The sequence below is a fragment of the Balaenoptera physalus genome (genome assembly GCF_965194825.1).
Source record: "Balaenoptera physalus genome assembly, chromosome: 8".
Taxonomy (NCBI): domain Eukaryota; kingdom Metazoa; phylum Chordata; class Mammalia; order Artiodactyla; family Balaenopteridae; genus Balaenoptera; species Balaenoptera physalus.
The window spans coordinates 57,360,241-57,417,023 of record NC_138887.1 but is presented as its reverse complement, the minus strand read 5'-3'; the positions used below and the strand labels follow the sequence as shown (position 1 = coordinate 57,417,023).

The window sequence follows — 56,783 nt, the reverse complement described above, 5'->3', positions numbered from 1 at the left end:
AATTTTGACAACCTAATTGAACTGTATGAAAGTGAGAACAAAATGAGCAGCGCTTTTGTGTGCTTTTATTAGATTGGAGCTTTTATAGATCTTGTTTTCACTTGTAAACCTTTTCGCATCTGAACGTTTCGTCACCTGTAAACCTTCAAAAACCAAATTGGCCAGTGAATCCTGTTGAGATTTAGCTAATGTTCAGCCTGAATAGAATTGAGTTATTTTAATTATTTGTTCTGATACGCTTATTGATCATATACCTCGACAGTTTGGCTTTCTACTCTTTTCCTATATGTAAAACAGTGCTACATAAATTTATAATTACACGATAGGCATATAAATTTTGATAGGTTGGATTTAAAATTTTTTTAATATGAAAATAATGATGATTTTAGGATAACGGTCTCTATTTCATCAAAAGTGTGTTGTAGATGTCATCTTGAGGGCCGTGGTTAGAGAGTGGTGAGCCCAAGGGCTCATTGCAAGATGCTAATATGTTGCTTAGACAGGATCATGTGATTCCGAGTCTGACCTTGAAATCTGTAGACCTGGAATCTGGATGTTTCCCTTGTACTTAGAAGGTATCAGGCTTCCAGGGAGTGACCGACTAATGCTGTGTCTTCTAGGTGATTGGTTAGTAATTGATGTACAGTGGGAAAGATGACTGATGAGGGAATTAGGCACTCAAGTTCTCTCATCAGTCCTTCATCTCTTCCAAGTCTACATATCTTACCAAATAGCAATTTTTGTTTGTTTGGAGTTAAATTTAAATGGCTAGTATCATCAAATCATGATGAGAAGGATTTATGTATATCCACTCTAGGCTAAACCCCGAGTCTTCAGATCAGAGAACATTATTTTTTGGTCAGAGCTAAAGACCTCTTGCAAATAAAAGCTCTTCAGTCTCTTGTCTTTTTCCTTTTCTTTCTCATATTGCACGTTGAATATGGGTCAGCCAGGAAACTTGCTTTCTAAGACACTTTAAGGACCTGGCTGATGGAAAGTTCTTTTTAATATAGGCCTCCAAAATAATTTCAGCAAGGATAAAGGATTGTTGCTCTGGTGATTAAATACCTTTGCCTAGACGTGACATGCCACTTTCATTCATATCTCATTAGTCAAATAAAGACACGTAATATCACCTAATTTCAATAAAAGCAGCAAAAATATGGTCCTTTCATAGATGTGGAAGACGGAGAATCAGAATATTGATGGACACCCGTAATGAGCAACACAAAAATCAAAGTGGATCTTTAAGAATGTTAAATGGTTACATCCATCTTTACCATCACAAAATCCAAGAAGAACTTATAGGCATGACAAGGTAATTATGCTGTAGGGACTTCAGAACATCACTTGACCACAGAGAATGTCATTTTACCAAGGGCAAGATTGCAAAGGTAAAGAATAAAATCAAATGCTAATTTATTTATACATCTTCAATTTTTTTTTTTGACTAGTAATACATTCATATCTTTAAAATGTAAAGATGGGATTAAAAAGGCATACGTTGGTCAGTTTCATTTTTGCTTTGTCTCTTATTCCTATCACTGTGCCCACCGGTAACCATTCTTATTGGTTTTTTGTGTCTCTTTCCAGTATGTCAGCAAATGCAAGCAAATATTTTTACATATTTTATATTTTTATGTCTCTTCCTTTCTTACACGAAATTTAGCATACTACACCTACTCCACTGCACCTTGCTCTTTTCACTTCTCAGCATAGCCTGGAGATTTTTCCATATTGCATCTTCATTCCCTTTTAGAGATGCATGGTATGCTATAGGGAGTGTCCTGTAGAGGACTCTCAGGTGTTTCCACTCTTTGTTTACCACAATAATCTTAAAAACCCCTTTTCTTTTATGTGTGGGGTGTACCTGAGGGTTAAATACCTTGAAGGGGAATTGTTGTGTAAGATGGCAAATGGATTTTTATAGTTAGTAGATATCTCTAAGTTGCTCTCCATTTATGAGACATTCTCCACAACCTTTCCATCAAAACATATGGGAAAGCTTTTTAATTTTTGCCAGTCTGATTCATAAGAATTGTCAATTTCATCAGAAATCAGCTGATTAAAGAGCCATTGACAAATTGGAAATCCAAGAAATATTCTTAGACGTACATATATATACACACATATACATATCTATACATACATGCATATGCACACACGCACACACGAAATGACCCTGAGGTTGGAAATTCTTGGGCAGTGTCTATTACTCCACCAACATCCTAATAATGAATACGACATTAACTTTTACCCTGTCTTGAGATTCTGCCATTGGTCAGACAAACAGTTCTGATTGAATACGCTGGACTATTATTACCTCGTCTCATGAGTCCATTAGAGAATGCATGTTATTCAATTCTTTGAAGTTTTGAAATAAATTTCAGTGACCCCAGAGCAGCAGAGAATGTGAGTTGCTGGTGCCAGCCTGGTGTGGTAAAGGAAATGTGAAGAGAGAAGGAATCCCTCCACCGTTCTTTTCTCTGCGTTAGGTTTCCAAGTAAAATCCTCCTACATTTAAGTTACACAGCTTCACTTTCTCTCCCTTCAAGAAAGCCTCATGGACTTTGCAACATTCACAAGCTTTGATCTCTGGGTATGACTTTATTAGATCCTACACCCCTGTTTATCATTTGGGAGGCCCCAAACAAGGATTCCAAAGTTCTCTGAAGTTCAACTACTGCCGCATTCTCTTTTCATAGAATTCAAAGGTTAAGATATTTGATGGGGGTTTTATTATTCTGACAAAATCTTCATATGTTCAGGTAATCGTTAGAAGTAAAAGGCATCTTAGCAGCAAAAGATAACACACAAGTATCACATTTTAATTGGAAAATCACTAATTAGTACCTTGTCAGTTTAACAAGGTAACAAGAGCCACCTACCCATTTACCCTACTAATGTGGACCCCAAATGAAAGCAGATATCTGTGGTCAAACACCTCTGTGGAAGAATGGAAATTTCACATGGAGACATTGTTTTCTTCCTACATTGTTTTCTTCCTTATTTGATCCACCCATTCAAAAAAGATTGTTCAGCTCTCAGGGTTACCTATTTAATGCTGTTGAATAAATAGGCAATCCTGTCTCAAATCAATCATTCATTGATTTACTGTTTTTCACAATTATTCATTCATTTATTCGTTTACTGAACTATGTTGGATTTATCCTTTATCTTTAGAGTCTAGCACAGAGCCTGGAATACAAGAAACACCTAAGGCTTGTTGACTGACAGACTGAATAAATGAATTAATGAATTATTAACCCAGTGCTTGGGTAGTGTTTATTGGAAGAATATGTGTTTGCTTTACATTATGCTAAAATGAAGTCTTCTACCAGTAGTAGAAAACCAGGTTTTCATAACCTTTCTTCACCTGTGAATAGGGCATCCCCTTTGTATGTCCTCAAGGTCAACAGTAAAATGTAGGCATGAAGAAACAAGACCATTCTCTTTTGAAGGAAACAAGGTGATAAAAGCAAAAGATGAAAGTAATTTTAAAATCTAGGTGATATGGCAAATTAGAGGAGCTAATTAATAATATTGCTGTAAAATATTCACAGCCATATTTCAGTATAATGTTTATGCTCAGGCACATTATAGAAGCTAGCTTTTCATCAGACACTCATGAACTGTGCAAAGCACAAAGCTGGTTGCTACACTGTTCTCAACACAGTGAATCATAGTGTATTAAACAGATAATATATTCATGTGAAGGGGGTTTTTGAAAAAAAATTATAATATATTCATGTGAAGGGGGTTTTTGAAAAACTAGTTATATGAAACTAAGCATTAATTGTTAAAACAGATTTAAAAGGTCCTAATCTGATAAAGCTAAATGTTTTTGAAGTGCTATCATCCATGTAAGTCAGTAATTATGGACATTTTTTGGTGGATGCCCCCAAGATGTGACTTACTGAAGTACCAGATTGTTGGGATTTGAAATCATGGCTAGCTATAGTTCTGACAACATTAAAGTGTTAACTTTTCCTTTAAGTGGTGAAGCCCCATTTAGAGCCTCAAATGCAACCATAATATTTTGTCTTCATTATCTCTATTCTCAGATTTCCATTTGTCATTTCCACCTTCCTCTTTGGGAATGGCAGGCACTCAGCTAGCTCTATGCTCATCATGGATGTACAAGTTGAGGTGCACTTGACGGTTCCCCCACCCCCGGCACTCAAGGCTATTCTACCACAATTGTTTCATCATCCATTGATAAAACAGAGAGGATTGTTTCTTATTTTGTTAGTCAGTGCTTCAGGCAAAATAAGCTCTCATCCTTTGTGTATCACTTCTTTGAAATAAAATGAACACATTAGAAGTGATGTTTCTAGGGGAATTGTTGCCCAGAAGTGGATGGGCAAGTAGAATGAACATTGTTAGTATTCTTTCTTTATATTTCATTAAGAACTGTTTTCACCGGTACTAAAATTAATACTCAAAAATGATTATTTTGGTCATTCTTGACCTTCTTTCAAAGCATATATTTAATTACTGACCCTCAAACAAAACTTCCAAAGAGGACCTTCTTATCTTCCATTAATTACAAAATAAGTACAACTTCAGGTCTATCCCACTAATAAAGAAGATGCCTGGATATTTTACCCTTTATATTCTGTGTACAGTGCTTTTGAAACTTTTTGGTCATGCAGTGCTGACTGGCTGAGTTTTTTGAAGGATAGTTGACTTAGAATATTATATTAGTTTCAGGTGTATAACACAGTGATTCATTATTTTTGTAGATTATGTACTATCCAAAGTTATAATAAAATATTGGATATATTTTATGTGCTATACATTGCATCCTTGTGACTTATTTATTTTATAACTGGTCGTTTGTACCTCTTAATCCCCTTCGCCTGTTTTGACACTCCCTCCCTCTCCCCTCTGGTAGCCACTAGTTTGTTCTCTGTACCTGTGACTCTGTTTCAGTTTTGTTACATTTGCTTAGCTGTTTTGTTTTTTTAGATACTACACATAGGTGAAAACATTCAGAGTTTGTCTTTCTCTATCTGATTTATTTCACTAAGCATATTCCCCTCCAGGTCCATTCACGTTGTTGCAAATGGCAAGATATCATTCTTCTTTCTGACTGATTAATATTTTGTTATACATCACATCTTCTTTATCCATTCATGTGTTGATGGGCAATTAGGTTACCTACATATCTTGGCTATAGTAAATAACACTGAACATTATGAACATTAGGGTACAAATATCTTTTCAAATTAGCGTGTTTGTTTTCTTCAGATAAGTACTCAGGAATGGATTGTATGGTAGTTATATTTTTAATTTTTTTGAGGAACCTCCATACTGTTTTCCGTCGTGGATGTGCCAATTTACATTTCCACCCACTGTATACTAGGGTTCCTTTGTCTCCACATCCTCGCCAACACTTGTTATTTGTTGCCTTTTTGATAATAGCCATTCTGACAGATGTGAAGTGATATTTCATTGCGGATTTATCTGTATTTCCCTGATGACTAGTGATATTGAACATCTTTTCATGTGCCTGTTGGCCATCTGTATGTATTTTTTGGAAAAAATAGCCTATTCAAGTCCTCTGCTTATTTTTTTTTAATGGACTTCTTTCATATTGAGTTGTCTGGGTTCTTTATATATTTTGGTTATTAACATATTGTATCTCCCATTCAGTAAGTGGCCTTTTCATTTTGTTGATGTTTTCCTTTACTGTGTCAAAGCTTTTGATTAGGTTCTATTTGTTTATTTTTGCTCTTATTTCTCTTGCCTGAAGAGAAAGATCTATAAAAATATTTCTAAGTCCAATCTAAAAGAGCATACTGTGTATGTTTCTTCTAGAAGTTTTATGGTTTCAGTTTTTGTCTTATATTTAAGTCTGTAATCCATTTTGAGTTTATTTTTATATATGGTATGAAAAACTGTTTTAGTTTCATTCTTTTATGTGTAGCTCTCCAGTTTTCCCAACACCACTTACTGAAGAGACAGTCTTTTCCCTATTGTATATTCTTGCCTCCTCTGTTGTAGATTAAATGACCATATGTGCATGGGTTTATTTCTGGGCTCTCTATTCTGTTCCATTGATTTATGTGTCTGTTTTTGTGCCAGTACCATACTGTTTTGAATTATTTAGTTTGTAGGATGGTTTGAAGTCAGAGAGTGTGATATTTCCAGATTTGTTCTTCTTTCTCAAGATCGCTTTGGCTATTCAGGGTGTTTTGTGTTTCTATACACATTTTAGGATTATTTGTTCTAGTCTGTGAAAAATGCTATGGATATTTTGATAGGGATTTTATTGAACCTGTAGATTGCTTTGGATAGTATACACGTTCCAGGAACATGGAATATCTTTCCATTTATTTGCGTTGTCTTCTACTTTTTTCATCACGTCTTATATTTTTCAGAGTACAGGTCTTTCATCTCCGTGATTAAATTTATTCCTCAGTATTTTATTCTTTTTGATAGTAAATGGGATTATTTTCTTGAATTCTCTTTCTGATAACTCATTATTAATGTATAGAAATGCAACACTGGATCAATCCTGTCTGTACTTCTCCATATCCACATCACAAAAATATATTTTAATTTAACATCTTTGGTTTCTGATGATTTGAACACTAATTTATGTATAGTTAGTTGTTTCCTCTCTCCATGAAGAAGTTTCATGATAATAAAATTTTAAGGGGGAAAAAGAAAAAGTGAAGCTTTAAAATAGTTACTATGGTGGGAAAATACAGAGTAAATATCAAAGCATCTCATTTTCCTCATTTGATTCACATTTTTTCTCTCCTCATTTGCCAATTCTCTGTTGCTGACTGACTTACTAATATTTTAAGAAGCCAGGAGGGATCTTGTGACCTCATTATGTGAGTTGATGCTTAGGGAGCTTTTGAACTAGGTAATCAAGACAGGAAGCATTAAATTCTGGGTTGCTAAGAGGCACAATAGAATAGAATGAAAGTCAGTGGAGGTTCCGTTTTTCACACTTTTTATAGTGTTAATTCTGAAAGAGCAATGCTTAGTTATTTCTTTTCAGTCTACTTTACTGTCACAGATAATCATTACAAAAAACATTTGTAATCTCAAAATTGTGGTAAATTTTATATTTTTATTGCCTCCATTACAGTAAAATATTACTTGGATTGTTACACTAAAGATTGCTGTCTAGATGATTCTCGGCAAAAAAAGATTGTAAATATATGTATAAAAGACATGCATTTGATATTAATGTATTCTAAGCCATTTATTCTTGCTCATGGAGAATTTTTTAAAGTAATATAATATATTTTACAAAGGAAAGGCATCTAGGGAAGAGATAAATGATGGGATTTTAAATAGTTCAAGATATTAAAACATGCAAAATTGTATAAGACCATGCTATGGTTTACTGGGAAGTAATAGCATACTTTCTATATGTGCTAAAGTAGGAAGCCTAAGCAGTTTGTTACTTCCCAAGTTTACTGCAGGAATTGATTTTTGTTGAACAAGATTACAGGGCCATTTGTGAAAACTAATCTTGCTACTGGCAAAAAAAACCTGGGAAATAATAAAACTGACAGTATAATTTTATAAAACATTTTGGAGACAGCAAACCAATGTATCCTACCATTACTTGTTCAATTCCATGTAAACTGTGGATTTATCATGTTTGCTGGAAAGAGATTTAGGATGAGAGTTGGGTCTGTTCATTATGAGCTGTGAGGAATACTATAAATGATCTGTAGGTCGATTTCCTGGTGTTTAAAGTCAGGATGAATACACTTATGTCTTACAGTTTTAGTTTTACAGTGCATTGCCTACCAACTTCTTTTGCTTATACTCGCTGAACTTGACTAGCGGAGTGGAAGTTGTGTCTATGAAATGTGTGAGTTATGTTAAATGATTTTAAGATCCCTTCCAACTCTGACATTTATGGTTCTCTCATGTAGGTGCTTCTCCTTCCTTTGCTTCTCTGATGGGAGACCCAACCCTTAACATTTAACTCTCATCCAGGTACTCATTGATCACATCTCTTCCATTTCTGCTCATGTACTATTTTGTGCATTGAACAGATATTTTATCACTTCTCACTGGGCCCAGTGCACCTCAAACTATCTGTGGAGAAGGACCAGTTGGTTTTTGCTTTTGACACAGCACAGAACAATACATTTATGAAATACAACAAAAATTAATTTCTAAAAAAAGACATTGAAAATACATCTTCAAACTGTGTATTGTTAAACATAGCAGACACGAAATTACTCTATCCAATTGTTAAAAACTCTTCTAAGTTCTTATTCTGAATGTCTGTAATTATCTCATCACAGATAAGTAATAACAGTTCACAGACTGACTCTGGTCCATGGGCCACAATTTGAATTGCACTGATTTCAAACCTAGACTAGCGGTTCTCAAATCCTGATCCCTAGACCAACAGCACCAACATCACCTGGAAACTTGTTAAAAATGCACATTTTCAGGCCCCTCTGAGACCTGTTGAGTCAGAAACTCTGGGCCTGGCTCCCCTCCCAGCTGCCTGTGTTGAACAAGATTCTGGTATAGGCTAATGACAGAAACGTGGCTTTTCACTTTCTCTTCTATGCTCTATTTCTTTCATTACATGCCTTGTAACCTGCATTGTAATCCTCTGGGACTTGACTCCTGGTAACATGGTAATAGTTAACTGCATTGCTCTTGGGGATGAGAGTTAGTGTGAAGGGTACAACTGAGCATTTTGGAAACAATCCCTGTCCTAGAGTTGATTTTGACTTGGAGAATTTGGGTCACTATGTTTGTACCTCAGATGTAATCTATCTGGGACAGTCGTCCTCACCTTAGGTATACCATTTATTTTTATTTTAAAATTAAGCTTTTTATTCAAGGAGTATTGATGTATCGAGGTTATAATTAGTCATTATACTTCCTTGGGAAGGAAATATTTATGTATTGGAAAGCAAAAGGGGACTCTGATGAGGTGTAGGTCTTTCACTATTATTCTGTATATTTTCATCAATTTGCTTTTGTATCTACAGTGAGATGTACATCTTTGATAATTAGTAATTCAAAAAGTTTGTAATTCATCTGTCATTTCTCCTGAGGAAGTGAGAGGAAAAAAGTGCTTCATTTTTAACACATATACACCTCAACCAGCACTTTTAAGAACTATATCTATCCATGTATATCTGTATCTCCATATCTATCTATATATGTTTATACAGATACATTTCTTTAAGGAAAAAATAAAGGCTGACCGAAAGAGGAAGGGAAATTATCAGACACTAAAAACAGTGCAAAAGAAAAGTGAGAGGAGTGTGTCAAAAACACTTTAAATGCCAAACTTAGAACCGTATACAATATTCTCCATGAAAATTGGAGAACATTTATTCTTTTGTAGGATACAATGCGTTTACAAACATTGAACTTGTACCACATCATGAAATAAGTCCCAAAACACTTCAAAGAATTTCTTTCATTTAGAGAATTCAGGCAAAGGGCAAAATAAAAATAAATAAATAGCCATCTTTTTTAAAAAGAAAAATAAAAAGCTATGTGCCTAGTGTATGTTGTCCAGAGAGCTGAGACTGAGACAAAGGCCTAATTGCCCGTCGTTTGCGTGGGTGGGTGAGTGAGTGAAACAGCCAAGAAGGATTACTACTGCACTTTGCTTGTTCTCCATCCCATGGGACCTTGGGAGACGTCTCATAAAACGTCTTTCAAAACTCTCCTCTTTGGAGGCATTAACATGCCTGCACCTGTGAGTGGCATCGTCAGGGCCCTCCCTTTACACTCCAGGCAGTGATTTACACCTGCAGGAAGCCTGACAAAGCCTCCACTGTCCTGCTTGCCTCCTCTGTGTCTGTAGCAGGAGGCGAGCCTGAGAGGATTTGCAGGAGATGAAGAGGGGTCTGACAGAGAACGCTGAGAAATACAAATAATGGGACATTTTGAAATCTCTTGGATATAAGAGAGGGAATAATACTGAAGAAAATCTATTGATAACATTTAATTTATTAAGCTGGGCAGTGTTTTATTCGACTTTACATTTCATATGTCATAAATACTATTTTGTATGTATGAAATATTTCATAATAAATTTAAACAAAGTAATATAAGATGCTTCTTCAGAAGTGTGCTGTTTTCACATATTAATTTGCACATCAACTTTACTATTTGGTGATTTAAAAGTATTCTGGTTGGGATTTTACTGAAAGCATATTGAACGTTGTGACACACTAGGGAAAACCAGTTGCTGGTTTTCAAAAGCTGTGTGTGTCTTCTCATTGTTCATGTTTCCTTTTATGTTTTTCTGGAGAATCTTAAACTCTTCTTCAGATATATTCTGCACATTTCTTATTAAGATTTTTCCCAAGCGTTTTATTTTTGGTGTGTACACATTTAATTTTATTGTAACAAACCAACTTGTACACTTTTAACGTTTAAAACTGAGCATCATCTTTCCTGTGAAACAAAAGAAAAATTTTTAAATAGGAACAAAATTACAATAGAGAATGGCAATTGCAAATAAGATCCTACAGGTTCTGCTGATTCTCCCATCGAGTGGCAGGGCTCAAGTCATCATTAAGAGAGAATTTTATTTTAAAAGTATCATCTTAAAACAGCAAAGATGCCTGTTAAACATTACAATTAAACATGCCAAAGGAGAAGCCATGTTGTCAAAATTCCCACTTAACCCATCCAAACATCTCAAACCCACGCTTTGCTGACCTTCTATAACCCCATTTTTTAAAGTTTTTCTTTTTTTTTTTTTTAAACAGGAGAAAGCAGACAGATACATGTTGGTAAATGCCAACTGTCCATATTCACATAGAGACACAGTGTAATCTCTGAGTCCAATATACAGAGAAAAGTGGAAAAAAGCTAGAATTCTATGTACTGCTACACAGGGGCCTAGCACCTTCCAGCTTCCAGCAGAGCTAAGGGAGCAGAGGTTTTTCTTTTCTGCCACCGACAGAGCAAGGTGGCGTTGATTCCATAAAGTTTTTGTTGAGACAGAAAGGGATAAAAATGAATTTGGAACAGAAAGGCATAGAGATTCTTTTCCCACTGAATTTTGCTCAAGGTATTTCCCCCCAAAATAAGTTGTGAGCCATGGTATAAAGGAGAAAAGAGACCTCAAAAACAGGGCGACTGAGCAAAAGGCAACTTGCTTGCAGGGACTGGAGAAAATTTTAAAAGGAAGGTTGGAATCCATCAGTGTTCCATTTGTCATCTTCTCCTTCATCTTCCTCTTCTTCCTCACCCTCATCATCATCTTCATCTTCTTCACCTTCATCTGCTTCATCAGTATCTTTTAATCCTTCTTCCTCTTCTTCATCATCTTCTTCTTCTCCTTCCCCTTCCTCATCATCCGTGTCAGGAACCAAGTAGTACTGTGATGGATTTGGCCAGATATCATCCTGATGACCTCTCCTAACTCATCTGCACCTGCATCAGAACGATCAGTAAACCAGGTGAAGAAGCTCTCTGGTTCTTCAAGCTGCCTCTTCCTGCTGGCTTTATTCTGCATTTGACTTGAACATTTTGTCAAATCCTTTCCTAAGAATTTGATAATTAGTGTTGTTATAACAAGTGGAATCCTTTAGCTCACTGTTTCAAACAGAAAGGCTTTACATCTTGATATATTAGTTCTGTAATTGGCCATCAATTTGAATTCTCTTAATTTTTTCTGATTTCATTTTATTCAATTCATGGTTGGCAATCATCCTTTCTAATTAATGGTAATTGTGTAGAGGAAGATTTTATATTTTTGGAAATAGCTACCTAATGAGGTAATTGTTTTGTCACTCAAATTATCAAGGAGATGACCCACGGCCATTTGAGCATGCAATACAGGAGAATCCTACTTCAAGGAAGGATTTCTATAGATGATAAATGTCTTAAATTCTAAGATTCAATGATTATAAGAGTACCCAGAAATAAAATCTTCAGACACAGTTTCTTAATAATACTACCACCTCTGTCTAACATGAACAGCACCTTAAATTTTTGTCTACTTTCAGTATTTTATGCAAATGCCCTGTCACATAAATAAAAGTGAAAATAACAAGCCCTGAAGTAAAATTTGTAGTTGCACAGGAAACTGTGCCTTTCTCTTTTGTTGGATGAAATTGATTAAGGTTAAGATTATCCTTAGTTTCCACCATGACAAAGGAAATAAGCACCGAATAATCAGAAGCTTTTACTAAAAAGCAAATGCTGCAAAACCCATTTTACATCTTACCAGTCAAACTAAATACAAGTTGTCAGAAAGTAAACTTTCTACACAGAATGGGGTGTTTAGGCAAAGAGTGAAATGTATAGATTATTTCTATTTTTAATATTAAATAGAAATGATTGAACACATTTTCCTTTAGTTGTCTATCTCTTGCTTTACACAATAAGCCCATAAAAAATGCAATAGATATAAAGAGTCCATGTTATTGAGGAATTTGGTCGGTATCATCCTCTATGATTTTGGAAGAATGCTTCATTTCTTTGGACTTGTTGCTGCCATATATTTAAATAAATAATGCTAATTATAAATAAAGACAACCATATTGTGAAGTTTCCCCCTTTCACTGGGAAAGATTCAACAAATGTTTGAACCTTTGTTGTGTAACAAAATCTGCCTGAACACTCAACATTTCTTGGAGATAAAATTTGATCTTTTTGGATACTTTCACACCTAATTTGCACTAAACTGCATACTCATATTATGTCGATATCACTGTCAAAAGATGGTGGGGAGTTGAAGAATCAAATTAGAAGACTAAATGAAGAAAAAAGTGAAAACACATGACTTCTGAAGCTTTCTCCTAACTGTATTTCCCATCAGTTTCTCTGGGGAGAAGAGATCACGTTGCATAAATTTGGACTCAAGTTACCTTTTGTTTTAGTCTCCAAATTCCTCTCATAAGCTCTGATTTTAATAAATATAAATGCTGTCATTAGAATTACAAATGTTTTTATACTCCTATTGCATTTGCTGTAATTTTGATTCTTTTTAATTTAAAAATAAGTCAGACACAAAATACACTTTTAAGAAACCAGGCTTACGGACCACATGCTTGCTTAAATAGATGAATAGCAATTGCCTTAACACCTTTAGTTAAAATTGTTGAGAGCATCTAACTTGAATTTGTTTTAATCTGAGCAGACATGATTTGTTGAAGGCTGTAGCTCTGAACACTAACCTGAGGTAGCTTATAGATCGTAAGGAAAAGTTCCTACAGCAGCACGTCAGGGTGACTTTGACCTAAGCAAGTTTCTAAAGGATAAAGGCCAACTTCATCATGCGCTTGGATTTAAAATGCTACTCTTTTGCCAGTCATTTGGAAGTAATTGAAATAATAACTTAGATCAATTAAACATTCCTTAAAAAATAATCTAAAATGAGATTCACATCTTGTTTCAAATATATTTTACTTTGTGGCTTATATTTATTCTTGGAAAATTATTGAGAAATTATTTTCCCCTCCAAAACCACAGACGATGTACAGCTGAATACGATTCTACGCCCTAATGACTTGGAGTTGGAAGAATTCCTATAACTCAAGCTAAGATTTTTCTACTGCTTTGACCTCAGAACTTTTTAGGTGATTGTCTACCCCAGCACCACTGTTATAACTTTGTAAAGTGAAAGAAAGTATAAAAAGTGAAAACTTGAGGAGAAACCTTTAAACAGTGACAGTCTTGCTACACATTTTAAAAAGCCCTTACTTAATACCTTGTTATTCAGCCCACACACGTGCACAGGTGACACCCCAACAGTGGCGTATAGGGGGTGTTCACAGTGGGAACAATGGTTTGCATTGGCTCCTAGTGACTTCTCTGTTATTTTTCAAGTTGTTGACTGAGTTTTAGACTTCTTCCTGTTTATATATATATTATTTTCTTAATGTTTTTGTTATATTGGACAACATTCTCGAAGTAAAGTATTGGTAATTAAAATATACCATTCCATATACTCGTATCATTTTGCATATGAGTCATCTGCTTTGTAAAAGGTAATTATTTCTTAATTATCTAGACAATACATTTTCCATTTGATAAACATTTTTCAATGCTACCTTTTTCTAGTCTTAAAACATTTTTCAATGCTACCTTTTTCTAGTCTTAGGGCATTTCTATCTCTTATATTCCACTAAGCAATTCTAACAGAAGCATGTTTGCAGCATTATCACTTAGTTATTCAAATATTCGAATAATTTTTTGCATTTATTCAGCTATTATTTATTGAATGCCTACTGTCTGCCAGGCAACATTCCAGGCAGTGACATTTAGTGAGCTAAGCATACATGATGCCTGCTACTACAAAACTATCATCCAGTGAAACTAATGAAGCCCTATTTAAAACATGGCATGAATAGAATGTAAAGGTTATTTTTATTTATTTCACAAATATTTATTTGGAATTCAAATGTGCCAGACAATGTATTACTTCACAAGGGATTACAGAAATAACACATTTTAAACAACTTACAATTCAAGAAGAGATGTTAAATTTAGGCACATAGGGCAAAGAATGTGATTAAGTTCCACAAAGGAGATCAAAACATACTGGAAGACTGAACTACTTATTTATTTGTATTAAAAACATAGTATGGGTCAAATGTTATACTAGGGAGATAGGGAATGAAATGTGCATCAAAGGATGGATGTATGAGGTTTGGAGGAAAGAGAGGGTTAGAGTTAAGCTTTCTGGATAAATAGAAAAAAACGTAAGGGTACAAAGTTGTGAGAACAGCGCCAGTGTGCTCCAAGTGTATTCCGGTAGACTGAAGAATGAAGTCCATGGTCAGCAGATGTTATCAGGTACAGTACAATTAGAAAAGGAGTTTAGAATCACAGTGTTAAGGATTGGACCTAATTCTATAGATTGCGAACTGTTCTAAAATATTTTGAATCCATAATCTTAGTTGTACTTCAGTAATAATAATTAATCTGACTATTAAGAAGTTGGTGAATCTGTGTAATGAAGGAAAAATTGAATGTGAGGACAGCAACTTCTGTTTGAAGCAGGTTTAACTTGAAATATCAGGGAGATGTGTGGTGGGATAGGTCTAGAAGGCAGTAGTATTTAAGGGTTAATCTCTCTAGAGAGTGGTCGGAATTAGCAATATGATTTGGAAATCAGCTATATCTAGGAAAAGCCAAGGGGGTGACTTCTATCAGCCACAGTAAATGTGAAAAAGATCTTGCAATTTAGCTCTGGCTAATTTTTTATCTGTAAAATAACTCCAGCTCATACAGGACTCCCAATGTCAGGTGCTTTTTTGTTTGTTTTTCATTTTTCTCATTTTTATGTTACCTATTCTTAGTGGCCAAGGTGACCTTAAGGTTTCCCTTAGCTTGACTAAACTTTAAACAGGTTTTTTCCTGACTCTCTTTTCCTGACCTCTCTTTTTTTAGAGCATTTACTCTAGAAAACTTAGAATTATAAATTCTCTCTCTGCCCCTTTGAGATATATGTTTTCTCCTAGCCTCTTCCTAGCTTTCTAACCCAGGAACATCTTTCTCAGGGACCTGTGAGTCACCACTTTGAAATGTAATCATCAAGAAAGAGCCCCTAGCTTTCAGTTTCTGTTGGGGGGCAGGGTATGAGCCTAACTTTCATACAGACAATTAGCAAATACCAACGGCCTACTGTAGGGGTGGTTTAAGCCAGTCACTTTATGTCCACCTCCCTTTGTTCAGCTCATAAAGGTACAAGTGCGCACATGACTCAGACTTCAGTGAATTAGTGGATGACAATTGTTTGTACACAGTGATCATTTTTAGTGGGCATGGCTTTGCCCAGACGGAATGAGACCCCAGTCTTTATTAAGTGATTGGGTAGTGTGATGAAATGGTATGATCCCCACGCCTAGGGAGTTAACCAGGCACGAGAAATAGAATGTTTTATTCTATACTCAGACCTAAACTTAGTCTCCCATTAAGAGACTAATTTTGCTTCTGTTTCTTTTAGCTTTGTACACTGTTGGTGAAAGTCATATAATAGTGAGTAGGGAAGACGGTTAACTGGTATTATTTGCCTCATTGGTTTAAGGATCAAATGAGGTAATTTGCATAAAGCTTTTAGCATGGTGACTGGCATATTGTGATAATCATTATGTGTTAACTATTGCTTTTCTTTTTCTTCTCTGTCCTGCAAATCCACTGTATGAGAAATAAACACATTTTATACTTCTCTAATTTTGAGGAGTTTTTTAAACTTCATCATTTTCTTCTATTATGATTTCCTCCATTTCTATGTAAGACTTTTTCTCCAATACAAGAGAGTGTCTAAAAACGTCTGTGAACTTTCTTCCTTCCTAAATCAGAAAAAAAGTGTCATCTACTCATTTATGAATCCAGTCAACAATATGTGTTGGACACTGTGGTAGATATTGGAAATACAGACTTGAAGAATGAAATCAGTTTCCAGCCCTTAAGGAGCTGGTAATGGGTCACAGGATTGATGGTTGACCCCAGTGGGATGATGACATGGCCTGCAGAGAGCTAGTCCTCTTGATAACAAGGCTTCCTGGTAATTGCTAGGGTTCTTGATTATTATGTGGGGCTGAGAAAGGCTTTCCTGTGTGTATGTGTGTGTGTGTATATGTGTGTAGGGGGTTAAGGAGAAATCTGCAGGCTGAGGCAGAAGCCAGAGCCCTAGTGGGGGTGAGGAGGACATCTATGTAAGGGAGGTGATTTATTCATAAAATGTGAAGTTAAAGACAATAGAGAATGGAGACTTTCTCCTCAAATCTCTTCCACATTCTCCCAGTTTCCATTCCTTACCCCAACAAGTAACCACTACTATTAGTCACTGTTTATCCTTCCAGAGGTGATGTTTTATGCATAGTCAAACCAATAATTAAGTATTATTTTCCCTCTTTTCAAAAGAAATGATAGCACATATGCCCATTCTTTTACACTGCTTTTTTTTTTTTCCCACTTAACATGTTGAAGCTTTTTCCACATCAACACATGGAATACTTTCTATTTCATAGATACAGTTCCAATATATTTCATTATTTCATTCTTTTCCATAATTTTTAACAACTCCCTTGTATGTGGACATTTAAGCTGTATAAATCTTTTGCTTTTATATATAATACTCTAGTGAATATGAATAATCTGTAAATATATCTCATAGCTGTCATTACAGACACCATACTTCTTTTTGTCATCTGTATACTTTATTGTTAAATCACCGTGACCAACTTCAGGGTTGCTTAACTAACTGCTTAGGATTCCACAGGTCAAAGTTGTAAACTGAATATGAGTGTTTGGGTTTGAAGCATAGAATTATAATCTCTAAGATGCAGCTCCTTATTGGTTTAAAAAAAAAGAAGAAGAAAAAGAAAAAGCTGCAGAAGGAAGAGGGTATTTTTTTGTGTGTGCTTGAAGTTTCCAGGTTTGTTTTTTTTTTAAATTTTTTAAAACATGTACCTTTCCGAGTTCTTATAGTAATTTAAATAATTTAAAAATTTCCTAGAAGTACCTTAGAATTTTATGAAGATTGGGCTTGTCCATCCTTGAACATTTTCTTAAATAGCATTGTGGAGTGCCTCTTTTATATTTCTAGCTTACTACATGTCTTTCCTTTACCACCTCAATAAGGATATAAGCTAATGGATGGCAGGGGCAATATCCTGTCATTATAGATAATTTCCAAAAATATCAAAACAGTGCTTTGCAAATAATATCCTTCTATGAATAATTGTTGAATGCTGTATCTTAATTTGTTCTTCAAATTCATGGAGTTTGCTTGCCTATTCTGTTATTGAATGCATGTTATAGGAGCTTAATATGAATATGATGAGCTGTGACTAGAATTCCACTCTGAGAGTCAAATACAGACACCTACATAAACTGATTCACAAGTCATGAAGTATATTCCTCTTGATTGACAGGCACACACCTTTGTGTGAAAGAAACAGAGAGGGCTGGATGCAGTGGTGTGCCAGTTTGCTTTACTGTTTTGTGAGAGCTCATTGGGCTCATCCTCTGCTCAATTCCCCTTTTCATGATGTCTCATGAGTAGCTTGAAATTACATCATAGAAATCAGCAAGCACTGCCAATCTGGGTTCCCCCTCCCTTCCCAGGGTGTCAGTGTTTAAACATTTAAGGACACTGCCACTGACTAGATGGTAATGTGTTTTAAACACATTAACCCATTTAATCCTCACAGCCACCTAATGAAATAGGTAGAGGAAAATCCTCTTGTTAAGTCCACTTAATAGACGGCTAAACAGGGCCTAGATAAAGAAACACAGTGACAAAGAACAATGAAACAAGGCTGGCTGCTGTAAAGTTAGAATACAAAAGCAAAGCATCCATTGGAACAGAATTAGTTACATGTAGTTATTATCTTTTTGTTAAACATTGACCGTGATTATTGAGATCATAATTACCTCGAGTCTTTCAATTTCTCTCTTATATTTCCTATACAGGGAATGTTTCTGAACACATCTCAATTTTACAAATACTTTTTTCTTCAATAAGTAATTGCACAGTTTATTATATTGATAAATGCAGAACCCAGACTAACTTCTGCTTTTCTTTTCTTGGTTTGTACATAGTACACTGTGGGCAATTGCTGCACTGTAGCAGTTTGAGAGAACTTTATTGCTCTCTAGGCTATGATTTATGTATAATGGGAATGATACCTTTTGAAGTCCATGGCATGGTATGAGTTTGTGTACTGTTCATTTTTTTCTTTTCTACTTGGCAGTCCATCAACGGTACTTATGTTTTGTTCATGGTAGGTGAAATGAGTGTTTCATGAAGACTTTTGAGCCACAAATAATTTGTTATTCACTCTAGTATGCACAGATGCAATATTGTCCAAGAATGCTTCTTTACGTCCATAAAATAATATACAAATACGAACTTGTAAATACAAAATTGTTGGAAAAGTTCTCTAAGTAGAATTTTATTTGTTAAAATATGAATGCCCAGCTCTCTGTAGAAGCGATGGTAGGACCATTGAAGACAGAGAATTTTAAAAATTGCCTTCTCCCGACCACTCAGTAGAACATTTCAGGTCAACCTTATCTTGGGCATGAATCATTATTGTAATCCACTGATTGCCTGAATCCCAGATCCTGTGTCTATTCCTGTCATTCAGAGGGTGCAGCCTTTATCTGAACCTCAAGAAAAGAGAATGCAGAGGGGCCCCTCAACCGAAGTGATCCATTTATGGAAAGAAAGCAAAACCACAATATAGTTCCACCAGAAGGTCTCTGAGTAGTCCTGTAGGAAAAACCTATTTGAGTTTTTATCCTAAAATTTCACAGATGTTATTCAATATGATAACTGTTAACAACTCATAGCACGGTAATGATTGGTATATAATTATTGGAAAATGCTAACCTTGCAATGAAAATGAAAACCTTCCTCCTTAATATTGGATTATTAGCTATTTTACCCCGATAGTCTTTTAATTCTTATTTTTACTACGTGGAAATTTCAAATTGGTATCTTCTAGAGTCATTAATAATCTGACTACCATTAAACAACTCAGTATATATGAGTTATCTCATTTTTTTAAAGTCAAAGAGCTGTATGCTCCAATACCATCTATGTACTGATCTGTTTTATAACATTTCTAATAAAAACATTTAATGAGCAAAAAGCCACAATCATTTAGATTTAAGCAACTGACTAAAGAGCTCTGCTAGTACATACAACCATTTCTTTGTGTAACAGAGGCACGAGTAGGTAAAGTTTTTTTGTGGAGGGTAGATAGTCAATACTCTAGGCTTTGAAGGAAAGAGACAAATCTGAGGATGTTATGTGGGTACTTCTACGACCATTTGAAATGTAATCATTTGAAAATACTAAAGCCATTTGTAGCACACAGCACACACAAAACAGGTAGCAGGCCAGATTTGGCCCCTGGGTCATAGTAGTGTGTTAGTCTTGGGAAAAGAGCACCTCTAAAAGTGGGGTGAAATGAGATTTCTCATTCAGTCTCCAGAGTGCATTGCCAGAGACCACACTGCTTGGTCATAATCTGAAGTCCAGAAATCCAGTCTGTTCCCTTCCATGATCAAATTTTCTCCTTCTTAAGTGCTTAGGGGGCCCAGAAAGTGTACCTCAATGGACAGAGGGTGGGATGTGTTCAGTCCTGTGTCATGCTCTAAATGGTAAAGGAGCTCTTGGTGCAGCCTGTGATCTGGGGTTGGTGGAATGTGTTTTAATGGTGGTGAGTGGGAAGAAGCCCCAGGTCCCACCCGTAGCCAAGATATCATCTTGCCCTTGTAAACATGAGAGTCAACTGTCTGGTTTTCTCTCAGTGAAGATTCTCATCTGTGTATCGCAGTGCCTTTCCGTTAATCCTTCTTTGACCTCCTCGCTCTGCCACTGTCCTGCAGATATTTCAATTCACGTGTACAGTCATTTTCCCAGTGACAAGGTGGCCACAGGAGACTATCTGAGCAGCTAAAGTTTCTGCCACAAATGGGACCAAGAAATCCTTCCTTCTGTTTTTAATCTCTTACTTGGGTGAGCTGTCTGGTCCTGCCTCTGCCCCTCATCATTTCATTAACCTAGCTTCATCTGTTGTTGCATTGGCCCTTTCCACCTCCAAAAGAGACTTGTATGTAATCCTTCCATGCCGTAAGGTCAGAGCTTCTTATCAGATTGGTCTACTACCTCCTTAGGCCATGGAAGCAAGGAATAAGGTGCTTTTGTCAAACCCTTGCAAAAAGAATGATCGTTGTGCACACTTCTCCCAGGACAGTGGATGCTGCTGTCCCCATTTTATTGTGAGAGCGTCGGGGTGATTCTTCACGGCATATCTGCTTAAGGGAGACTTTCCGTTCATTGCTGAAACTAAAAAAAGCTGTTGGCATTCTGTCTTGCTAAAGATGATTTAAATGCAAATTTAATGTGTGAAAAATGTATACACTCATGGCAAGTGTCAGTGCATAATATTGAGGAGCACAGTGAAAATTTTTCTATTGAAATTTGTTTAGGGGCCCAGAATTTATATTTGTAATAATGGATTTATCTTATTATTTACTTTGTGGAATCTCTAATTAAACACATTTCAAGATTTTCTCAAGGCCAGGTAGGCCATAAAATGTTCATTACCAAAAAAAGTGGTACTAATGGAGCATGCTAATGTCACAGAATTGTAGTTTCTGGAAATCTGCAAGCCGGTTATTGAACAATCATTCCTTTCAAAGTTGGATTTGTGATATATTGTGACTAATGCATCTTAACATCATTACTTCCTGTTTTGGTCTGGTTAATATGTGAAAATAATTGGTTTCTGTCCTAATAATCATTTTGGTGTGTGGTCTTCGGAATGAAAATAAGCACCTTTGCTATTTTTTATAGGTTAGTTTCAAGCAGAACAGTTAATTAGAACATTGTTATCTTTGTTATCGGAATTCATATCTTTTATAAGATTCTTTCTCTCCAAATTACCCCATTTTGCTTAAATGCATTGCTTCAGAACAAAATCAGCTATATAACAGAAGAGAATAATAATGTTGTTTTCTTTGCTTAATAATTTGACTTTTCTTTAGTAGTGACCATTGTGTTGTTAACCTAGATTCTATTTATCTTTCTTTTCACAGTGTAATGAGATTGTTTTCTCAAGACTGCTGACTAGATAGTAATTCCTTAATTTGTAATGGAGTACATACTTAATGATAGTCACATCCTACAAGAACGACTTTACATTTATCTTTATTGAATCTCTCAATATGACTAATTTATATTGCTTTGATTTATCAATAAAGATTAAATAATAATAGATTAAATAGATTATTAAATACTAATAATCTAGTAATAGATTAAACTGATCCATTTTTCTTTCTCTGCAAGTTTGATTACTGTTTTGCTCTGTTCTTCAAGTTCCACTTGGCAAATTTTTTTCTTGGTGGTATATGTAGTGCTATGAGGAAGCTATTTAGAAAAATGGAAAAATTAGATTTGAGAAGTAAATAGCACTGTAGTGACCTTAAAAGGTTGACATGTTTTATCAGTGTATTAATGTACTTGTAGGAAGCTCACTACCTACTAGTAACATTTTCTTAAGATGTAAAATAAAAGCTGTTAAACAAATTTGTTTTATTAAAAAGAGGGCTTGTAATGAGCCAGGCATTGTTCTGTTTTTTGGATTCCTTGTTTCACATATTAATTCTTGAATCCTAATAACAACCTAAAAGTTGATACTATTATTACTATCATTTATAGTTGACATTGAGGCAAAGAGATTTAAGTAATTTGCTTAATGAGGTAGCTAATAAGTGACAGATCCAGTATTTGAGCCTAGGCCATCAGTATCCAGAGTCAGTGCTCCTAGCCATCAATTACCCTGCCTTCCTAAAGACTGAAAATGGTCTTTTAAAATTATATCACCATTAAAATAGAGGATAATCTAAATTTGGGGATGGATTATCTTATAAAGTTGTTGTATTTCTCGTTGTCTGCACTTGTTCTTTGAATGCCGTGTGTGTGTGTGTGTGTGTGTGTGTGTGTGTGTGTGTGTGTGTGTGTTTATTAATTTATTTATTTACAGGTCTTGACAATTTTTTTTTTTTTCAAATTATTTGTAATAGAAAAACCCAGTATCTTTTACTAAACACTCCGTGGGATATATGGTAATAATGACTTCTCACAGTGTCTTATTGGGGCAACTTCTTTTTTGCTACTCCATATCACTTGTCTGCTAAAGGCAAAATAGCAGGTGCACATAACTACTACACAGTCCCTTCAGCTCCCTCTCTGGAATTCATGTCGTCAGAGTGCTGACTTACATCAGCATGTTTCAAGATTGCCACCTGGTCTAAGATCTAGGTTGCTTTGAATAGATCTTGCCCTTCAAAAAGACTCAGATGAGGCAGATGAGTCCAGGCAATCATTGCACCTGTTAAGGGCTTTGGTTCAATGCTTATGAGAAATTTAGTCTTTGCTACATTATAAATCATCCCATGTACCACACTGACATTTTCACCATCACAGATGCAGTGATAATGGTTGACAGTTGCAGTATCAAATGACACCTGCTTGACACATTTTTCAGTTATGTTAAGGTGAGATGCTGTGAAAGTCTGAGCTAATAAACAGATTTAGCGGACTTGACTAATATTTAGAGAAAAATTGTTCTCTAGAGACTGACTGGAAGAGAGACACACCTTTGGTAAAATTACATTTATTGAGTATTGGGTTTCAGGCACTGTGCTAAATTCACTATGTTGGCCTGAAATAGACTGCTAGATATTTCTCCAGCAAAGATGGATCTATTCTGGATCAGCAGAGAATTGCAACTGGGGGGTCTCCAACAATGGTGAGCCATGTGCAAGTCCCGTCGTGGCACGGGAAGGAGAGCAGTTTTACAAAGGGGAAAGGAACTTGGGAGGGCTACAGTAAACGAAGAGTGCATGGCTTTTCATGGCAGACTCCTTGCCAGGAAAGAAGGATCTTCATTCTTCGTGTTGGGCTGTACTATCTATTGTCATAAGTGTGAGAGCTCCCCCTTCTGGTCTCCCAACTCTATTTAATTGAGGTTTCTCTTTATTCATTTTTTACAATTATATTCATGATCTCATTTAACCCCATGAGGTAGGTCCTGTATTTATTTCTATTTTACAGATGATAAAACAGAAAACAAAGGTTAACTGACAGAAATAAGAGTAAGCAGTCCCCATTGCCCATACCACACACTGGCTGACAGCCCAGACTGCAATCACCAGCTCACATTTAAGCCAGGCTGCCCCTTTCCTACCTATGGGAGAGTTCTATTCTCTACATCTGTTTCCTCACCATTCAAAGGGAGAATAATAACTGTTTGAAGAGCTATTAGGATGATTGTGTCCATTAATAGATAAAACAGCCTTGGGACCATGACTGTTTGCTCTCACGCAGTTAGCAAGTGGCCAAGTGGAAACTGAGCTAGCAGATTTCAGAGCGTGGGTTTTAGCTACTGTATCATTTTATTTGGTGAAGATTTTACCTTCTGTTGTTCCACCGCCCCATACATATAATAACTCCCTTCTTGAAGCAACATTAATTCCTACTATGGCCTTACCCCATAAAGACGCTGTGCTTTGAGCAGCGCTTTCAATTATGAGCGTGCTCCCCCAGCTCACACGTCATCCCACAGGCTGATGCCTCTTGTATAATTGAAAAGGCAAGCAGTCTGCAGCAGCCTGGAGTGCAGTTCTGCAATTTCATCAAAACCCTCTCCTTGCAGAATTCATTGGCTTGAGCAGCTGTGGAGCTTCTGAAGAGGGGAGTTCCCTAGAAAGGCATTTGGATAACTAATTCTGCTATGGTTTCCATTTCGTGAGCTTAGCCATAAAAGAGGGAGTCAAACTCATTTAGTTTAGTTCAGTGTTTTGTTTTGTTTTGTTTAAATCTGCACTCATAAATATCAGCTCTGTTCTGTTCTTTACCCTAGAAGCTCTCTCCTGTTCTCAGCAGAGATGGGGTTGTGCATTTCCTATTGTGAGTAATGGCTCTATTTAATTAAATAGATAACATTTCACCCTAAAATAGTTCACAAAAGGATTGAGAAACCATCAGGAATGTATTTAAAATCCCTCAGTGAACCCTATCACTTTGTTCTCTGGCACAAATTATAGTTTCTGACACATTAAAATTACATCTTGAGAGGATTCTCTGAACATTTTCCCAAAGTGGGCATTCAGTATTTCAATGAAAAAATAATAGAAAAGAGGGTAGAGCATTTTCTCTGAAAGTTGCAGAAAAGAAGTGGCCAATTTTCTATATAGCAAATTATTTGGCTACTTCATTTCCAAAATTACACTAGGTGAAAGTAGACTTAATAATTTCACTTTTTCTGTATTAAACAAACCCTTATGTATTCAATTCCTTAAGTAACTTTTCTTTTAGGAATATCAGAATATAGTTTACTAGAATCTAGTTTATAAGGTGGAACAGATACTCCTAATGAATAAACAAATTATTTTCAAAACATCCCCAATGTTGGATCTGTTAGAATAATGCAGTTCAAGGTAAAATTATAAAATAATGATATTCTTTCATGTATTTTTTTTTTTTTTTTGGTCACTCTTTTGTGTCCCTACATGTATTTCAGGTCATTATTGCTTTCCAGTTTCTTCCTGTCATTGTCCTTAATTGCAGCATCCCAAGAGAGGCTTCATCCTCGTTAGTGTTCTCTCTTAATCTAAAATTAATTGTTCTGCATCAATCAGTATCAGGACTATGCTGAATACGAGTGAGTTGAATGTGTTATCCCACATTTGCCTTTTCAGTAAAGTCTGGATCTAGAAGAGAATGTGAATGTGGTGGATATTAGAAATAGTCTTTTTTAAAAGCAAGAGGACTAGTTAGGATCCAGTGAGGGCTTTTGGGTTTCCTCCAGGTCACACGATGAGCAGCTGCTGGCTTATTCTGTGCCGTGAACCAGCCTGAATCTGCTCCTGGAGAAAGATGATGGCTCAGGATGCTCTGATGGGGATTAATGAGCTTTGGGTTCTAAAGGGGAAATTCAACCAATAATCAGTTCTACCAATACATTCCTCTGGGGACTGCAAGGCAGTTACCCTCTAGGATTGCTAAGAAAGAGGAATTAGGGGCATACGAAGAACAAATCTTGTTTTTGGGTCAGCTGAATAACTGTAGGTGGAAAGATCAGGAGTGGACTGTTAATTATCAAACTGATCTAATTAGAAGGCACCTTAGTGCAAAATAATAGAGGCTGGTATACAAGTATCTACATTCAGGCTGACAGTGGGAAGTAATTATTAGCTGGCAATTTACTTGCACTGAGTATTACATATCATTGAATCTGTCCTAGATTTAACTGACTTAGGTGCTATTAAGTAACATATGGATGCCGAAAAAAAATTTTTTTTTTTTTTGGCGTGTGACTTATATATATATATATATATATATATATATATATATATATATATATATATATATATATATATATATATATATATTATTTATTTATTTATTTATTTATTTATTTATTTATTTATTATTTTTTTCTTGTGTTGGGTCTTCGTTTCTGTGCGAGGGCTTTCTCTAGTTGTGGCAAGCGGGGGCCACTCTTCATCGCGGTGCGCGGGCCTCTCACTCTCGCGGCCTCTCTTGTTGCGGAGCACAGGCTCCAGACGCGCAGGCTCAGTAGTTGTGGCTCACGGGCCTAGTTGCTCTGCGGCATGTGGGATCTTCCCAGACCAGGGCTCGAACCCGTGTCCCCTGCATTGGCAGGCAGACTCTCAACGATTGCACCACCAGGGAAGCCCCGGAAAAATTTTTGAAAGGTCCCAAACTTATAATAAAGCCTAAGTGATAAATTTACTTTCCTCAAGTTCAAGCAAAATCTATGAGAAACCGTAACTCCAGTATAATTCCAAACACATTCTTTAGACAGACTTCTGTGACTCCATAGAACTAGCTATACTGTCCAATATGGTAGTCTCAAGCTACATGTGGCAACTGAGTACTTGAAATATGACAAGTGTGAATTAAGATGTACTGTAAGTATAAAATGCACACTGGGGAAAAAAGGGAGACTATCTGAATAATTTTTATATCGATTACAAATTACTGATATGGGAACAAGTACCTCATTTCTTTAGAAAATATGACAAACACTGAATCTGTACCATCCACCTGTAACAAGAAAGTTCTTAGATTTTGATGATAATTTCATTCTCCTTCCAAAGCAAGAGAGATATTCAGGATTAGATTTGACAGTAGAAAATTTATCAATATTAAAGTCATATTTAAATAGCTTTTCACCACACTCAGAAATAGCATAAACAAAGAATGCTTAGAATTACAGGAAGGGATAAAACCTATTATTTTGCCCTAAAAAAGAAATCTGTCTTACTCCTTGGAGAATTACTTCTGGGGTTCTTCTCTGAACACCAATAACACGACCTCCCTAGGAAAGTCAGGGCTATATATGCAGTGCTGCAGGGAAACTGACACAGGGACTGAGGTGGCATGACCTTCTGTGTCTCGTCACTACTCTCCCGGTGGTCTCTGGGGCAGCGTATATATCCAGGAGAAAAAACTTTTTATTAGTACTTAGATATCCTAATTTCTAGGCCTAACATTGTCGTGTGGGAGGAAAGGCATGCAAAATTCATCCCACCCTCCCTTCTATAAAAAGCAGAAATGCATTCCTTTGAAGATTTGTGAAAGCATGTTTTTCCCCATTTTCATTTTAATAGGGAAGTAGGTTAAAACGGTTTCTCAGAAATAATCAGCAGTTAAATAAGTGGCCTCTTTCATTAAGTATAAGATGTCATTTGTGTGATAGAATAATTTAGGGATGTGTAGGTAATCAAGCTTACGATAAAACAGATTCATTTCAAGCATTTCCGTAGTTAATACCTACACGAACCAAGTAAAAACAAGCAAAATGTTAACAGCTGTATATACCTTTCCCAGTGTATCATTCTGACATTTTCTGCAAATTTTCTCTCATTACTGTCTCTCAGATTCTGAGAAATGAAAATGAAAAGAAATTATAATAAGGCATTCAAAATATTTATGTACTTATGAGAGATATTTTCTCATCTCTGATAAATATGTTTAGAATAAACCCTTGGCTTTCCATTTCTTCAGTATCTGAGTGCATACTTAGGGCAAGACTGTGGGGATTGTAAGCCCTAGTTGGAGCTTGTAAACAGAAGTCTCCTCATTCTAGGGTTTTCAAGCTAGTGGGGGAAAGAGATGCAAGAACACTGGCAAAAACAGGCAGTGGAAACACGTAATAATAGTGATACTGTCACAGTGCAGCCATTGATAAAGGAGGCTGTAGATTAATTATGATGAAAGGGTCTCTTGGCAGAGTTAAGGCTTGATTTGGTCTATAGGGAACTGTATATGTTTCTTCCATTGTCTTCCTAGCTCTCACTTCTTAAGGAAAGAGGAATTGCTCTTTCCTGTTGGTAAGAATCCAAGGCTTAGGACTTCCCTGGCGGTCCAGAGGTTGGGTCTTCATGGTCCCACTGCAGAGGCCATGGGTTCGATCCCTGGTCGGTGAACTAAGATCCCGCATGCCGCACAGCGTGGCCAAAAAAAAAAAAAAAAAAATATCAAGGCTTAAACTGAGCCACATTGCTAATGACTAACTGTGCTTTTAAAAAGTTAGGGAGTGGATTTTCTCTTCCACTCATTTTCTGCCTTCATGTAGTAAGCGGATGCAGGCCTCAGCGGACTTCACTCTCTTCTGCTCCATTTCTAGCAGTGAAGTCGGTAGCCTGAAGTGGGACCCCCTCTTAGCGCTCAGCCTTCTCGCCTTTCTTGGCATGTATGCTTGAATGTCTCAGTCATTGCTTCTTGCTCCTGTCGCCTGCAAGCCACCAAAGAAAAATAAAAGTTAGACGTCTAACCCAACTTCCCTAGAGTTTTGCCTAGACGTACTTATCACTGACCCAAGTGATGATAAAATGTTAGAGGGCAGTTTTGTCACCTTGGGCAGGGAGTGATGCTAAAGATGGTTTGTCAGGCTAAACTCCTTTATGGTCAGAATATGCCTGAAAACCTCTTAAATTACCAGATACTAAACTTCTTAGAGTACTAAAGCCAAATATAATTATCCCTTCCTTCTCTTTGCTTTTATATATGACCTCCATTCCTTAGAACAAGGAAGGCCAAGGTCTAGTTTGAATGGGTAATGGTAAAAGAAGAAATTAAATTTCATTCTCTGAATGGTCATAATGGAATGTATATAAAACATATATAATTCATCTTTATTGTGACTTTAAAAAAAACTTGTTCATTCTGAAGATCAAATGAATGTTTCTGAATAAGAATTTGACAGAGAGGGTTTGGGCATTACTTGGGTGCAAAAAAACCCCATCTAATTCCCAACATGATACACAAGATAAGAGGTGTATGCAGAGTGGTCAATAGTAACAGTCCTTTTGCTAACTGATAAAAAGTTAGCTCCCCCCAGCCCAGAGTGGACATCAGTTGATTATATCTCTAGTACCATTTTCTTCCCCCAAAACCCACTTTTTCCCCTCAGATATTCTTAACTTCCTCTTCCCCACCATGGAAGCTACAGGGTTTTTATATGATGCTGTCTACTGATCACATTGAATGTTTCATAGCAGGTACCTTAGTCAGGCAACATTAATATGTCCCTGTTCCCCGAACTTTAAGACTGGGACTAAAGAATGCTGGGGAAGAATCTATGTTTTGACTGATGCCAGAATACATAAAATTCTGGAGTTGTCAGTGCCTATGTTTCTATCATTGTTTACCATAGTAAGAGAGAATAAAGTCAATATGCAAAGAGTAGAAGAGACAAGATATAACTTTTAGGTTTGAATTATTGACTCCAGTTATTCTTGAGATCAGATTGCATTATTCTCTTCATGTAGTTTAGTCCTTAAAACCTTTGAATGCCATAAACCCACAGATTCCACTTTAGGCTTAGCTAGCTAGTCATATAAAGATTCCTAATAATACATGTCAAAAACTTAACAAATGAAAAAAAAAAAACCTAACAAATGGAGCTGGGAAAACTGGACAGCTACGTGTAAAAGGATGAAATTAGAACATTCTCTAACACCGTATCCAAAAAAAAAAAAAAAAAACTCAAAATGGATTAGACTTAAATGTGAGACTGGGTACTATAAAACTCCTAGAGGAAAACACAGGCAGAGGCAGAATATTCCTTGTGTTAATTCGCAGTAATATTTGTTTGGATCCATCTCCTAAAGTAAAGGAAATAAAACCAGAAATAAACAAATGAGATCTAATTAAAGTTAAATGCTTTTGCACAGCAAAAGAAACCATTGACAAAATGAAAAGACAACCCACTGAATGGAAGAAAATATTTGCAAATGATATGACCAATAAGGGATTAATATCCAACATATATAAACAGCTCATACAACTCAACATCAAAAAAAAAAAAAACTCGATTAAAAAATGGGCAGTAGAACTAAATAGACATTTTTTTCAAAGAGGAATGCAGATGGCTAACAGGCACATGAAAAGATGCTCAACATCACTAATCATCTGGGAAATGCAAATCAAAACCACAATGAGATATCACCTCATACCTGTCAGAATAGCTATTACCAAAAAGAACACAAATAACATGTTGGTGAGGATGTGGAGAAAAGGAACCCTGGTACACTGTTGATGGGGAATGTAAGTTGACGTAGCTACTGTGGAAAACAGTATGGAGGTTTCTCAAAAAAACTAAAAATAGAACTATTAATACTATATGACCCAGCAAGTCCACTCCTGGTTATATATCCTGAAAAAAACAAAAACAAAAAAACTGTAATTCGAAAAGATACATGCCCTCCAGTGTCCATAACGATATTATTTACAATTGCCAAGATAAGAAAACAACCTAAGTGTCCATTGACAGATGAATGAACAAAGAAGATATGGGGTATATATACAATGGAATACTACTCAGCCATAAAAAAGAATGAAATTTTGCTATTTGCATTAACATGGATGGACTTGGAAGGCATTATGCTAAGTCAAATAAGTCAGACAAAGATAAATACTGTATGATATTACTTATATGTGGAATGTAAAAAATACAACAAACTAGTGAATATAACAAAAAAGAAGCAGACTCACAGATAGAGAGAACAACTAGTGGTTACCAGTGGGGAGAGGGAAGAGGGGAGGAGTTATAGGTGTAGGGAAGTAAGAAGTACAATTAGATACAAAATAAGTTACAAGCATATATTGTACAACATGGGGAATATAGCCAATATTTTATACTAACTATAAATGGCGTATAGCTATAAATAACTATAAAATTTGTGAATCACTATATTGAATACCTATAATTTATATAATAATGTACAGCAACTATATTTCAATTATAAATAAATAAATAAAACAATATAGGAGAAAGAGATTAAAAATCTTAACAAATGGATATATATAATAAAGCAGAAAATTATTTTCCAAGTATGAGAAACAACTGTGATAAGAGTAGTAATCAAGCCATTTTTCTGATCACATAAATATCTTTTTCTATATTTATAGAAGAATTGAATAGTTGATGTTCATCATGCTAACAGTGTATTATCAAGAGAAGACCAAATTATTTCCAACATGTATTACTAAAGATGGCAGAGAGGGATCAAATATAGTTTATAAAAATATACATGAATAAATATTAAAATATATTTAGACTATAATACCCAGTTATTTGTAAATATTTCTCAAATTCTTAGTTATTATTTATTTAGGAAAATAGTAATTTTTGACAGTGCAGAAGGACTTCTGGAATTTCTGATGCTTAATTGTAATAATCATTATTAATCCTAGTACTCTTTTGATGTACCCTCAATTAATAGAGGTTACTGAGACCCAAGTGAATTACCTTTGTGACATTTTATTAAGAAATAACTGTTTCTTTCTCTAAGCTCAGTGTGTTTCTTTCTCTAAGATAGATAGTCTTATTTTACTTACGTCTATTGAGAAATTTCAAAAAATCACATATTTAGGTTTCTTTAAATATTAATCAGGTCTTATTACTCATTCCTTTCAAGCGTTCTTTAGTGCCTAGAAGATAAACCAAATATTTACTTCACAGTACTTAGAAGAGTGAAACTCTGATTCATAAACTATGTCCTGAGTGTTACTTTTACAGGGCTGTCCTATCAGAGACAGTAAGAATAAGGTAGACCCTTGTCCAGTTGACTGAAATCATTATGTTCTTGCAGTATGATTTCCTTTAAGTCACTGCAGAACTAATATACAATATAGACTTTGACTTCTTGTAGGACACAGAACAAGCTCAATAAAATTTTACTTTGATTTTTATCCTCATGAAATCTCAAACTAGGTGAATAACTATGGGTTTTGAGTAAATTATACAGTGTAAATTAATTATATAAGAAAAAAGGCATAAAGAGAATGGCAAATGTATGGACTAAGTGTAGATTGACGGGTTAAGTGGGAGAGAAAGGATAGGAACAGCAAGCAACAGCTTGGCAAAAAGAGAAAACAGCTCAGAGCACAACAAACAGATGAGCATTAACAAATATTATATTTTGGAGTAGTATTAGAATTTGACCAAAAGTGAACAGTAAATTATATTTCTTTCATAATTTACAGTCGTATTATTACCTGTTTCGATTGTGCTTGGGACTCAATTTATAGAGGTGACGGAATGATGACACAGTAAGGCCAACGCTGTTGAAAGAAGCTGTATTACTCACAGTTTCCTAGAGAAGGGAGCCCACCACGCCATGCAGGGCCACATGGGGAAGCACTGGGGTTGGTCAGGAGGCAGAAGGAGCCAGAGGAAAGCATGGCCCAGAGACTTTTTTTTGATTTCCACAGGAAGGAATAGCTGAGACAGAGTAAGGCAAGTTTGAACAAGTTTAGGATTGAGTAGTTAATACTTTCATTGGCCTTTGGGCTATAGAAGTGGTCTCTGGTTGTCTAGTACTTGGTGGCTTAGGTCAGGGGGAGTATTGGCTTGGTGTTTGAGAGTAAGATAAAGGAGATCTGGGCTTTCTTTGGCTTTATTAGTTTGCATATGAAAGGCATACTTATGGGGGAGTGATTTACTCTCTCTAGGAATTAGCTAGCCTTGGGAGGAACAGTCTCTCCCTGGCCAGAAAGGCCTCTAAGATGTCAAAGCATCAGAAAATATGGAAAGAAAAAACATGATTAATATACTACCCTAGTTTAGGTAGTTTTTATCAGGCTTCTTCTTAACCACTTCTTAAAGTTACATAGTACATTATTAATGTTAAATAATATCAAAATCACTTTAAAAACCTAAGAATCATCATTTTTATATGATTTTAAATTTGTAATTAAATGCTAAAAATATTAATTTAATGTTATGAAAGTTTTAAAATGTTTCCTCTTAGCTTTTAAATACTTCCATCCCTCTCTCCAATACTGCAGCCCCATCCCTCCTTTGCATATTCAGCCATCATTATCAGAGCTCCATTTTATTTTAAAATACAGGGCATGGCAATCATAATGACAAGTGATGTGGAGGGAGAAACAGACAATTGCAGTAGTAGGCTGTTATATAATACGCTGCATCCCCTGTGCTAATATCAGTCTTGTTGATTGACCACATACTCTGTTTCATTCAAAAACTGCATAAAGCAAATCAATATAATGGAGAGAATTAATACCATAGTCACTTTGGGTTTATTTTTAATATCTAGAGGATATTAGATAAAGACAAATGAATACATATCTCTTTCACACACCTATTTGCAGCAGCACACACAGGGATGTACACACGTATTCCATAGCGTCAGCTGTGTCTATTTGAAATTTACTGTTTTCAAACATACATGATACAGAGCATATTCCAAGACTAGGGTTGGTATTGAATAGAATCAGGTAAAAACAATTTTAACAACTGTCATGAGTTTGAATTTAGAGAAAATAAATGCCACACAATAAATGTATCTCATTTACATAATATGTTAATATTTACTAATTATATTTTAATGATTAGTATATATTAATAATATATTTAGTTAAAATCTTATAGTATAGTCTACCATAGAGTAGTTAATGTTTTGATTAAAAAATGTACTGTTAATAAATACAAAGTTTGGTTTTGACTTAATATGAGATACACACAATACAGAATTCCATATCAGAAATTTTGTCACTAATCTCCCTTCAGTGGACTTCCTCATGAGATATGCAGTCATTTACCATAAGCCGTGAATCTTTTTATAAGTTACTAAAAACACAATATGTTTATTGGCTTAATTTGAATGTTACAGTACATCAGGGTGGCTATGGTGTCTCATACAGTGAATGCATGAGAACAGTGTGAGAATCCATTCAAATTTATCAGGAAAATGTTTTATGTCTAGTGCTTTCTGAAAGTTGAATAACTTAAAACTAATACTAAGTGTGCTTATATGAGAGGCAATGAATCAAACTTTTTTCGGGGGCAGGGAGGAATGTTTTTTTTTAATCAAGTGAAATATCTTGTCAGTGGATGTTACTCTATATTAATAATGGTTTTGTCTCTGAAATGTCTTTGGAGGAACTGTGGAACGTAATCACCATGTTTTCAAATTCAAGAATTTTGCTCACAAGTAATCAAGCTAAAATAAATTGCTCTCATCTGCTTTTCTGTTATTGTGATAAAACTACTTAATGACTGTCTCGATATCAAATGTAGGAATTTAGATCAGAGTTGGAAAAATGGATTTTTTGTCTGTCTTACATTTTAGTAAGGAAAAATATGGTGAAAAAGGTCAAGATTAAAACAAGTTTTGGATATTGTAGCCAATAAATAATCAGTTGTACTCTGTTAATATTAAAAACGTTTGGAAGCTAACCAGGTCCAGCCCAGTTCACCAGAAATAATGTGTCTCACAGGGATTTGGCGCTAAAATATCAACGAATGATAAAGAGCTAGTATTTGTTTATTCTGTGTTTATAACTTTCTGTGAGTCACAAAGGGAACAGCTGTAATGGGACAGGCTTTGGTCATTTGCCAAATGTTTTCTTCTCTTATTTAGTATCTGACGGTCATTGGAAATATGGGGCAACTCTGTCTTTCTCCAGCTTGAAGACAGGACTAACGTCTGCCACCAATTTGTATATTGAAGTGGATGTGAATGTAGATGGAATGTCTACATGTAGACATGTAGAATGTAGATGGAAATTTTGTGTGAAAAAAACATGCCTTCTTTATTGTGAGGGTTCCTTGGCCAGTTACAGGCTTATTGGCCAGTCTTCCATGTAGAATGTGCAGAAGGGACCCTTAGAAGTTAGAGGCAACCACAATTTAATCGTCAAAACCCCATGTGGGAAAATTTTTACCCTCACAATTGCCTCAGACTGGTATGGATCTAGTTCTAAAAATCATTTAGCTCTGAACCTTAGCAGAAAACCTGAAAAACTCCAGTGTGAAGTTTACCGGCTTTTTAATTGGTGACGCTTAGATGCTTGTGGGTGACATAGGACTGGCTGCCCTAGATTACATGACTGTGTTCTTCTTTACCTTTCTCTGAATGCTTTTTGTAATTTCATTCAGCATGGAGTAGAGATACCTGGTAGGACTAAATTCAGAGATCCCTCTGGCCTCTCTGCAGTCTTGCTGAGATACTCCAACCACATGCTGTTTCATGTTGAGGTGGTTCTTTCTATAAGCAATGAATTCTAGACTCTAAGGCAAGAGCACACATGTGTGTGTTTGTGAACGTATATGCTCGTAATCACGCATGTGTGTATAAAGTCAAAGAGAAAAGCGAAATGACCACTGATATTTCAGTGCTATTCTATTAGAAGCGTCTTTAATAGCAATGTCTTTTGTTTGTCTCCCTAGATATGAACATTGTAAGATCATAATTAGAATTTCTCTCTCTATGAACAGGAATGAACTTTGGACAGACGGCCTGACTTGACTGACATACAGTAAGGATTGAAATCAGGAAGACGTTTCCTTCCTTTTTCTGTCTCTCCATTTCTTGCAAAAATAAAACACTATCTTCCTTATAATCAGTGGCAGAGAATAACAATGTTGTTTAAGACTAGAGTCTAAGCTATACGTAAAATTATGAGACCAGGGACCAGAAAAATATTAGTGCATGAGAGTACTCAGTCCTCCTCCTCCCTCGTTTCACATCATTTTAGCAAAAAGATGCTGAAATTGGGTTCCTTTTGAAGGCCTGGTATCTTAAGGTAGGCCAAGAGGCTGCCCAGAATTGTGGTAATTATAAGTGGCTTTGGGACACATTATTTTAGCTTGGGAAAATATTCGGTAATGGTGAAATAAGTCTGCAGACAGTAAGCTACTGCAGTAATCAGAGTTGATTCCAGGATGTGTTTGTGTTTTCTAGAAATGGTGGTGTTAAACTGGTGCGGTGATTTTCTTGTGTTTCCTTTTGTCTATATGGAACTTTGGAAAATTGGAACACATTCGAGATGTGCAGTTTGAGTAGTCTGACTTTGGATACGCTTAAAAAGCTACATAAATTTCAGATGAAGAAAGCCCTGGCTTCAGATACTAACAAAGAAACCTAAATACATTCCAACTTGGTATCTTAATGAGATCCCTCTGGTTATATTTGAATAGAATAGAAAGAAGTGCTCTAAAGTGATGTTTTTCTATATTTGGTGAGAACTTAATTTCCCTCCAGTTTCAAGGGTTTTATTATGAGGGGTTAATAGGGTGATTTTTGTGTGGAGTGAAAAATGCAGAATACATTAGCTTGTGGGTAATTGGACTCCACTCTCCTTGTATTCTTTGTATCGCTCTGTATATCCCTCAGAATAGGCCAGATTATGCAGAATAACAAACAACTCTAAAATCTCAGTGGATTAAAACAACACATGTTCATTTCTTGGCCGTACTATACGTCCACCAGGGGGATGCCAGGGGATTTTCCTCACTGTAGTCCCCATTGTATATGAACATAATCTTACAAGCAGGATGGAATCGGGATAATTTCTTAGTCTAGCATAGAGTGTGGTCTTTTACTGAAGTGAAACAAATTGAAGAAGAATCTTTTCCTGACCTATTTCAGCAAGTTTTGGAGGAACATCAAAGAAACATTCATTAAGACATTTATGGGATAAACATTATTATCTCATTTATTCCCACAGAGATTCATAGGAACATTTGCAAATCTTCAGAACAGAAATACAAAATTTTATATTTATATTTAAGAGCTTATAAGATTCTTCACCTGATTGACTATTTAGACCTAGCTCTCCTTCTTAAAGACTTAAATTTTGCTTCGATTTTTATTATTATATTTTCACGGTTAGATGCTCAAAACTCTTTACCCTCAAGACAGAGAAATATTGCTAGAGATGGGTTTAGTACATGAAATGTATTGGTCCAACATGTTAGGCACTGAACAATTTAATGTGATAACCAGAACAGTCAAAATTTGTCCTCCTTATTTGGCAATGGTGTGTTTGTATTCCAATTTTTAAAGAGAAATTTTCTTAGACTTCACTGTCCCTGATATTTCTCTCTTGGAATTCCATACAACTAATGTGGCAAGTTGATCTGGGGCTCACTTCTTTATGAATAAGTAGCCCAATTAATTCCACTTCAGTTGAGTTCAACTTGCCTAGAGATTACATTGAGTTCTGGGTCCAAAGTCTCAATTAATGATAAAAATATGTATACATTTGTCTGAACTTGTTCCCTGCACACATATTTCTCTCAGGGACTTTATGGATGTGGGTGAGTGGGGAGTGGGTACCGAAACTGCAGCTGTAACAGGAAACTCACCAAGGGTTCAGGATATTTGGATTCCTCATCCTGATAGTAACTTTTTTTCCTCCTTCTTTCTCTCATTCACCATTGAGACGAAACTAATAACTAACTTTACGTTTTAAGGTTAAAAAAGTTTAAAAAGTCTCAGTATTTAATAGAGACCATGTTTTCTTTAGCCTACTCTTATCTATATTGGTAGGATTAGTTTTAGCTTACTGAATTTATAGCTGATGTTAAGACAGGATTTAGTCATGGAAACTATTAATCACTAGCTAATACTCATGCGTGTTAGGGCAAAGGAAAAATAGATTCTAAATGTTTGTCTTACCATTTCAGCAATTTTTCACTATATGTTCAGTGACATATTTGCAAAGTTGTAAGTGGATCCATTTTGATATAAAGATAAATATGGGAAAAGCAATGCCTTTATATTTAGCAATTTCCAGGGAAATTCAGTAAAAGGAATACATATGAATAGCCAGGATAGTTTGTTACAGTTTTGAAATCTTACAAGGCTAACAAAATGAAATTAATAGGATTTTACTGCTGGTGTTGGAGATGTACTGGTTAAAATTAGAACTATGTAGGAGGTGCAATCCAGACCACCTGTTATAATCACAGTTGCAGTAACAATTTTTTTGCATTTATTTGAATTGGCTAGGTAATTGAAAAAGAAAAATATTACAGTGTAATTCAAATAGAAAGGTATTATTTAAAAAAGATATTACTCACAATGTAATTCAAGTAGAAAGGTATTTTCAGATAGCACATGAGTTTTAGAAAGTTTTATCAGCTCTTAAGATTTCAAAATACACTATATCTTGGCCTCCTGAATCACATCTCTGCAGTCTAAGCACATGAATGGAGGGGATTGAAGAAATAGTTCATGTGCTAAGCAGCAATCACACTTCATCTTCAGAATAACATAAGTGGGTGTATTATTACTCCCATTGCATGGAAGGACAAAGTGGTATTCAGAAAGTTAAAGTTTAGTGCCTACTGTCACATGGCTAGTAAGTGAAATCACCAGTGTTTTAATGAATATGTCCCTAATATTAATGTCCATGTATTATATTACTTCAGAGCTGACACCCCCTTAACCAGTGGAGATAAATTTGTCATTTAATCAAGTGACCCATTTCATTCTAATGATTAACCTGTCTATTGGAAAACGCCAAAAGAAGAATTCTTTGGACAACTTACTCATAATGTCTTATTCATGTTAGATAGCCAATTAATATTCATTGAATTAATCTGCTGACTACCATTTTGTTGCTGACAATCACATTTCTAAAAACCAGCAAATTCCATAAGAGTTGTCTAATCATCATCTTTTCACAGTGGCCTTAGGTTTGATTTATCAGTTGGACCAAGTGGTAGAGATTTTTAATAGGGTAATTTATTTTTAGTAAACATAATATGCTGTAAACTTGTACAGATACATTTGTCACCAGGTTCATTGAAGCCTTCTTTATTCCATTTATATTTATTAAAATGTCATACTTCCAGCTAACATATTTTCCCCAGGTTATTATTAGAATACTATATATAAGAAGAAGAAGAAAAAGAAGAAAAAAAAAAAAGCGAGTCTAATACAGTAATTAAATTGAGTGTCAAAAAATAACAAAGTTGTTAATTTTTACAGCGGGATGCAAGTATACCAATATCAGTACCCATTGACAGCTTCCGCAAGGTCTCAATATAACAATTTCGGGTTGATGTTGCTCTCTGACTAATAGGTAAATTCCATCTTTGCTTTCCACTGTTCCTTTATGTGATGGCATCACCACATCCTTTTACAGTAAAAACACACTTGTCTACATTGCTTCTGCTTGGAGACAACCCTTTTTGGTCTATTTAGAGCACACCATCCTCTTCTTTTCCCAGGACACAACTAATTAATCCAGAGGTAGACATGTGACCCAAGCAGCACCAAAAGGAGGCACCTCTTACTCTGGGCTAAAGCTTTAAGTTCCTGGAGTAAGCCGATAGAAAACCTGCCAAGGATATAAAGGGAAAATATCAGAAGCAGAGCCAAGAGTTGGGAAGGGTTTAAGCAGAGGGGAATGGAGGAGAAAGAAAGAGATTGAGAGAGAGCCTAACGCGTTTGCTTGGATTCTTGGATCTAGTCTTCTTGGAATGCAATAACACACTGAGTCTTATTGGCTTTTTAAATTAGTACCTCCAGCATTCTTGTTACTCTAGTTGAGCTGGATTTCTGTCATTTCTAACTGAAAAATGCTATGGTTAATTTTTCCTTCCATCATATTTGTCTTATAGGGAATTTATATTTAACTGTGGCATATGAAAATAGGCTGCTACTTTGAAATGGCAGTTTTTTGAATTTTGTTTGAGAGTTATAATAAAAATAAAATAATTATATTTGTGATTGTTATTATAGCTAATATTTATGTAGCATTTTCCAACTTCACATACATTATTTCACTCAATCCTTACAACAATCCTATCATTTTAGTGCTATTATTGCTGCATTTTTCAAGATGAGGAAGATGAGGTGTACAGAGAAGTCAGTGAATTTTCCCAGGATCACCCAGCCGGTAGTGTTAAAAGTGGAATAAAAGTGCGGACAGTTTGGATTTAAAATCTGTTCTCTAAACCAACGAGCAATGCTCTTTGTGACAGTCTTTGTTTACAAAAGAGGGAGAAAGAGATATCTCTTCACTTATATTTAATTCCTTTGTGTAGTTTTCACAAATTCTCTTTAGAGTATAGAGTACTGCTTATCCAACACTTTTCACAGCTTCTTGTATCAAAAATGTGAAAAATGTGGTTATAGACACATAGCAAAGTCTATCTTCTCCCTCCTCAAAAGCATGGCATGGTGCACATTTTCTTTTTCATTATAATAACATGTTTTCTTGGCAGACTTCAACTGAGTCTTAGTCAACAAAATTTACATATATGTGTATCTTTAGCAGGAAATGAAAACTTTGAAGAGCTTATGAATACTATCTACTCTCCCTGTGGTAGATATTTAACAGATTTTTAAACTTCATCTAGTAGTGCTTTTTTTTTTTTTTTTTTTTTTTTAATGAAGAGTAACATAAACATCTGTGTGTGGGCCTAGATATTTAACAAAAGTGAATTTATGCCCACACCTGAAGAAAAGGGTGCAGAGGAATATTTCTATTTGTAGTCAGCATGGTAAAGGAAGTTTTTCTCTGCCAGTTAGTTTCCCGGAGAATGCTGCTAGCTGAAATGCTTCATCATAATTTAATTCCACTCCTCTGAGCTAATCAAATCTAGGATCCCTTTTGGCAGAGATCCGGGTTCATAAAGATTCACTTGAATATCTTCTTTAAAGTTAAAAACGGCTCTAGGTTGAATTCCCTGGTGGTCCAGTGGTTGAAAATCCGCCCTTCCACTGCATGGGGCATGGGTTTGATCCCTGGTCGGGGAGCTAAGATCCCGTATGCCACGAGGCCAAAAAAAAAAAAAAAAAGGAAAAGAAAAAAAAGGCTCTAGAAATGTGCTTCCATTGTTATTACAAAGAAAAGAGTCATTACTTTTATGTCTTATGCTCTCTACCCAAATCCTGATAAAGAGAAGCAGGCATTGAGTATACACACGAAGCATGAAAAATAAAGTTTGGGCCACTGTATAGTTGTACATGTTGTTTGCTATTCAGGTGGCCAGCACAGAAATTTAATTGTCAATAGGTTTCTCCTTTTGCCAGCTCAACTATCCCTGCTTTCTGTAGTAAATTCTCAAGTCATTTATACAGAAACCTTTCTGGGAATTGAGATAATTATATTCCTTCTTTAGTGCATTAAGACGTTTGGTTAAATTAACCCATGAAAGAGTCTTAGTATAGTGACTGGAACATCGGAAATAATAAATGTTATATGTCATATTAACAGTACATGACTAACCCAAACTTTCTTTTTTTTTAATCCTATACTCAAACCCAATATTGAGTAACTCATGGACAACTTATAAATATCTTTTTTCTTTAAAAAGCGACACTAGGGCTTCCCTGGTGGTGCAGTGGTTGAGAGTCTGCCTGCTAATGCAGGGGACACGGGTTCGAGCCCTGGTCTGGGAAGATCCCACATGCCACGGAGCAACTGGGCCCGTGAGCCACAACTACTGAGCCTGCGCGTCTGGAGCCTGTGCTCCGCAACGAGAGAGGCCGCGATGGTGAGAGGCCCGCGCACGGCGATGAAGAGTGGCCCCCGCTTGCCGTAACTGGAGAAAGCCCTCGCACAGAAACGAAGACCCAACACAGCCATAAATAAATAAATAAATAAAATTAAAAAAAAAAAAAAAAAAAAAAAAAAAAGCGACACTAGTGGTTTATAGTTTGCCTGTTGATCCCTGATGTGTGTGTGTCTATCGAGCTACCTACTTACCTATTATTATTTTCTGAGTATCCATGCAGTCATAATTTGTTAATACTTTTATGAATCAATGTTTGCATCATTATCTTAAATTGTCCAATCATTTGATATGTTATAGCATTTTTTTTAACTACACAAGATAAAAAGTGGCCTAAATTTTAAAAAAATTTAAAATATTAACCAGGATTAATAATAAAATCAATAGAATCCATGAGGCATTGACCATTTTCATTTACTTGATATTAGATTTATTTTTAAAAATATAGGTTATTGAGTACTGAGTTATGCTATATCAAAGATAAGTCTTTTAATTTAATACAGCCTATTTTATTGAGAATCCTATGTTAAACTTAGGGTAATAACTATGCTCAGCAATTGAAATATACTAGGAAATTTTATTCTGGGAGAACTAACAAAGACATTTTTACCTCATGAAAACCATGATCAAACCCTTGGGCTCTATTGCATAAGACTTCAGTTCCCAAAATCCAATAATCTATTCCTGTGAATCTATTTCTCTTGTGAAATCCTCTGAATCTCTTTTTATTTACTATTTAGAAATTCAATAATTAATATTATTTATTAGAAGCTATTCTGGGAAGGCCAAACAATAGATATGTCTTACGCTGATTCTGCCATACATATCTCTTTCTTAAAAGTGAAAGAGAAACAAATTAAAAAGTCTCAAAGAAGATATGTTTTGGTACATGGTAGATAGTTGTAACTCTTTTCCAAAAGATTATTTATCATCAGTTTCCTCATGGTTTCCTCATGGGTGATGTTTAATCCCTACCTGAAACCATGAATATATGACACACATGGTGCTTCCTCTTATTTGGAAATCATAATGACTTTTGATACAGAAGACTATTCCTTTCTTCAGTTTACTAGCTAAAATGGAATTTAGTCATGAAGGGATTTCAGTGTTTCTTATAAAAACTGAGACCTGTAAAGTACCAGTAAGTGGTAGTATATTAAGGTGTTGGTGTGGGGTTGTGAGCAGTTAGTCACAGTGCAGACACCAAAGGAATTATTTTTCATAGAGATTTTTAAAGGATATCAAAACTCAAAACCAACTAAATTTTGATCTTTTTTCTTTTATCACCATGTGCTAGCAATTCTAAAAAATGTCAGTGATAAAATATTCCTCCCCTTTGGGACAGATTGCTTTCTTTACATGGCTCCTGCTGACTTGATACACCACTGTCAGTATATATTTGGAAATATTTTATTATTCAAAATATTTATGTTAAGTTAATCCATCCTTAAAGGTCAGCCCATCCATCTTTCTTCTACTTTGATCTTCTGGAATTGTGTTAACATTTAATCATACTGAGGAACCCCCTCCCCCCCACACACACCGCTGCTTGCTTTATTTTCATGCATTATCTTTACAAATTAAACAAATACAAAATGGCATAGCACTTAGTTTTAATGTCCTTGAGTAGTAATGAGGTTAAACATTTTATGTAGTTATTCAAGGGCACAAATAATCTACCTGATGAGAAAACTCAGCTACTGACTGCAAGCTCCACATAGGTTTCAGGATGACCATGGAAAAAACGCTCTCCCTCTTCCCTCTTCAGACTGTCAGTGTGCATTTTCAGGGTATTGGTAATTGCCTATTACTCTCAGCCAGATATAAACCATGTATGCAGTGGGCCAGAGGGAAAAATCTTGGAATTGAGCAAAAGAGTTTTTCCTCACAATGTACCAAAATTCATACCTTCTATCTTAATATCAACTTCTTAAAAGTATTAAACTCCCCAAACATCCTGGACAACCTGTACATAAAACAAAGCTGAGCTGATTAGAATTCACTGCCCTAAGGGAGAATACCACCATGACAGTTTTAGCAATCTCTCAGGAAGGGTGAGTCAGATATTATCTATAGGATTTGGGGGTTTGTGACTAAGAGGTCTGAGTCTTTGAAAGTAGGGAACTGCTTGGAAATGGACAAAGATTCTGATGTAATAGTTTGATTGGTAGACATTCAGGTAAGGAGCTAAAGGTGCCCTGGAGTGTCATTCTGCAGACTTTCTTGGTATGAACACCAAGTGTTTAAAAAAATTTTTTTTTACACCCTTAGGGAAAAAACAGGACCTCTCTATTTTACCATAAGTTTAACCAGTTTTATGGCACTGCACTTCACATGTAACATTTTCTAATTGGTCCTGAAGGCATTTGACCTTATAACGCCCTCCATGCCCTTCTGAGTGGGCCCTATGATAGTCTGTTTCACAGATGTATAATCTATTAATAAATTGAAAATAAATATATTTTAGAGCATGCACGTATCTTTATATGTTCACTTAAAAGTTTACATTGAGAAAGTGAACTAAAAACAAAGGGTGATTTGGCAATATGTTTGTTCTAAGTTTAGGCATGGACTTTAGAACAGGAGAATTAGATGTTAAAATCCCAACTCTACTACTTACTAGCTGTGTAATTCTGGCTACATCAGGTAATCCTTCTGGGAATCAGTATCCTCACCTATTAAGTGAAGATAATAAAATGTTTCATGTTTTTTTAATCATAAATCAAAATAAATTTGAGTGGACTGAATAATTATAAGACAAAAAAATCAGTATGTAGTAAAATGTAGAAGAAAATTGAATATTGGATTTAAAAAGGATTTTCAACAATTGTATAAACAGAAAAGAAAGAAATCGCAAATTAATTATTAAATGCTTTGACACGTAAACCTGGGAAAGGGTACATTTGGTATGTCAAAAAAAAAAGGTAACAAAACCAAAGGGAAATGATAAATTAAGATTTAAAAAATCAACATATAAAAACTCTAACATTGTAGTAAAAGATGGACAAAAGACGTGGACAAAATTCCTAATAAATATAAAAATGGGCAAATTAAATGAGAAAATAATTCACAACAAAAGTAATGAGAAAAATGTTCAACATAACTCACTTTTAGCAATTTTAAAAGCAAAAAATGTTTTAGTTTACCAAAGAAATAGGCAACAGTGGGAATTATAGTAGAATCTGGTGTCGGAACGAATGTACAGTTAAAAATTTTGGTAAAGGGGCAATCTTTTGGAAAGCAATTTGATAGCTAATGCAAAGAATGTAAGTATGTTCAAGGCTTCTAACCCAGGAATTTCATATTAATACTTTATTTAAAAATAAGCACTGGATAGGATATAACTCTCCAAGTAAGGGATAATACTTTAGTGTATTATGGGGATATCTGTATGAAAAATTATATATAATATAATTACAAAGAACTAATGATATGAGAAAATACAGTATCTTAAAAATATATCAATCCATATATGTTATAACCTAAATTTTCTTTTAAGTATTATATGCATAAAACATTTTAATGGAAATCATTAAAATGTTAACAGAAACCTTATTTAACAGACATCTCTTGATCCCTTTCTATGTGCCAGATGCTACTCTAGGAGTTTTACAAGTATCAAACCAACTAATTTTGAGTAAAATCCCACTAAAGAGGTACTATTTTTATCCCTATTTGATAGGTTAGGAAACTATGTGTTTTAAGGAACTTGAACTCACTATCAAAGACTTTTCCAGAAAGAAGAATCCAGACCTACATGGTTTACTGTGGAATTCTATAAAATATTTAAGGAAATAATGGTTTCCAGTAGTCTATCAGAAAATAAGGAAGGGATGAGTACATTCCAACTTGCTTTATGAGGACAGCATAATCCTAAGAACAACACCCCCGCCCCCCAAAAAAATTACAAAGACAATTACTCACCAGTATTTTTCATGTACATAAATGCTGCACAAACGTTTAACAAAATATATTTAAATTATCTCAGAAATGCTAGTTTAATTTAACACTGAAAATCAATCAATGTAATGCACCATCTTAGAATTCAAGGAGAAATAATCAATGATCATGTCAACAGATATAGTAAAAACATTTGACAAGCTTTAAGACCTATTCAAAAATTTCTAAAAAGTAGTAATAAAAGGAGTTTTCAATCTGTTCAAGGGCATTTATGACTAATGTATAGGTAGCATCATACCAAATTGTGAAATGTTGATTATTTTCCTCCTAAGATTAGAAACAAGGCAAAGATGCTCTCTCTTACCTCTCCTATTAAGTGTTATACTGGTGAGCCTAGACATAGAAATGAATCTAGAAAAAGAAAATAAAAATATAAAGATAGACATGAAGGAAAGTTTCTCTATTTGTATGTGGCACGATTTTGTATGCAGAATATCCTAAGTAATCTTCCAAAAATGATCAGAACTAAGAATAAATTTAACAGGTTCTCAGAGTAGAAGTTTAATTTTTTTAAAAATCAATTGCATGTTTTATACAACGACAAATAATTGGAAATGAAATTTTAAAATAATTCTAATTATTGAGGAGGCAATAAATATTAAAATATGTAGATATAAATTTGACAAAAGTCATATAAATCCTCAACACTGAAAACATTGCTTAGAGACATTAAACAGCACCTAAGCAATGGAAGTAAAACAATACAAGAGTATTTGTTGGATGACCCAATGTTAAAAAGATGTCAGTTTTCACCAAATTAATTTATAAACTCAACACATTCCCAGTTATTATTCTAACAGGCTCCTTTCATTCTTTCTTTCTTTCTCTTTTTTCCTTTCTTTTCCTTTCTTTCTTTCTCTCTTCCTTTCTTCCTTTCTTCCTTCCTTCCTTCCTTTCTTTTTTTCTCTCTCTCTGTCTCTCTTTCTTTTTCTCCTGCCCTTCCTCCCTCCCTTCCTTCCTTTGAATTTGACAAGCTGATTCTGAAATGCATATGCAAATACAAAAGACCTAGAATCCTGAAAATGAAAAAAAAAAAAAAAAGCTTGGAAGGCTTATATGAACTGAATTCAGAAATAACCTATTAAGTTAGAGTAATCAATATAGCATAGTACTGGCATAAGGAATGACAGATCAGTGGAACAGAAGAGTTCAGAAATAGTTTCACTTATACAGTGAAACTATATAAGTGAATCTAGATTTTTTGTTGATTTTCAACAAAGGAGCTGAATCATTCCGTGGGGAAAGAAAAATCTTTTTAGCAAATGGTGCTGGAATATCCACAAGGAATAAAATGAATCTCAACCCCTACTTTACACCATATAATCCTAGTGTTAGAAAAATGGTATCTTTGCAAGGAAGGTAAAGCAGTTGATCCACTAAAGCTGAATGTCTTACTTTCTCTGAATGGCTCTAAAGAGGAAATGAGAAATAATTTCAGATGTTATAGCTTTGGCATAGATGGGCCAGAGAGAAGCAGATCTTGCTCTACTTGTCAAGAGAAGACATAATTCTATAAGACCTTGAGCTACAATGTTATGTGGCAGCCTGGATGGGAGGGGGGTCTGGGGGAAAATTGACACATGTATATGTATGGCTGAGTCTCTTTGCTGTGCACCTGGAACTATCACAACATTGTTAATTGGCTAAACTCCAATATAAAACAAAAAGATTTTTTTAAAAAAAAGACCTTGAGCTATGCTCAGGGATGTCTATAAGTTATTGACATAGTCGTAAATGGACATTTTCATCTTTACTAGGTCATTAAAGACAGAGACCCCAATGCAATGCTGATACTTTTTCTAGCCCCATCACTTTAGAGGCTAAAATGCCTTTATTTTCATAGTCTTCTCTGGATCCAGTACTAGAAAAATACAACTGACAAATGCTTGCTATTACTTCCAATTTATTTTATCCCTCATGCCTAATAAAAAGGTTTCTTTTCTCTTTTAAGTGCTTGATATTGAGAGTTTACCATGATTTGGCCAGATGAGTGAATTAGGGAGGATGATCTGTCTTCAGCTGTTCCAGCAAATTTAGTGGCCTTCTTTGACAAAGTGTATTATTTTAAGACATTGTGAATCTCAGATTTACTGGGTCGAAAGAACCAGATTAGCAGCATTTGGGTCAGGGCTTTGGGACTAAGCTTATCAAGAGACAGACACTAGTCCTGAGGGGAGGTATTCTGGGCATCCAGTACGGAATTTTAAAAAAAAGAGTACTAAGATCACATAATTCCAGGTGGACTTAACAAAATGTAGACTAGGCGGGGAGAACAATTTCTTTACTCTGGAAGAAATGAGACACTCAGGATCCTATCCAGGTGATCCCAGAGGGAATAGAGAGAGACTGACAAAAATTAGGGAGGGCACCAATTCTAGGAAAATGTTGGTCTAAATGTAAAAAATCCAAAAAGAACTCAGGCATGAAAGCTAAGGCAGAAGCACAATTGTGATTTAGAGCTCCAGTACACATGGCAGGGGTAGGAAATGGAGTGAGGTATGAGGCAAAAAGCCTAGGGTTTGAGAAAGCATTTGAATGCTCTGAGCACACATGGAGAAGCCAAAGGGTTAGCTTCTTCTCGGCCACTGTACCTGAATCCATCCAGTGTCTTCAGTCTCCAGAAGGTACAATGAATGCATAGTGTTAAATTTATATTCCTTAATTCTGAGAAGTGTGACAGTCCTGGACTTCTACCTAATCATCTATCCTGGTGAAGATGGATTAAATAGAGTGTTTCATGATTATTTTATCATATCAGCCTACCTTTAAACCTTAGAACTCTGCTTTCAAAAGTATGGTTCAAAGACCAAGTTCATCACATTCAGCTGTTTATCACATTCACTTCTTTATGGATCCTCTTTATTTGCATCAAGTTTAAGAAGCCTTTGGTTAGTCCTAGGTTAAGATTCCTATGCACTACCCCAGGCTGAGGCAGAACTTCTACGGGTGGAGTCCAGGAATTGACATGGTTTCCCCAAACTATTATGAGAAAATGTTCCTTTTTAAAAAGGAATGACTATGTTCCTAGCAAAACTCAGTATTGGCAACATTCTTTTCAGTTTCTTTTGCTTCTTATAACATTCAACCTTTTAAATACTCTTCTCTTTTAATAACGCCAATGATTCATTCACTTGTTGCCATCAAGTGACAGAAGCGCAAAACCAAGCTTTAAATACAGAACAGTAAATTGTACGATCATGAGAAAAAAGAGCACTCGCTGTGTGGTTGTCATGATGGGCTTTTAGTTCTGTGATGTGATTCCAATTCTGGGTTGCAGCAATCATAATTACAGCAATGCCATTTAGCCTACATAGTCAGGGGAAAGGGTAATCACAGTGTAGAAAACAGTGACCCAAGACATCCATTACTACTGAGGGCATTAGCTATGCTAGGCGCGCATGAAATGCACCACATGCCTGTTTGGGAGAGGGTTCTCTAAGGAAAACACTGCCACTCAGGAGCAGTAGTAATGATTATCACAGTTCGCAAAACAATTTCAGTGCCACGTCATCAAAAAATGACCCTGGGAGGCCTCTCTAACATCCCTTGTTAGGCCCCCAGCCAGCCAAACATTATGGTTAAAAGTAACTGTGACAAAGAAACTGTGTGGGTTTCAGAATTGTATTCTATAATTTTTTGCCAGCTCCTTCTGACAGATTCTTTATTTCAGAGTGTCTGTTGCTTAGAAAACCATTTAGGAGGAGGTGAAACCTAGATTGATTTTCACTTCTGACTCAAGCCTGATTTGATTACAGTAGGCACTATAGGACTGTTCAACTTTGCTTGCTGGCATGGAAAAATCAACTTGTTTCAAAACGAGCTAAAATATAAGCTCTGTGTGTGTGTGTGTGTGTGTGTAGGTTTTCATTACAACTGTACTATTCCAAATAAGACTTGACCTGTCTTTTATCATTTTTATTTCCGAATAGTGTTTGCCATTGTCTATAGTAAGAAGCTAATGTGTTTTAGAAAAAAAATTGAAAAGCACATAAAAACTATATAAAAAATGCTTCCTAACGAGGCTCAACTAAACTAGTGTTGCCTGTAGTACATGAAAGTAGTGAAAATAAAACGATCAAAAAGAGTTAACATCTCTGGAATTGTCATTCCAATATTTTATGCTCATCCTTTGATAAATTATATTTATTGGTATGCTTCACATAATTTATTGGAATATTAAAACAGATTACTGAGAGTAATACTGAGAAAAACATAGCAATGTATGTCATAACAATATCTGGCTTTGAGTAAGTTAGGCTGGGACTGAAGCTCAACTTCAGTCTAGAGGGGAGAGAGAGAGGGAGGGAGAGAAGAAGAGATGGGTGGATTCCACTGCAATGGTGGGATCCAAAAGAATAGCCATGCAGTCCAAAGCAGTGTTCACAGGACGGCAGATTCAGATGAAACTCAGCCAAATGCCATGGCAATAGGTTCAGTCTAAACCATGAGGTTAGCAGCTAGCAATAGTTCTTAACTTGAGATTCACATAGATTTGCCTGAAGAATGTTTTTAAAATACACATTCCTTTGGCCCCATCAGAGACAAAATAAATCTCTGAAATAGACCTTTAGTTTTGTTCTTTAAACTTATTTTGAGGTAATGGTAGATTAACATGCAGTTGTCAGATACAATACAGATATAATATTCTACACCCTTCACTCAGTTCCTACCAATGGTAACATATTATTGATACATAAATACAGTACAGTACCTTAATCAATAAATTGATTTTGATAAAATTCATTTACCTTATTCAGATTTCACCGGATTTGTATGCACTCGTTTGTATGTGTATGTTCATCTCTATGTATTTATTTCTATGCAAATTATTGTATATGTAGCTTTGCATAGCATCTATCACGGTTAAGATGAAGATGGATTAAATAGAATGTTTCATGATTATTTTATCAGTCTACCTTTAAACCTTAGAACTCTGCTTTCAAAAGTATGGTTCAAAGACCAAGTTCATCACATTCAGCTGTTTATCACATTCACTCCCTTATGGATCCTTTTTTTGCATCAAGTTTAAGAAGGCTTTGCTTAGTCCTAGGTTAAGATTCCTATGCACTACCCCAGGCTGAGTCAGAATTTCTATGGGTGGAGTCCAGGAATTAACATGGTTTCCCCAAACTATCATGAGAAAATGTTCCTTTTTAAAAAGGAATGACTATGTACCTAGCCAAACTCAGTATTGGCAACATGCTCCCTTTGATAATCACAGCTATCTCCTTTCCTTCCCTGCCAAGCCCTGACAACTACTAATCTATTCCTCTGCTCTATAATTTTATTTTAAAAATGTTATATAAATAGAATCCAAAAGTATGTAATCATTTAAGATTGGATTATTTTTATAAATACCTGGAGATTCATCCAGTTTGTCATGTATGTCGATAGTTTGTTCCTTTTGATAGCTAAGTAGTATTCCGTGGCACGACATCTTACTACACGTGGACCATGGTACCACATTATGTTTAATTCACCCATTGAAGTTATTCCAAGCCTGGAATAAATCTCACTTGGTTATGGTTTATCATTCTTTTTCTACATTGCTGGATTCAATTTGCTAATATTTTATTGAGTATTTTTGTGTCTAATTTAATGAGAGATATTGGTCTATAGTTTTTCTCTTTTTTTTTTGTATTTATTGTCTTTGTCTAGTTTTGCTGTATGGTAATTACAGCCTCATAAAATGAGTTGGGAAGTATTTTATCCTTTTCTGTCTTTTGGAAGAGACTTTGTAAACTTGGTGTTAATTATTCTTTAAAATTTTCACAGAATTCTCCATTGAAGCCATCTGAGCAGCATTGGTATTCTCTTAAAAGATCCCTGATTGTTCTAATGTGTAGCCAAGGTTGAACAGTGATTCCTTTTGGTGAGTGATAGGATAGGTAGAATCAGTAGAGTTTCTCTAAGATTATGTTACTTAAGCCACTCACAGAAAGACCTAAGCCTGAGGTTAAAGTAGAACAACAAGATCTAGTTGCCTGCAAGATCGGAATTGGGGAGCAGCACATGGGGCCAGTTAAGCCAGCTGGTGCTCAGAGGTAACCCAGGTACTAGAAGAGACCAAGAAAACGCATATACATGTGAGAAATAATACATGGCTTTTTTTTCAGGGTCTTCTCTTCACTCAGTAGTATATCAAGGGCCTTTTTCAGTGATACAAATCCAACTCATTCTATTTGGAATGTAGAAAATATATGGTGTAGATTAGCAAAAGATATTCACCCCTTCTGCTATTGTAGGATATTTACAATATCTCCATATTTTAAACAAATATTTTACTATGTATATCTAAGTATTTTTTATGTTAAATGAATTTAAATGATTTATGCAAGTTTATGGTGTCCACCAAAGATCGTAGTATGTCTGCCTAACTTTCAGACTTACAAGATTACCATAAAGCATACTTAGTAACGTATTCCCTTAGAAAGATTATAGAATTAGGAAATCTAGTTTGCCAGGAACAGAATCAGGTGTTTTCCTTCCATGAGAATTGCAAGAGGCGGGTTTCTTACTATTTATCGTTCTCCCAGTCCAGAAGCATTTTATCATAAAGGGCCATTTTACAATTAGCACTTTGGCCTGGTAACACTGCTGACATTCTACCTTTATCAAGTTTCCAGTGAAAGAAAGCTGTAAAGTTAACCAAGCCCAAGGTCAGCTCCTCCTGCTGAAGGGAGTGAGTGTTGTTAACCTTTTACCCATAATACTAAATTTTGGTAAAACCTGCCAAATTGTGCTCTAAAAAGTTTATATCAATTCATACTGAAGAATAAGTAAAATGAGAGTGCTGTTTTTCTCACAACTTTTCCAACAGTGTATATTATTTTTAAGTTTGGCACTCTAGTGCATTAGTATTTTTACTTTTGTTCCCCTGATCATAGGTGATTTTAAAAATACCTAGTCTAATGGTCTAAAATGTTTAGGGGTTTATATGCTCATGTGACATTTTTTTATTAGGCTGTCTTTTACTGATTTACAACAGTTTTGTGTATTAGGAGGTTTAATTTTTGTCTGTTATATTTAATGTTTATATGTCCCCCATGCTTTCATTTGTCTTTTTTATGATACAGTTGGTCAAAATGAAGGTAAAACTAATTATGTGGTCAAATATACAAGTCTTTCCTTTATGACTTCTGGAATATGTATTAGGCTTATGTTGGTTTTTACTCATCCAGAATTCTATGTGTATATTTACCACATTTTCTATTGAGATTTTAATATTTTGCATATAAGTTATTAGTTTTGTTTCACTGATCCACTTCTAAGGACTCAGTATTTACTTTATAACTGGAGGTTGACCAAGGCATTGCTCTCCTTGTCTTCCTGGTACCAAGCCCACCCTGGGAGTTCCCTAAGGCAGATCCTCCATTAAATTTAGAGCTCACTAGCTTGTGCCTGAGAGCTGTGTCCTGGCACAGAAGTTCCATAAGCACTTTAATTAATTACCTTGTCAATTGCCCCAGGGACTGCTCTGACTCTCAAGCCAGACTTGCTGTGATCCTGGGGAGTTTTCTGGTGTTCTATTTGGAAAACTTTCTTTTTTCAGAAGTCCCTATTGAGTTGTCAGTTGTTCACCTCTGTGGGGTTTCTTTTCCAATTAAATGCCATCTGCTTTATGTCTTCAAGAAATTCTTCAGTAATCTTTGCACTCTGAAGGCACTCTTCCTTTTTTTCTAGTACTGTTTCTTCTGTCATTTCAGTGGGTTTTGGTGAGGGAAGTAAGTTAAAGTTTTAGGTAGTTAGTTATTTTGACCTAGAAATGAATGATGGATATTTAAAAATATTACATGCATACTAAAGCCTAAAATGAGGGATTAATTCCTAATTGGATAAGGCTTCAAAGGAGAAAATATTTAATACAGAAGATTTGGATTAGATAGGCAAGAATAATCCCTTTCACACATTAAAAATGTACTTTTATACATTCAAATATGCAATTAATGGGATGAAAAAATTTAATTCAGTTACTATTAGTTTTTGGGGAGAAGACTCAGTCCTTAACGTGCATTCAAATAGACTAATTCCTACTCAAGGTAAAAGCAGCTTAAATTATTAATAATAATGTTTAAAATCATGCCAGTTAATGACATTATTAAAGAAAATTATTAAAAAGTACCATGCACTGAAAACTGTGGCCACACACAAACCTGAAGACAGATGTTTATGGCAGCTTTATTCATAATTTCCAAAACTTGGAAATAATCAAGATGTCCTTCATTTGACAAGTGGATAAATAAACTGTGGCACATAAAGACAATGGAATATTATTCATCATAAAAAATAAATGAGCTATCAAACGATGAAAAGACAGGGAGGAACCTTAAATGCACATTAGTAAGTAAAAGCAGCCAATATGAACAGCGTATACACTGTATAATTCCAACTATATGACATTTTGCAGAAGTCAGAACTATGGAGACAGTATAAAGATCAGGGGTAGCCAGGACTTGGAGGATGGGGAATGAAAGGGAGGAGCACAGAAGATTTTTAGGCCAATAAAAATATTCTTTATGATACCATAATGATGGTACATTTCATTATGCATTTGTTCAAGCCCATAGAATGTACAACAGCAAGAGTGAACTCTAATGTCAACTGTAGACTTCGGGTGATAATGGTGTGTCAGTGTAGGTTCATCAATTGGAACAAGTGTACTAGTCTGGTGGGGGCTGGTGATAAATGAGAGGCCATGTGTGTGGGGGGGCGTGGAGTATCGGAGAAATTTCTGTACCTTGCCCTCAATTTTGCTGTGAAACTTGAACTTCTCAAAAAAAAAAAAAAAGTCTTAATTTTAAAAAAAAGTCAGATGCAGATTGTGTGTGAAAACATAGTTTAGTGGGGTTTGGAATGATAAGTTGAGAACGGTCTTGAGATAAAATTTAATTCTGAACTGTTAATTTACTTCTTGTAAGTGCAGTGACATAAGATGACACTTAGTAGTGGCACAGGTAATTGGCAGGAGGCAATAAGAGGACATTTTATGGAAGGTACAGAAGGATCATAGGGCCCTGGGTAACTTTACTGGGCTGCTATTGACATAACAGCAATGAGATGCTCATGAGTCATTTAGGGAGCAGTTAAATGTATTGTTGCCCTTTGCACATTATCAGTAGGTGCAACAGTGGCAGTAGTGAAAGAGCCAGAACAAGAGAGAAAGAAAATATCAGAAGCCACTCAGCTGTTCAGAACATTTCATCATGAGCAGATGAGATGCCTCTTGATTCCTGTAAAGGACTTGGCAAGATCCTGATTAAAAATTACGTGTTAGACAACAATTTAAAATGCCCACTTGACTTTATTTTGGCTATGTCATAGAGAGAGTGTATAAATGAATCTGGAATTCTAGCCAAATCAAAGCTAGAAACGTTTATTGATACAGAAGATATTTAGGTAATAAATGGAACAGAAAGAGTTCACCCAGTGTGAGCATGAAGATATACAAGAAAAGACAGAGCCCAGGAACACTACGTTTAGATTAATGCTTATTAAACATGAAATTTAAATTGTAGAACACAAATGTTATATTAGTCAAGTGCCTACACAAATTTATAGAAATTACTGTGTCATAAAAGTGTAACAGTTCATTAGAACAAAATAAGATACTGATTTTTGGCAATTTCTTTTGTTGTAATACTTTGGAGCACAAATCAAATTGTATGAAATCATACATTCCTCCATCAACTCTTCAGCTCTTGTTTCTATAGGAAGCATGTTCACTGAAACCTACACCAATATTGCATTGAATTAATTTAATAAATATAGATCACGTTCCCAGGAGGAATAAGACATAGTACTTGGTTCTTGTTTTGAGGAATCTAACATTAGAAGCACAAATCCTACTTTGAAAGATTTATAACCTAAATGGACATAAAAATGTACAGAGGACGAACCATAAAAACAAAAGAAATGTGGCAGGTGTAATAAAGAGTACAGAAAAGCCAAATTGAACCTTACTGTCAGAATTTGGAAAAGCTTCACCAATGAGCTGGCATTTTAGATAGTTCCTTAAGAAGGAATACGATTTTAGTAAGTAGATATACAGAGATAACATATAGGGAAAATGAAGGAAGGCCATGAATCAGAGAGACATTCCCATGAGAAGGCAGCTTGGATAGTATAGGAGAGTAAGAAGTGTTAGATGTGTGTTTTTTAGAATGAGTTGCAGGTGGGAGATTGGTTTATGGTAATGGTATTGGAGAGTAGGTATGTTTTAATCCGGTCTTGACAACATTGTAAGACATTAAGATAAAGTGTATTCTGATAGGGGAAAGGGATGACAAATTATGTGTTATATAGATACCAAGCATTTGATTACAAGTGGGGTAAAATGGAATATTTAAACCTCCAAATTACAAATAATGTTGTATTCTCTAATGCTCTTCCATCTAACCTGAATTAACATTTCAAAGATTATCTTAGGGAGATGTTACTAAGGAAAATGCCCACTCCCCACTGCCTTCTACTTTTAACTATTTTTCTAATTTTCTGTAGTACATAGAAATTCCTATGTATAAAAAAGTATTTTTCCATTATGAAACATAATAAACATCCTTTGCACTTACTTTTCCCTTGGTTAAATTTTTGCTCATGAAATTGCTTTGCAGTCGGTAAATGAGTCAAAAAGTATAAATTATTCTTATGACTCAAACTATATTCTCATATTTTTCCTAAGGTTAAAGTATCAGTTTTCATTTCATTAGCAATTTTTCACTGGATTCCTGCCAAAATTTTCAATATTGAGTGTTTTAAATGTGTGGAAGATCTAAATAGACATTTTGCCAAAGAAGACATACAGATGGCCAAAAAGCACATGAAAAGATGCTTAACATCACTACTTATCAGAGAAATGCAAATCAGAACTACAGTGGGGTATCACCTCACACTGGTCAGAATGGCCATCATCAAAAAATCTACAAACAGTAAATGCTGGAAAGGGTATGGAGAAAAGGGAACCCTCCTACACTGTTGGTAGGAATGTAAATTGGTATAGCCACTGTGGAGAACAGTATGGGGGTTCTTTAAAAAACTAAAAATAGGTAGCAGAAGGTGGTTGGGACACAGCTCTAGTCCCAAACTCTGATTGAGGGGCAGAGAGTGCCTGATTCAGCTTCTTCTGAAGACCAGTCTTGGACTTCTTAACATACAATTCCTAATAGCCAGAAGGAAAGCGTACATTTAAAACTTTGGACATATCAGAACCAAGATGGCAGAGTAGAAGGACGTGCTCTCATTCCCTCTTGCGAGAACACCAGAATCACAACTGTCTGCTGGACAATCATCAACAGGAAGACACTGGAACTCACCAAAAAAAGATACCCCACATCCAAAGACAAAGGAGAAGCCACAATGAGATGGTAGGAGGGGCGCAATCACAGTAAAATCAAATCCCATAACTGCTGGGTGGGTGACTCACAAACTGGAGAACACTTATACCACAGAAGTCCACCCACTGGAGTGAAGGTTCTGAGCCCCACATCAGGCTTCCCAACCTGGGGG

General features: G+C 35.4%; 1 long non-coding RNA gene across 1 annotated transcript; it reads left to right on the top strand.

Moving 5' to 3' along the window:
- Positions 1-26,216: 26,216 nt before the first annotated feature.
- On the top strand, positions 26,217-44,519 carry LOC309665937. The gene is made up of 2 exons (XR_014266790.1): positions 26,217-41,142; positions 41,466-44,519. It is a non-coding gene; the product is annotated as an uncharacterized lncRNA (long non-coding RNA).
- Positions 44,520-56,783: the final 12,264 nt, after the last annotated feature.